The following is a 72,089-nucleotide window of genomic DNA, read 5'->3' as shown; positions in this document are numbered from 1 at the left end:
ATCCTGCATGAGGTCTCCCTGTGAGGTGTCTGTCAATGATTTCCTGGTCAGAGGACTACTATTCCTGGAGTCTGACAGCTGCCCAGCTGCTCTCTTCCTCCTGTAAGTTGAACTGCAAGGGATACCCAAGCTTAACCTATCAGTACTGTGAAGATAGGTAAAGGCTGCCAACCTAACCAGATAGAATTTTTTAGATAATTCTGTCATTTGTAAATATTAATGTAAGCCACAGGCTTGTTCTCTTAAATGTGAAAAGACTGTAGTGGATGTTGAACTGGAAAAAATGTGACAACAGTACATTCTGCTGTAAGAAAGCTGATAAGTCAAGGATTGTGAAATTCTTTGATCTAAAACTCGGAGCTGAGATGTCCAAAAGGAGGCATTCAACCTATTGTTTTGAGGCCATAGTTAATGGCTAGAATTTACATGTATAATTTATTTTATTGCTTGAAATACAAAACAGGAACACAAACACTGAACTGTTTGATGAAGTTCTTTAATTCTGGTACCTCGGCCTTCGCCTTCTCCTGGAGGGGTAATTCAAAAGATTTTGAGAAATTCATTTCAGGGATTAAAGAAAATCCTTGGGGGTTAGATTTCACCTACACAATTGGGGGCAGAAGTATCCAGTATCTAGATGTTGAGATATATCTGAGTCCAGACAATAAAATACAATATAAACCATTTCAGAAGAATACAGTGGCTGAGAACTTTTTGCATGCTTCGAGCATGCATAGTGACTGTCTCCTCAAGTCTTTACCATTTGGAGAATTTAAACGAATTGGGATCAATACTTCGGATAAGAAAAGGATTTATAGTGAATTTAATAAGGTTGAAAGAAAACTTAAGGGACGGGGTTATTCTGATGAGAATATCAGAATAGCCAGAGGCAGGGTGGAATGAGAATTAGGTCTTGGGGAGACATCTGGAACAACTAGAAAGTCTTGGAGAGAAGTGAATGAAAATTCGGACTCTCATCTGGTAGATTTGGGGGAAGAGAGGCCTAGGGATAGTGTGTTTTTTGTCACCAAATATTCACAATTTTCTAGTACAGTAAGGGAGTTAGTGATGAGATTTTGGCCTATTATCACTGGAGATGACAAAATAGGAAAACTTTTTCCATCCAAAGTTACCTTTTCGTATAGTAGATATTCCAATTTGAAGGAAATATTGAATGTTAGAAATATCAATACATATAGGAAAAATATTAGAAAAGGAACCTTTAGATGTGGAAGTTGCAAGATATGTAGCAGGGTCAAAAGTTTGGATGGTACAAAAATTAACGATGTAATGTACAGGGCCCTGGAATATTATGATTGCAACTCCACGGGGGTGGTATACATCATAGGATGTGGTTGTGTGAAACAGAGGTGGTATATAGGCCAAACAACTAGAAAGGTTAAGCTTAGAATTCTTGAACATTTGGGTGACATAAGACACAAAAGAATGGAAAGTCCTGTTGCCAAACATTTTTGTGAACAACATAAGGGGGTCCCTGAGGGATTCATATTTTGTGTGTTAGGTAGGCCCAATGCATTTGGTAATGAAGCAGGTTTTCGTGATAAATTATTAGAAATGGAATCCAGGTTTATTCTTAATTATAAAACTTTGTTTCCGAATGGAATGAACATGGAAATCTAGAATGAATATTTCCACATCTATGTTTGATGTATGGATGTAAGAATATATAATAATAGGTGTCATAATAATATTTAGTAATGTGGTTATTCATTAAAAATAGTTTAGGTGGATTTCAAATGTTTATATACAATTGATAGTATATTTAATGAAGTCAGAAATCATTAATTTGAATGAAGTCAGTATTTTTAAAGTGAAACAATATGGTTGAATTAACAAACAAATTAATAAATTGTTTAATTAGGGTGTATTAATTATTTAATTAGATGTATTATAAAAGGGGTGGTGTTTGATGTTTTAAAATGTATTCCAGGAGAAGGCGAAGGCCGAGGTACCAGAATTAAAGAACTTCATCAAACAGTTCAGTGTTTGTGTTCCTGTTTTGTATTTCAAGCCATTTTGGAGTATTGGAGTATTGGAGGTGTTTGTTTTTAATTTATTTTATTGCTCTGGCTTCCTGACCAGCTGCAAGATCAAAAGGGCTACTAACCTCTGAGTTCTGTTAGCCTGGGAACCAGAAAGAAATGATGTAATCTGAAATGAGTCAGTTATACTGTGTTATCAATTTAAGGATAGAAAGAATCAGAGCATTGAGCATTTGTCTTGAGAACAATCAACTCAACACTCTGCCTGTGGCTGTATGTAAGTAGGATCCTAGACTTTAGTGTTTCTCTTATAAATAGCTAAGAATTAGGAAGATTTGACTAAGTGTTTTTCTGTGTTGATGTCAGAACTATTCTACTGTATTATTTTAAGCATTTTTCTGTGATCTCTGAACTCTTGACTAGCACTGTATAGTAAGAAGTATTGTCTTGTGTTTTCATTATTTATTATTAACTATTTTTAAACTTTCAACTGTGGCTGTTTTGTGTAGAGATAATTTAAGCTCAAGAGTTCATTGCATGTATATAGTGATACTGGCCAAACTACTCCAAATAAGCCTTGACTGTTCAGTGGCACTTACCATTTGGATAATAAAATTGAGCAGTATAATTGGACAGCCTTTCATAAGGGCTTTTTGGTAGCTTATAAATATTAGTGGGTGGTGGCAGTGATTGCTACCGTATAGTCTGGATAAAAGGGGCACAGCTAGAGAACCTGTGCCAGCCTTCCCCAGGAGTTGTATATAACTCTTATCTCAAAGTGTGTGTGTGTATCAGCTACTTAGCCAGGGATACAAAGCACTGGTTGGACAGAGAGGGTACTGGAGGTTTTAGCTTGCATACTAGGCTGAGATCTGAACCCTATAGCTGTGCCAGTGGGGAGTCTTATTGGGGACCTGGAGAGAAAGGTAGAAACCAGCCCCAGACTGACTGTGATCTCTGTGTGCTCTTAAGGGAAATTGTACATTACTGTGTATGTATTTATTATCCTTTCCCTACCCCTCATTGGTGTTAGTGGTGAGGATTGAGGCTCCTTGATTGTGGGGCCTGTGCACGGGCATCACATATTAATTGTTTGGCAGTGGTGGGATATCAACACCACATATTAATTGGTTGGCAAATACTAATTGGCATGTAGTGGTGTGGGTAGTGTGAATTCCTGTAGCGTCTGTACAATGATCACAGAAGGTGTTTTTGTACTCTAAATCAGCCATGCAGTGAATACTCAGAGTTCAGATCACAATTGTTTAATTTCTTTTGTTAGCTCAGTTAGTCAGGGAGAGCAGGCAAGCATGTCAGCAGAGGAGTATGAAAAGCTAACAAGGAGCCAGCTGGCTGATGCATGGAAACCTGACTAAGGCAGACATGATTGCAGCTTTGGTCACAGCTGCATCAGAAAATAGCAACCAGGAGGACAATCAGACTGGCAGTGGAGATATAATTCCCTCAGAGAATGGACAGCTCAACCTTTCTGCAGTGGACTTAAAAAATCCATCTGGTCAGGCATTTCGAAATAAAAGCAGCTGAGAGACTGAGACATCTGGAGAGTGAGAACTAGGATAAACTGTGATGTTTGCAGGCTGAGGAGAATGAGAAACTGCTACACCTGAAAGCTGAGGAAAAGCAAAGGCAGAGGCAGCATGAAAAAAAGATGCTGACTCTTTGTCAGAGTCATAGAGGTAATGGGGAAGGGAGTAACCAGAAGCACAAAAGGTCAGTACATTTCTGATGCAGTTTAAAGAGGGGGATCATTTTGATAGTTTCATTCATATGTTTGAGAGGGTATGTAAACAGTATGATGTTGACCAAAGGCTCTGGGTACAGTTCCTGACCCCCTTACTCCATGGTAAAGCTTTAACTGTATTGTCTAAAATTTCTGATTGTGAATGTTTTGATTATACTGCTGTCAAGAATCACTTGTTAGAATGTTTTAAGCTAACACCTGAAACTTATAGGAAAAAGTTTTGTGAGCATAGACGCAAGGCAGATGAAAGTGTGTGTGAATATGTTGCTGAACTGAGCTTTTATTTTCATAGGTGGGTGAGTGGATGTCAGATCACCACTTTGGAAGGGCTGGCAGACATTTTGGTGTGGGAACAAGCCCTTAGCACTTTGCCTGAGGACATGAGGATCTGGTTAGCTGATAGACAATGCACTACTTCAGATGAATTGGGGAAGAAGAGAGACCTATACCTAGCAAGCAGGGAATCCCTGCACAGGAAAGGGAACCCCAGTACTGCTCATTGGTCTAAAGGAACCTATGGTGGGCAGCACAGACTGCCCCAACAGAATCTGCCAGTAGCAGGGGAAGCCACTAGTCCAGGTACATATCCAAGACCTAGGGTTAAATGTTTTGAATGCAACCAGTGTGGCCATGTGGTATACAGATGTCCATGGAGGCAAGGTAGGGATCAAAAGGTGAGGGAGCCAGTAAGGAGGGAAGAAAAAAGGCCAATAGTAGGTTGTCTTGAGACAACAGGGGTACCAAACTACCATCCTGCAGATGTTCTGAGAGGGAAGGATTTGGATGAGGCAGTACCATATGCTTATGCAGTTATACATAGTCAGGCTAGGAGACAAGCATGTGGTCTAGTAGCCTGGGGGAGACCCAGACAGACTGCATAATTGCAGCCAGAACTGGTGAGGTGGTTACTTCAGGGAGGGAGCTACTCTGTAGCAGTGAGACTGAATGTGAGCCACAGCTGCTTGTGGGTACTGATGTTCCCTTGGACAGAGTGACTGCAAAGGTAGAGGTGAGTAATAGTACCCAGGCTGACAGTGAGGCACCACTATCAGAGGATGCCAGACTTCCTGTGGAAGATGAGCTGCTAAGGGTTTCAAAGAGAGAGTTGAGACAGGCTCAGCTATCAGACCCTACATTCCAAGGCCTGAGGCAGGTAGCTAGGGAAGCACCTGATTCTCAAGGGAAGGGGGAATCTGTATACTGGGACAAAGGGTTACTGTGTAGAGAGTGGAGCCCTGAGGGAGGTCAAGAAGGTGAGAGGGTACAGCAGTTGGTAGTGCCTAGAGCCTACTATCTGGTGCTTCTAGCCATAGCCCATGATATTCCCTTCGCAGGTCATATGGGCATAAAACATACAAAGATAAGTATTATGTAGAACTTCTATCAGCCTGGAATTTCCCAGAGATGTAACAGAGTACTGCAGGACCTGTGAGCAGTGCCAAAAGGTAGGCAAGGCAGGATACAAGGTGAGAGCTCTTTTGATGCCTTTGCTTGTGATTGAGGAGCCATTTCAGAGGGTAGCTATGGATATTGTGGGGCCTCTGAGTACCCCAAGTTCCACAGGGAAAAAGTATATCCTAGTGGTAGTAGATTATGCTACAAGATATCCTGAGGCAGTGGTGTTGTCCACCACTGAGGCAGAAAAGGTGGCAAATGCTTTGTTAGAGATTTTCACCAGGGTAGGTTTCCCAAAAGAAATACTGACTGACAGAGGCGCCAATTTCATGTCAGACATGCTGGCATGCCTGTGGAAGTACAGTGGGGTGAAGTACCTGAAGACCACCCCCTACCATCCCCAGACTAATGGTCTGGTTGAGAGGTTAAATTCTACAATCACGTCCATGCTATGGGCATTTGAAGACCATTTTAAGAGGAAGTGGGACAAATATGTGCCTCATATGTTGTTTGCTTTCAGAGGGGTTCCCCAGGAATCCACAGGTTTTTCACCATTTGAGTTGCTGTATGGGCATAGGGTGAGGGTACCTCTAGATTTAATTTGAGATGAGTGGGAAGGTGAGCATGAATCTCACAAGGTGTCTGTTGTGGCATATGTCCTAAACCTCAGGACAAGGCTCAGGGAACTCATGGGCTTGGCCCAGGAGAACCTGGCAGAAGCCCAACAACAGAAAAAGGTATGGTATGACAGGAATGCTCGAGCTAGAGAGTATGCTGTAGGGCAGTAGGTAATGCTTCTCATTCCTGTCACACACAACAAGCTGCATGCAACTTGAGAGTGACCCTACAAGGTGGTATGAAAGGTAAGTGATGTTAACTACATGGTGGTACTGCGAGGCAGAAGGCAGGGGCAAAAATTGTACCATGTTAACATGATGAAACCTTACCAGGATAGAGAGGCCCTTGTGCTGAGCACTTGCAGTGGATTGCAGGAGGAGTCTTAGGGAGATCTGGTGACTAATTTCCTCAGGGTGGCTCGGAATGACACCTCAGTGGAAGGGGTAGCAATGTCCCAGCAGCTATCTCCTACCCAGGTTCGAGAAATCCGAGCAGTGTTACAGGAGTTTGGGGACATGCTCACTGGGAAACCAGGGTGCACCCACTTGGTGCAGCACCAGATGGATACAGGACCCCAAAGGCCTATTAAGCAGGCCCCTTATAGGGTGCCTGAGAGAGTCAAACAGACTCTGGTGGAGGAGATACAGGACATTTTGGAACTAGGGGTAATTCAAGAGTCCAACAGTCCCTGTGCCTCCCCAGTAGTGCTGGTGCCAAAGAAGGATGGCAGCACCAGGTTCTGTGTGGATTACAGGAAATTAAATAGTCACACAGAGTCAGATGCTTACCCCATGCCTAGAACAGATGAGGCCCTAGAGAAGATGGGTGGGACTAAGTATCTTACGACCATTGATCTTACCAAGGGTTACTGGCAGGTGTCCTTGACTCCCAGTGCTAGAGAGAAGTCAGCCTTTTTGACTCTTTTTCACTTGTATGAGTTCACAAAGATGCCCTTTTGGATGAAAAATGCGCCAGCAACTTTCCAGAGACTGGTAGATCATATCCTATCAGGAGTAGGAGGGTTTGCCCTTGCTTACTTAGAAGATATAGCCATCTACAGCCATTCCTGGCAAGAGCACCTTCAACATGTCAGGGAGGTGTTGGGCAGACTACAAAGGGCAGGGTTGACCATTAAGCCCAGCAAATGTCAGGTGGATATGGCAGAGGTCTCCTACCTGGAACATAGATTGGGGAGTGGTAAGATCAGGCCAGAACCCGCCAAAGTGGAAGCCATTCAGGCATGACCTGCACCTGTTACCAAAAAGCAGGTGAAGGTATTCTTAGGAACAACAGGATACTACAGTAAGTTCATCCCAAGTTATGGTACCATAGCAGCTACCCTAACAGACCTGACAAAGAAGAACAGAGCCAGGCAGCAAAATGCCAAGTTGCTAAGATGGCGCCTAGGGTTGCAAGCATATGATATGTCAATGTACCACCAACACTCTTGGTTTGACATAGCTTTATATGATAGGCAGAGATCACCTCGGAGTAGGCAATATGCTACAGAGTAAGGCTGGAGTTTTTTGAGACGGTCAGTGTAGGGAAACTGTTTGAGGCCAGTAATCCTCATTGTGAGGTACTTCTGTGGTCTTTCCAGCTGCTGCAGATATCTTGTGAGGTACATTCCAAAAGGGGCATTGTACTCCATAATGAGTCTAATGAGTGTCAAGTAGAGGGGAACAATGACCTCTTTTTTCCTTAATGATAACCCTTTTGTGATGAGGTGTGCCATGTAGAAGGATTTGCTGACTACTGTGGCAATGTGATTATCAAAGGAGAGACTACTGTCCACCTTATCACACATTCAGCATTAAGTAGACTGCCACCTATGTGGTAGTTCATGGATACAGAGTTTTTACCAAATGGGATGACAATGCACTTTTTGGCATTGAGCTTGAGGCCATGGCTCTGGCACCAGGCATCTGTCTCAGTGAGGCCCTTCTGTAGGATGTCCACATCATTTGGGGACTCAACTATGGCTCCTAGTTTGCAGTCATCTGCAAGCTTCATTAGCCAAAGGCCTTCTGTGTTAGCCTGTACTTCAGAGAAGTAGATACCAAACAGGAGAGGTCCCAAGGCTGAACCCTGTGATACTCCACTTGTCACTGGTTTGAAGTCAGATTTGGAGTCTGCAACTTTTACAGTGTGGGTTCTGTCAGTGAGCCAGTTGGCAACCAGTCTTGTGATGTAGGGATTTATACCTAGTTTAGTGAGTTTAGCTATAATTCCAGAATGGGGGATGGTGTTGAAAGCCTTGGTGAGGTCAAGATAGGCTGTGTGAAACACCTTACCCTCGTCTACGGCTTTGGTGACTGCCTCAAAGAGGTCTATCAGGTTCAGGAGGCATAGTCTGCTTTCACAAACCTGAACTGGGTGGTATCCAGAGTTTGGAGATTACCAATGTCTTTGTTTATGAGTTCCGTGATGATACATTCCATGGCCTTACAGACCAGGCTCATCAGGCTAATAGGGAGATAGTTCCCAAGATCAGTGGTGGCTCCCCCTTTGTGGAGTGGGTTAACTGTTGCTGTGTGCCATTCAGTGGGCACAAAGCCTGTTGTGAGACTATGATTGAACATGGTGCTTAGGTGGGGAGCCAATTCATTCTGAAGTTCATGTTAAATGCAGCCTGGGATGTTGTCCGGTCCCATGGATGTGGTGTTTCTGGCTTTTGAGAGTGCAGCTTTTACCTGCGTAGTTGTGATTACAGGGACTCTGCATTCTTCCTGTATAGATATGGGCTCTTTAGGGGGTGAAAGGGGGGTAAAGTTAGAATTGAACCTATCTGCCAGGATGCTGGCAATATCAGTTGGTTCTGTAATTTTCATGCCTTTACGCTGTAACTCAGAGCAGATGTGGGTATTGCCATTGAGATTCCTGACATAGCTAAAGAATGCTTTGTGGTTGCCACTAGAATCAGTGGTGATTTTGTTTTCCTAGCTAACTTTGGAGGATCTTATAAGGGATTTTAGCTTCTTACTGAGGCTGACCATGGAACTCCTCTACCCATGGGATTTTACTCTCTTTTGCAACAGTTTCTTCCTTCTGTTGTAGAGTTTATTTATGGCAGGGGACCACCAGACAGGCTTCCTTTTTTGGAGGATAGCATCTTGGTTCTGTTTGGGATAGCACAATCCATGCACTTGTCTAAGTCCTTATAGAGTGCATCCATGTAGGATTCAGCAGTCGTAACTGTATTGTCCATCTGCATGGGTGTCATGAAGTTTGCCACTTCTGTCTTAAGAAGCATGAAGTTGGCTTTGAAGGAAGTTTTTACCATGGTTTCCTTAATGGGGGTGGGGGCAGGATGTGGATATCTAGGGTGATTAGCTTATGGTCGGATCTGACCAACGAGGAGCTGACTTCAGGTGTGGAACACCGATCACTCATGTTGATAATGACTAGGTCTAGGATATTGTTGCCCCTGATGGGGGTGTGGATAAGTTGATTCAGAGCATTGGAATTTATGAATTCCAGAAAGTGTTGAGCGAAGGAGTTGGTGCTTGAGTAGTTTTCCCAGGTAATGGTGGGGTAGTTGGAATCGCCCATTATTAGGGCATTTGGTTGAACCCTAATATTTTCCAGTATATCAAGAAAAGAGGAGTGGGAATCCTAGGGCATGGTGGGGGATCTGTAGCAAGCTACAATTTGGATTGCAGTTTTGCCCAGAGTTAGTTGCACTTGGATATCCTCGGATGCATTATGCTGAGCAACTAGCCTAGAGGTGTGGATATCCTTAATGAATATGGACACACCTCTGCCTTTGGTGTTCTGGTCCAGATTAGGTGGCCGAAAAGTGTGATATGAATTATAGTCTGATACTGCAGGGGTGCTCTCTGGAGCCTTGAACCAGGTCTCAGTCACTGCACAGATATCGATGTTCTCCATTTTAAGGAGTGCCTTGAGGGAGTGCATTTTGAGATTTAGACTTCTAGCATTGAGTAGCATTACCCTCAGTTTTTGCTTGCCTGTTACAGTGGTGAATTTGTCATTTGAACCTTGCCTAAAAAAGGCACTATAGAGGCAGCAAGAGGCTTAGCCAGTATCCAGAATCCCAGGTGTGACAGGTGCAGGCCATCTCTGGCAAAGCATTATGGTCTGTCAGCCATGTCATCCCAGGCAGACAGATACTGGGTCCCCTTAGAATGACACCAGAAGCTTAGCCAATTGTTGAAGTCAATCATTTTGTCCTTGTACTGCGGTATCACTCTGGGCAATAGCAGGATGCTACTCAGGGCTAGGGTCATACCTGCCTGGGCTACAATATCGGAGAGCTCTTCCATGTCTCTTTTCATGTAGTCCAGGGAGGTATGCCTCAGGTCATTCACACCAACATGGACAATGACAGAGTCATATTGGTACTTGTTGTGGAGTGACCTGAGTGCATATGTTATGTGGCAGATCTTGGCACCCAACAGGCAGCTGACAGTAACCTTCTCCTTGCTTAGCCTGGTGAGTGGGACATTAGTGTGCCTGACTATAAAGTCACGTATGACTAGTGTGTTGGGTACATTGTTTTACCTTATGGGCTGTGGTTGAGTGGCACACTGAGTCTGTGGGCTATGTGTCATTTGGGTTGTGTTGGGGGGGGGGGGGTTGCTTGCATTTCTGCTTAGGAGGTCTCTGTTGCTTGAGCAGATTATTATTGAGAGCCTCCATTAATGTTTTTGTGCTTCTATGTGTGGATTTTGGTGGTGTAGGTTTAGTGGGACTATGTGATGAGTGTGGAGTGGTGCAAATGTTTACCTTCTCCTCTTGACTGTTACGTTCAGTCTTGGTTGGCGAGAGCCTTACCTCCAGTTTGGCTAGATAAGTGCATCTCTCACAGGTTGTAGTCTTGGGTGGTAAGAGGAGAGGGTTGTCTGTGTACATGAGGCAATTGCTACATTGTCCCAAGATACCCAGATTCATCAGATATACAGGAGAGAACACTGAGAGCTGACCCTTGGACATGCCTGAATAAAAAACTACTTTCCTCTAGTCAAATGAGGAAAGTGAGTACAAGAGCTGTTTTTTCTCTAAGCAAGTGAGGAAAGTAACTACAAAAACTGTTTTCCTCTAGGTAATGAGGAAGGCTGAGTGCTGTAGTAATTTGTAGCTTATTTAGTGCTTACAACACGTTCTGAACAAGTGCTGAGCATGAATAAGCAAATTCAAGTGCTAAAACTAAGAATCTGTATCTGAACTAGACTAGTTACACAAAAGAAACAAGTGCAAATGTGGGCTTTTAAATCAGAAAGTTGAAAGAGATGGAAAAATTGCCCAAACAGCCTATAACTACAATTTCCGGGCCTGAAACCACTCCTTATGTGGTAGATAGGTTACCTAGCAATTACCACTCCCACTGATAAGCGAGCAGGCTTCCCTCCAACACAGAAAGGCTTTGGTGCCTCAGGAACTTACAAACAGTCCTGGATACAGCAAATATGTATCTATACTAGACTAGTTACAGGAAAAGGGGGAAACAAGTGCAAATGCAGGCTTTTAAATCAGAAAGCTGAGAGCGAAGGAAACACTGCCCAAACAGCCAATAACTACAATTTCTGGGCCAGAACCACTCCTTATGTGGTAGATAGGTTACTAGTGCTTACCACTCTCACTGATAAGCTAGAAGGCTTCCCTCCAACACAGAAAGGCTTGGGTAGCTCAGGAGCTTACAAATAGTCCTGAATATAGCAATCTGTATCTGGACTAGACTAGTTACAGGAAGTGTGGGGAAACAAGTACAGATGTGGCTTTTAAATCAGGAAGTTGAGAGACATAGAAAAACTGCCCAAACAGCCAATAACTACAATTTCTGGGCCAGAACCACTCCTTATGTGGTAGATAGGTTACATAGTGCTTACCACTCCCACTGGTAAGCTAGCAGGTTTCCCTCCAACACAGACAGGCTTGGGGGGCTGACAAGCTTGCAAACAGTCCCGGATATAGCAAATCTGTATCTGGACTAGACTAGTTACAGGAAAGGAAGGAAACAAGTGTAAATTATTTTTGTTACAGTTAAGCAGAACACAGGGAGATTCTAGCAAAGTTTTTTTTTTTTTTTTTGTAAAGGCAAGGGAGAGAGGAGAAGCAGAAGATAACTCAAGGTTAGGAGACTAAGTGGCTTGGCCTTCTGAAATGTTCTCTCTGTACAGTGGCGGCTGGTGACTTCAAATCAAAGGGGGGCTGCAGGAGACAGCTGAATGGGTAGGGTCAAGGGGAGGGGTGTGGCCAACTAGAAAGGGGAGGGGCTATGCTCAAAACCACAAAAACTAATTTTAATTAAATACGCTGCCCTGGGTGGCAAGCCATCATTATGAGAGGCCAATCAAGACAAAAATAAGTGTAGAAGAATAAAAATATTTCAATGCATTGGCTGCATGACAGCTTACCTATTATCTAGATGGAAACAAAAGGTTGTGAGGCATGAAAAAATAAATTACTTTTTAAATACATTACTGGAATGGCAGTCAAAATCAAGTATAAGAAAAACCAGAAGCACTCAACTCAAACCACTTCTCCTTGCACTGCAGTTCTAATTATAATTTATATTCAGCTTTATTAAAGTACCAAGTAACATGCTGAAAGTAGAAATCTCTGTGATGCCCCACTTGTAAAAATGTTTCTTATCCAAAAAGACCTGCTGCCTGACAACTATCTACTTGTTTCATGGGAAAACATGATCAAAGTAAAAAATGAAAAGCAAAAAAGAAACAAGCTCAAGATACATTGCTTAAAGGATTACTGTACAGGTTATGGACCACACATGATTGGCATTCTGTTTAATTTATGGGTAAAGTCTGTAGAGATGACTGGAAGTCTCCAACAAGTGTAATGAGCTTTTTAAAATAATGGAATCCTGTCCTTTAATACCCAAGGCTTATACATTATCTAGTCAAGTATTCTCTGCATGGCAACAACAGAAAGGCTTTCAATGTTGGCAATTCTTTAACAGTATGCTTATCAAAGCTTACTTGCATCTTACGATCTCAGACAAGCTTACCTTATGGTCATTAAAGCATTGCTACTTAAACACAAAGCAACAGGCACTTTGAGTAATAAGCATAAATCTGAGTAATATGACAGAAACCAGACTGTTCTGCAAAATCAAGGACAGATGAAAAGCCACTGTAGTACTTGTGTCTACATTGGATGGGGGGGGGGCACAGTGCACATTTACACTGCATAACTACTCCTTGCTTTGCTTGGACACATCCAGAGTCACTACATGGGGGAGTGGGGTGCAACAAGTATGTCACAATTTAAAATGTCTCTGGCTGACTGTGATGGCCCTGACACATTTGTCATACCTCTCAACCTCAGAGCAAGAAATCTGGACAAAGCCATACACAGAAGTGGGACAAAGGCCCAAAAATAAGGACAATTTTTAAATATTGCTCTAATAAACTTAGAAAGATAATAGAATAGGTCTTGCATTAGTATGAATTTTCTGAAGGGTATAAAATCTAAAACTCAAATGTCTGTCATTTTCTAACTTCAGTCTTTAGTGATTTGTCACTAATTTGCCAAAAAACACAATTTTATGAAATATTGACCAAAAATGTGATGCAAAAATATAAAATAGCCACACAATACAGCTGGGAACCTATCAAAGAAGGGACACTTTAATATTAGTACTGCTAACTTGATCAGCTGACAAAATAAAATAATCTACATGCATTTCAAGTAATCTATAACTTTAATTATTACAGTTATTTCTTAATTTTAAACCCTCCATGTTTTCTTCCAAAACTGCTATTTTGCAGAGGGATTATTAGGGGTAAGAGCAACATTTTGAGCCAAAATCGGGGACAGTTGAGAGGGTGGCTATGCCTAATTATATAAAATAATTTATTTGCATGTACCTCTCAACCTGTTAATGCAGTAAATCTGAACAAGGCCAAATATATTGGGGGAACATATAAACAGTACAAAAATTGCTCTTGTATAAATTGAGACAGTTGATAGAACAACTCTTACTTTAACATGCATTTTTCTGAAGGTTATGAAGTCTGAAACTCAGTGTATCATTATTTAGTGACTTAATTCCTAAATGATTTGCCAGAAAACTACAAATTGTATGAAGAACAAACCAAAAATAAGAAGCAAAAATCTATTCATTCTTTGAAAGTCTGGACAGTTGGGAGGTATAGTTCAGCTGGGCCTGTCTGAGTTTGTTGCCCTTCCCCCCTGACAAAATCATGGTTGAATGGAGCTTCTGCAGCCATTCCAATGAACCATTACTTGGCTATATCACTCAAATTACCATAAACACTAATGTGCATACTGCTTTACTTCTATGATAAGTTGGACTTCATTTGAAAGTTTTATTTTGTATTTTACAGCACAAACACTAACTCATCTGCTAAACAAAGCAATGCAGTCTCAAAATGAAAACTTAGCATTAAAACTTTTCTGCCCTTGAAACTCACATTCATTGAAACAGCATTGAAACCCACATTCAAAGAAAATACATTTTGCCAGTGGCAGATAAAGATTAATTTTGGGCTGTTTTCAAATCATAGGCCCCTTGCATATGAAACATACATGTGCTCTTTGATGCACCTTCCTCATTGTACTAAATTATACTCCTTGTACAATACAGTACAGTTGTTACAGGGCATTTTAAATTTGTTTTGAACATTTTTCCAGTAAGCAATGAAACAAAACTCATGCACCCATAATGGCAAAACTGTCCAGTTCAAAACATTTATCATAAAAGTCTACTCAGACTTCCACAGTCCACCATTATTAGTAAATATGCACAGTTCTACAGTCCACCATTATTAGTAAATATGCACAATTCTACAGTCCATTATCAGTAAATATGCACAATTCTACAGTCCATTATCAGCAAATATGCACAATCTCCGAAGTAAAAGTCATCTAAGTAATTCCACATTAAAGAAATCTGTAACTAATGAAGAGGTTGCTGCTAGCAAACACCTTTATATTTCATGGTTTTGTCGAAAAATAAAGTGTCTGTTGCCCCTCAGGAATAAATTGCCTATATTACATTAAAAAATGATAAGCTAGTAATATTGCAAGAGGAAATGGATGGCAAACTGATAACAGACTCATAGTTAGTATCTTCACCAAGGAGAACATTCTCAGTACGGCAGCATCCACCCCTTGTGGGAGTAGAACCCACAGCCTTCTGCATCAAAAGCAAGTACACAACCTGTTTTGCTATTAACAAGGCAAACTAGCTTCCCTTAAGCAGCACTAAACTTCTGTTCCCCTGCAGCTCTCAGCTCCTTGTAAAATCTAGTCAATACTCAACTGCATCTCAACTTTGCAGCACAAGAAAACTGGAAAAAGCCAAAATGTACTGGGGTCAAAAGCCCAAAAACCAGGGACACATTAAACATTGCTTGTATAATCATGGAAAGTTGCTAGAATAAAATGCTGTGTTACCACCATACATTTTACTGCCAAGGTCCCTGAGGAAAACAGTCAGAGCAACATACCACTATGCCAAATCAGCTGCTTTGTAAAAGAGAGGAAGACTGAAACTTAAATGGCTATCATTTAGTGAATTCAGTTCTCACCATAGCTGTCAACCTCTTAGTACAAAACACCTGGACAAACCTAGTAATGAGGGAATACAGCCCTCAAACATATTCAGTGAATTCAGTTCTTGCCATAGCTGTCAACCTTAGCACAAAAAACCTGGACGAAGCCAATAGTGGGGAATACGGTCCCAAAAATAGGGACAAATTTCAAATATTCATCTTATAAACTTAGAAAATTGCTAGAATAAAAGGTTGTGTTACGGTTGTGTTACTATGTATTTTCTGAAGAACACGAAGTCTGAAATTCAAATGCCTGTCAATTTTACTGCTGACAGAACAAAAACAATTTTCAGCAGAGACCCAGGGATTAATACTGCAGACACGTCTTTGTAAAACGACAGGGCTCCAGAGCAAATCCACACAAACACAGGGAGAAGATGCAGACTCCACACAGAAGACACCCCAGCCAAGAATCAAACCAGAAAACCTATAGCGGTGAGGCAACAATACTACCACTGCACCATCAAATATGCAAGGGTTAAACATTCAGAAACCTGAAGTCTGAAATTCAAATGCCTGTCAATTTTATTTAACATTTGTTAATCAGGACAGTCTGACTTGGAACAAAAAAAATTTTCAGCAGAGGCCCAGGAAGAAATAATGCAGACATGTCTTTGTAACATGGGAGGACACAAAAGCAAACCCACACAAACACAGGGAGAAAATACAGACCCCACAAAGAAGGTACCCCAGCCAAGAATCGAACCCAAGAACCCACAACTGTGAGGCAACAATGCTACCACTGCACCATCAAATATCAAGCATTGCAACATTTACAAACCACAGATATTATGAGGAACAGATCAGATCAAATAGGAGGCAAAAATCTGCAATTTTTTTACAAATGGTGGTGGGTAGGGAATTCAGGTCTTTAACACCTGCATACAAAGTACAGGGTTCAAGCCGGATGTATTCCCTACTACACATGCACACACCTGTAGGTCTATATTGACTACAAAAAAACAACTGTTGCAATCCCATTGGTGGATTGCTGTTGAAACACTTGCCATTGCCTCTTTTTTATTCATGGATCTGATGGAAAATGCACTGAACATTTCTGTTTGAGTGCTTCTGATTTGTGGAGAGCAATAGGTGGAACTTGCTGTCAGTCTTTCTCTAAAAAAAGTATCTAAATGACCATCTTTAGAGGGAGTTTCTCTAGCTTGACCTCTAGAGATGTTGCAGTCACATCAGATTTGCTTGAACCATGGTTTTGATTTAAAGATTTTGATAAATAAGAACACTCTTTTTCCACTACAATACCCTCATTATCTCCATCGAAGTTTCTTCACATCCTTTCCATTAATAGTCTGTCCCTTCTTACTGAGCACATCAATGTTAGTGTTATACTGATGAACAGACGCCTTAATTATTTTTCTGTATTTTATCAATTAGAGATTGAATATCTTTATTCAAGTTATAAAGCATTTTGCTTTGTTTCATTAGCAGCTCCTTTAGTTCAAAACTCTTTCTTTCAAATTAAACTACAGATCTAAACCATATTACGGACTTTTATTTAAAGAGCTTTTTCCACAGACCCTTTATCTAGGCATCAAAGTCCAAACAACAGCCAACAGTCTTGCCCAATTTAGTACCTTGGTCCACATAAAGACGAAACAGATCATCCAGTACTTCTAAACATTTTTAAAGTTTACAAAATGAGCCTCCCTTGTTTGTGCTCATAGAAACAGCATGGGAACCAGGCAAACACCTATCAAAATGTTCAAATGAACCTGGTAGAGTAGCAAAAAGCACCGCATCCTCACCCCCTGTGTCAACAATTGAGACAATTCATCCAATGACTTCTCTTCAGAAGAGGTGAAACCAGGTTGCAGCGTTTACACAAAATTGTTCAAATTCTATAGTGGCAGACAGAGCTCATCAGGAATGTCAAACTTTAAAAGTAGCATAAAAAAAAAACTCACTTCACTGCTCTACTGTCTACAGAAATCGGATACATACATCCAGTTTTCTTTACTTACTTCTGAATGAAATTAATGAATCCTTTGCCTCTGCTCTGCTGCAGTTGGTAGGGTAGATTCAGTGTTCACTGTCTGTCACAGAACTCCACTAGCCTCGGATGCCTCCTCCTGAGTGTTATCCTCGCTCTCTGTGTAATTTTTAAATAGTAGTCCAATGTGCCAAAAAACAAAAAAAAATGTTTTCAATCAAACTAAAAAAAAAAAAATGAAAAAAAGGTCATAATGATAATCATGTCCAGTAGCTAGACAAATACTGACTGACTGATTCTCGCTCTTTTCCCAGCACATAAAGCCCAGGAAGAGAGCGACAACCAATCAGCAGCATTTGCCCAGCAAGCACGTCATGACGTGCCTGTGGACGTCGCAGTCCGAGCCCCTTCCATGTCTATGCGGTTTGTGTCTCAACCGCATAGACTTCTGGGAAGTTCTGGGCATCACAATGATGCCTTCTTTGCTCCTCCGGGCTGCAATGTAAACATTGCAGCAAGAATTAAAAACGCTGTTGCGATAGAAGCGCCGCAATGCACATATGTAATTTCAATCCGGACTCGAAATTTAAAGTATAAAAAAACAGATTTCATTTTTTTTTTTTTACATAAAAAAAAAATAAACTAAGTATTCAGCTGTCTAGCTGAGGGGGCTGCAGTCCGACAGCCTGATGCCACGAGCCGCACCTGTCTCTGTATTAGGTAGAATGAGCTAATGATACTAGAATGGGAGGAGTGTCCCAGATCAAATTTACAGTAGAGGCGGGCAACTGCAAAGCCACCAAGTATAACAGCAAGACACCAATAGGGAGGGAGGATGAGGAACAATACTAAATCCACTAACCTACACTCTTTTAGACAGTAAACACTACAGAGATGTTTATCACAGCAGAAGAACATTTATTTTTGTTACTGTACATTTGTTACTCATATAACCATTGCTTGTCCTTGCCCTTGCTGTCTGAAACATGACTAACATGGCCTACAGGCTCTTTCACTTCATCATTAGATAACTAACTACAAAAAACTTGTACAGAAGCCAAAAGTGGTAAAGCTGCATCATGCAAAGATTGTTCTGGCAAAATATTTTATATGGCAAATACAAAAATACTATAAAGCAAAAATAATCAACATGCAGTGTTAAGAAAAATTAATTATGATAAAAGTGCCCCTTTCTTAAACAGTAAATATAAATGAGATCCATTTTTCTTAATGTGTCTCTAACACTATTCCCCTGCCTCTTCTACCTCTTCCCTTCCTCTGTCTCCAACTACTCTTAATTCTTACAGTCTCAAAACAATCTACCTGTCTAGTCTGTCTCCTATACTCTACCTCCCCTACATCTCCTACTAGCCATTCTTACTTTCCTTTCTTGTTTCCAAACTCCTATAGAACTAGATCCTACCCACTTTAAATAAGCATCTGCCAAACTATTAACTCATTTTGCTCTAAGCAACTTAAATAATATTATAACTAGTCACATTTTCTTCTGCTAATTGTTTAAAACCTTGCTTGTGACAACTCACATGCATGTCTGCCAATTGTTAATACTCATACAAATTGAATTGCCTGAGGAGCTTTTTTTCTCTCCAGGTCTCTGCTTGTAAAATCCTATAGCTGATTGTTACTACTATGTTACTAAAATTTAATAAATTGTTTTCAAGTCCTAAGGAGCTTTTCTCCCCGGGTCTCTGCTGAAAATGAGCCAAAAGCTCAGCCAGACTAACCCGGTTAACAAATACAAAATAAATAAAATAAAAAAATAAATAAAATTACAGATCTATGCAGTAAACAATAATTTGCTGTAAAAATATAGTACATGCAAGTAGGGCAAAAAACAAAGCATTCAGTTATATGTTAAATCAAGGACAAATCCACAACTGTTCTTCATTTATGAATTTGAAAAAAGTCCGCACACTATAGTGATGCATATAAAACTGAAGAGTTAAGGTTTTATAATGCTATCTGGATGTCACATTGGTTCAAATAAGAGTAACCTGTTTAGTACATCAACTACTGATAGTAGGATTAAACCTGCATGCACTTCGATGAGACTCCTTGATATTTATTACACCATTATAAAAGTTTAAAATAAAATATCATTTGGCCATACACTTTTTTACATTTTTTTTTTTATCATTTGTATTCAGTTTTTAATATTATACATTTTGATTTAAAACTTTTTTAATACTTTTTTTTTTTAATTTGGAGTGGACTCATATTTATTTTGCTATATCTTGCAAAAAAAACAAGACAAAGGACAGAACGTACAATACTGAACATAATCTCTGCAAATGAAACTCATACAAACAATGTACATAGCAAAGTAAAACATTTAACCTTTTATAGGATTTCTTGTCTAATAATTTACTCTGCCTATCTCTCTTCTTGCGCCTGCAACATTACTATAGCTGATTAACAGTGCATGATATCATTAAACAAGCATATATCAGTGTTAATATGTTACTGTGTAGTTGTTATCTGGATATTTTTACTGCTTAACCAGGAGATACAAATGCATTGTGTCTACAGCACCACAGACTGGAACTGTGTTATACGTACCATATCATCTGTTACTGCTTACACGTTTACTGTTTTGTTTATGATTTTGTTCCTCTAAATGAATTTCTAGTTTGTATCTGATAAGAACACATTTTTTCTACATGGGACAATAAATTCTCCTTATGAAAGTAATGCAGAATGGCCACTTTACCAACATAAATTATATTTCCATTCTGCTGAAGCTTCAGCTGAATTATTTATGTTTCAGGTTTTTGTCACCAGAATCTTAGAAATGCTAAAGCTCCAACACAGTATTGAGTATATTTCACCAGACGACATTTTGAAGGTAACCATTTGAAATGTTGGGAATTGCTGAATATGGAGATTGAATGGCCCAAAAGAAAAATAAAAACTTACATATACCTAATCCCAGATGGCAATTTCTTGGAATGTTCCCTTATGGTGAACTTGGAATTAGTATACATAAGTATGGGGGCTTGTCTGCAAAAACAAGTTTAAAGGAGAACGGTAATGTTTGATATTTACTCTTCTCCTGAGTTGCTGGTGTTTTGCTTTTCTGTGTATCAGCACTCAGCATTACAAGTGCTGACATTTCAATGTTGTTGCATCTTTCGGCTTTTCCCGGTTAGGGGTCGCCACAGTGGAACTCCGGTCCTCTAATGATTGGCAGTAGATTTTTATGTACCGACTTGCCAGGCCTGATGTACAACCTTCAACGAAGGTATGCCCATTCATGCATGTCTCCACACAGAAGACGCTTTAGCTGAGAATCAAACAGGACAACGTCTTACTGTGAGGCGACAACGCTACCGCAGCACCACCACCACAGCGATAAGTGCTGACATTTCAATAAGGAGCCTATTTTGAGATATAGCTAGATTGCCTGTATGAAAAAAAAAAGTTACAGCTCTTGCCATTTGTCCTGAAATGGCCCTCACTACTAGCAGTAAATAATAAATAAATAGTAAATAAGTAATAGCAGTAAAGCCAGGGTGTGAATCATGTGACTAAGGCTAGGACTTCAGTTTGGAGTAAAAGCTGAATATAGAAGCCTCTCTGTGCCTTGTATGTATATTACTTCTATTTGCCGTCTTGAACTGTTACTTAATGAATTAATTTATATTGCTAATCTGACATTACATCAGAAGAAAATTGACTTTAAACATAAAATAATACATTTTGTCATAATTAAAAAAGCTATTCTGCTGCTTCTGTTTTGGGGATACTGATGCTTTATATTTTTGGGGGATCTGGGCTAGTCTTGTACTTTAGCCCTACCAGATACACCTCAAGGGTAGGCTGACAGTAAGCATGAGAAAGATTTGTACAAGCAGTCCTTCTGTTGTGCCAACTCTGCCATTTGCCTCATTTCTCACTTTGACAAAAGTAAAAGTAGTTAATTTGGCCACAGTCATTTCAAATCTCCCATCCAAATGTTTCCAATTGATTTGCACTCAGTTGGGCCACCATACTATCCAGCAGCCTAATTCACTTCCCATTATTTCAGTTTCTGATTCAGCATAATGACCCCATGGTCATCAGCATCTCAGAAGCTGCATGGGAACCTCCCAAAAAACTGGAAGTTCTGGGTTCAGTGCCAGAAATCTGGAAGTCCTGGATTCAATGCCTTAAGCTGTATCTCTCAGCAAATAGCCTTGAGGACAAACCGGAACATAACCAATTTGTCATGCCACTTCATGTCACAGTCAGGAAGGAAGACATTTAGGTATTTAACACATTTTCTTTTAAAGAAGAAGAAGAATACAAAGTGTTTATGCTGTCAATATGAAAAGTGAAGACACTTGTGCAAACATGAATAAGAACAATGCAGCATGCAGTCCACTGTGTGCAATATGTTGTTTCTGGGGATGTTCAGAAGCTGGTTGGGCTATAGTCTGTGACAGGGAGGTCAGAAAATTTATAGTGACAACCTTTGTAAAGGTCTGAACAGTGTTAATACAAAGTCAGTGCAAAGAATTCTACTGCCAAATGGGTCATGGTAACTAAAAAATGTAGAAAACATGTGCCTGTAATTAATACTTCATTACATATATATAGATGTAATTACAGAATACAGGGTCAATGGTAAAGAAAGAAAATAATGTTTTAAAAAGATATGTCTGTTTGTTTGAAGGTATGAGATGCTTACAGACAGAACATCTCCGACAAATTACAATCAGTGAGATGGCACTCTGCACTCTCTCCTCCTTTCCCCTGTAAAAATGGGTTTCCCTCAAGGATCTATCCTTGGGCCTTTACTTTTCAATATCTTTACTAATCAGCTCTATTCTTCTTGCCCTCAGTCATCCTTAGTTCAATATGCAGATGACAATACAGTCATCACCATTGCCAACTCTCCCTCCAAGCTCTCCTCAGCTACTCGGACATCTTTTAACTCAGTTGAAACATGGCTCTCCAATAACTAGCTCATACTTAACCCTAAAAAAACAAAGCTGTTACTCTTCCTCCCTAAAACTTATAACAATATTATAATTTTCTTCTCCCTTCTTTCTCTTAATAACACTCCCATTCAGGTAGAATCTAGCACTAAGCATTTAGGCGTCACCATCAATGACCATCTTAAATTTGACTTACATGTTAATAATTGTATTAAGAAGATGCATCTGAAACTAGAGCTCTTTTACCGAAACAAGTAATTTCTCACCTCTGAAGCCAAGATTACTCTCTCTCTTACTTACCTTCTACCCAGTCTAATGTACAGCTCTCAAATTCTCACAAACCTTAATTCATCACTCCTAACCAAACTCGAATCTACCTACAACAAGGTAGCTAGATTTGCTGCTCAACAAACCTAGAAATCCCATCACTGTCTCTCTCTAAAACACCTAAACTGGCTTGAATTACCCCACCAGCTCCTCTCTCAGCTCCAGATCATTCACTCTATCCTATACCAGCCTTCCTACTGCCCAGCACTATCTCCACTCATAGGTTCATACTAGGCTATCTGCCCTAGAGCATTTATAAGCCTAGCCAGAATCTGTTTGGCTTTCGCCACCCATTTTAAATTAATTTTGCTATGCCCTTTTTCGAGGTTAGTGTACTGTGCCTTTGTCTAACAGTGACACAGAAGTGATACCTGGGGTAAACCTACGATCTCCCATCCACTCATTAAGATTCCTCTTGAAGAGAGTCAATGAGGGACTCTGCCTAACCTGGACTGGGATTTTATTCCAGAGTGAAGGGAGCCTCTGGGATATGAATCTGTCCCTCCAGCATGTCCTATTTATTTCAGTGCTGAGGTTCAAGTCTCTTGAGCGCGTAGCTTGATGGGATTTGGATTTTCTGAGGTGCAGCATGTCCATTAATTCTGGGTTGGACATGGCTTTATACATCAGGCACAGATCGCCTCTGAGCAGGCGGTATGCCACTGAGTAGAGCTGGAGTTTCTTTAACCGGGCAGCATATGGCATCTGTTTGAGCCCTTTGATCCTCTTGGTGAGGTACTTTAATCTCTCATTATTCTCTCACCAGACTTTTCCGAAGCTCTAACCAAGACCTACTACAACTCTACAAACCCAAGTCCAAATTTGGACATCACATATACTGCTATCACCCCACTATTGCTTGGAATAGGCTCCCACTAGAAATCAGGACCCTCACACATCCTAAACAATTTAAGACAGCCACTAAAGAGTACTTTAAAAGTCACTCCCTCCTTAAACTTCCCCTACTTCCCATACTACAGTCTGCTTCCTGCCCTCTATGTTTCTTCTCCCTAGCTCACTCTAGCCTTCTTCGACTACTCTTTCTACTGTCTTCCAAAACCTATGAAGCCACCAGCGCTTCCGATAATCATCCAACAGTAGTTGTCTTGCCTTGATGCAACAAACGTTATGACTATACTGGATTTGTGACCTCACATTCCAATAATTTCATTCATCTTAATGTCATGCTATTGCTTTTTATTTAAATATCTTATAAGATCTTTGGTATATTCCTGATCACTGACACTGTTAAATATTGTTATGTTACTTAATGCATTGTAATAATTCTGTAATACTGCTGTCTAATGTTATTGTATAATGATAATTGTATAATATGATGGTGCTTTTCTCCCTGGGCCTCTGCTGAAAAAGAGCTCTTCAGCTCAATCAGACAAACCCGGTCAACAAATGTAAAATAAATAAATAAAATAAATAAATCATATTATTATATGAAACAGTACCTTTTGATCCAGAATCCACATTTGGTATCTACCGTGCTTAAAGTGAAAACAGAGCAAGAATTAAAATGTAAAGGAGTCAATAAATGTAATATTCAAGCAGACAGATCATGCAAACTGAACTGAGTATGGTGAATGTGGTTAGGCAAGACCTCGGCAAAGCACCTAAGAGGTTTCTAACAAAGAAAATCACAGGCTTAAAGTCCCTAAGCTAGCAGAAAACAGTGGACAGCCACTGTCCCTCTTCTCCGCATCTTACAGTCTCCTCACAGGAGACCTATGCCTTGCCTTCTGCACAATAGGGACCCAGCAGTCCAGGATCTCATGTTACTCAGCGTCTTCCTCATCCCTGGAATACTCACCCACGTGATAAGGCAGTGTGGTTCATTATCTTCCATCAAATGAGACCTGACTAACTGGATAAGTATGTTTTGTATCTTGCCTACTGGTAAATCATCCGTTAGGATAATCAGCCTGATCAGCAGTAAGGTAACTAATATTATTACAAAGTAGGCTGAACCTGTTTCTGCTGTTTTAATGTATTTCAATACTCTAACTTATTTATTTATTTTTTTTGTGATGTATGGTTAAGTCTATTAATGTTTGCAAAAAAAAACTGTATGCAGCTGCCAACCACAGTGTAAACTGTGTGGTCAAATATCTGATGTACAATGGCAATGATGCAAACATAGTTCACTGAAAAGCTCATCAGGGTTGATATACCAACAATTAATATTTGTCTGATCTTTGACCTTTGAAATCATTTGCATATTGCTGATTTGTTGAGTCAAGCCCAGAATGAAGCAAACCATTGCTTCCACATGCTCAGATCAATACAAACATGGTCAAGAGGGGAGGGCAACATTAAATGACTATTCCCTGAGGTAGATTTAGCCTGCCTACAACTTAACATGATTAACAAACACTTCATACAGGCATACAGTCACTCTCCTCTGTACCCCAACGTTATATTCTTGGTACCCAAGGTAGGTGGTGATCAGTGTCTGTGACTGTCTGCTATAAAATAATTTGCTTAAATTTATTAACTATCTGCATCTACTGACATGAGTGCACTGAGGTTGCTGACAGAATATCTCCTATATAAAGTAAATTAAATCATGTTTAAATCAGTACAATAGTGCTTTCAAGTTTCAGGTACATGAGACAAATATTGTTAAAAAATCTAGATTGTTGTGGGTATATAGCCTTAAAAAGCAAATGTAATGCTTCAACTTACCTCACTGTTTTCTGTTTCAATTTCTAGAGCAGCCACTGACTTCTGATCATGAAACATGTAGTTCTTCAGTTTGCTGTTTACAAATAATTATTTTTAGAAGTCCAAAAGCTTTAAAGATATTGCATGAAAAATGAATTATCATGGAAATGACCATCAAAGGCATTGACAACTTTCAGACACTGGACCCAACCCAGTTTGGCTTTCTCAAGGGAAGTTCATGCATACTAAACCTGATGGACTTCTTTGAGAAGGTCACAAAGGCAACTGATGAGGGGAAAACTGTGCATACCACCTACCTGGACCTGGCTAAAGCATTCACTGTAATACCCCACTCAGGTATAGTTGACAAACTCACCAAACTGGGCATAAACCCCTACCTAACTCAGTGGATTGCCAGCTGACTCACAGACAGGACTCAGAAAGTCAGAACTGGTGATACTACCCCCACTAAGAGACCAGACACCAGTGGGGTACCTCAGGGCTCTGTGTTGGGACCGTTCCTATTTGGTATCTACTTCTCGGAAGTAAAGGCTAATGTCAAGGACCTTTGGCTGACCAAGTTGCAGATGACTGCAAATTGGGAGCTATCAAAGGAGATTCCCCCCATGGCACAAACATCTTACAAGCAAGTCTAACACAGAGAAATGACTGGTGCCAAAGTCATGGACTAAAAGTCAATGCCAAGAAATGCATTATAGTGACGTTTGGGAAAACTGCCACCCAGGCTAATTATTCCACTGATATGATACCACTAAGAGTTGACCCAGTAATCAGAGATCCAGGATCATATGCAGATAGTAATCTGGCATTTGACTAATGTGTGGCCGAGGTAGTAAGAAAATAATTCTATGTTGCTCAAATTATAAGTAAAGGTATGGCATTCAGGTCCAAGGAAGTCATAATGCCGCTTTATTCAGCCCTTATCAGACCCATCATTGAGTATAATTACCCCCTTAGCGTGTACCTGACCAAACATATAAAACAGTTGGAACACCCACAAATGGTCTTTAACAGGAGACTCCAGGGTATAAACACATTGTCCTATACAGGTCACCTTAAAGCCCTATCTCTATACTTTGTCCCCTACATGTTACTGAAATGCAGTCTATAGCTGGTATACAAGGCATCCTCAGATCCAGCACTGATGGACCCTTTGAACATCTACAAAATGAACAACATCAGAATCACTTGATTCAAGGATTTAAATTTTGCTTGTGACATAAATAAAACATGTTGGTGAGACAGATATGTGTTTCAGAGGATCCCCATGCCGTGGAACGGGGTCTCCATCCATGTGAAGCACAGTCCATCCATAACCCTATTTGAGTGCAACCTTGACCAATGGATGGGAAATCAGAAATCAACTCAGGTCTGGCCCCCATGTCTCTGATAGACAGAGGCAGATAGCAACCTCTAGAAACTTCCTAACTAACATACCCCCTCCTAATAAACACCAATGATACATAAGGGACACAATTGGGTTGGATTGCATGGCTAGGCTTATAAAGGCCCTAGTGGTCATTAGCCTAATATATAACTGTGAACTATGAACCTATAAGATGTTAGATGATACAAAATAACACTCCAGACCTGTATCAGTATTAAGTGCATTCATCAGTGTATAACAGCTATAATTCTGTTCTGTATTTGCTTCTTAAAAATGCATCAGATAACTTAACTGACCAAATCTACACGTCAGTTTGAATTTTAAAAATACATTTGCTAGTGTGTGTGTGTCATACCTCTCAACCTATTAGAGCAAGAAATCTGTACAACACCATAAATAAAAGTGGGACAAAGTACCAAAAATAGGGACAATTTGTAAATACTGCTCTTACAAACTAAGAAAGTAGATAGAATAACAAGTTTTCCATTAGCATGGATTTTCTGAAGGGTAAGAAGTCTGAAGCGCAAATGTCTGCCATTATTTTCTAACATCAGTCTTTAATGATTTGCCACTAATTTTCCAGAAAATCACAATTTTATGAAAAACAAACAAAAAATATGAAACAAAAATCTGGACATTCTGCAAAAATATGTACAGTTGAGAGGTAGTTTGTGTGTGTGTGTGTGTGTGTGTGTGTGTGTGTGTGTGTGTGTGTGTGTGTGTGTGTGTGTGTGTGTGTGTGTGTGTGTGCGTGTGTGTGTGTTTAGGTATAAAATCAATATCCTATAGAAAATCCAGAGGCAACACCATCCAGAGTGAAGGTGACCTTTATTGAAATAACTTCTTTAAAAACATAAAAACGTAGTAAGCGTTTTTGCATTGCTATGAACGCTTCTTCAGACTTAATCATTTTTACAAGATAAGATCCAGTTTAAATACGTCTAAATTATTATAATGAGTAATTCTTTAGCCAATCTGATATCTGATTCAATAAACTGAATTGGCCATATAATTAATAAAATGTTGAGATTTTTTTATAACTACACAAACAGTATTTAGAACAAAATGTTGTAAACAGTATATATTAACTTCCTAATGAAGCTTCTATGTAATAGTTGATGTGTGCATACGTAATTATAAAATCACATATTAAATAGGAATCATCAGTCTTGGCTGGAACTATACTATATAAAGGTATACTTTAAATCGTCATGAGATGGCAGTATACACATTTAATATAGAATAAAGTGCAAAGTGCTAAAATCATTGCAAGTATATAGAGCAAGTAATCTATTAGATGCTTTGATATTAAAATTACTATGTGTGTTGCTAATCAATATCTATACAGAACTATGAAAAACTATAAACACTATACAGAAAGTACATTATTATAAAAAGTGCATTATTCTAAAAACACATTATAGCAAAACTCCACAATACATGTGCAGACGCTGTAAAAATAAAATATATATGTATAGTATGTGTAGATTTATAAATATGTAGATGTTTCAAGGTCTCTTGATTGCTATGAATATCATTGGAAAATGCTGTAAATTCATCATTCTAAATACAATATATAAAAACAAATAAAATATGCATTGATTGCTTTCAACTAACAATGGCATATAAGTGGATGTCTGTTGCCTTGTTTCCTTTTTAATAAAGATTGATGCATAACTAATGTCTTTCAAAAGTTAATGTTACTGACTTATTAATTGATATTAAGTTCTTTGTCAGAAATATTGTATTAAAATTGATGTATGGTAAATTAGGAGATGCGAATACAAACCATTTTAGAAAGCCCTCCACATTTACACCCCCCATGCGCCCACTACTCGAAACGTTTGAAAAAGCTTGTGAGAAAGATTTGCTAGACACATTTGTGCTTAGTGGCAGTAATGTGAAACAAGAGTTTTATAATCGAAATAAAAATGAAATAGAAGCATTAAATATTCTACAAAGTAGTAGTAATATAGTAATCAGACCTGCTGACAAAGGGGGAGCTATTGTGATCCTAGATAGTGATTTTTATGAAACAAAAATGCAAAACGTGCTAGCTGAAGTAGACATCATCATAATCTTCTTTCGGCTGTTCCCGTTAGGGGTTGCCACAGCAGATCACCTGTTTCCATTTCTTCCTGTCCTCTGCATCTTGTTCTGTCACACCAACCACCTGCATGTCCTCTCTCACCACATCCATAAACTGTATCTTAGGCCTTCCTCTTTTCCTGTTACCTGGTAGCTTCATCCTTAGCATCTTTTTCCCAATATACTCAGCATCCCTCCTCAGCACATGTCCAAACCAATGGAATCTTGCCTCTCTGGCTTTGTCTCCAAACCTTCCAACTTGGGCTGACCCTCTAATATACTTATTCCTAATCCTGTCCACCCTCGTCACACCCAGTGCAAATCTTAGCATCTTTAACTCTGCCACATCCAGCTCAAACTCCTGCCTTTTAGTCAATGCCACTGTCTCCAACCCATATAACATAGCTGGTCTCACTACCCTCTTGTATACCTTCCCTTTCACTCTTACAGGTACTCGTCTGTCACAAATTACTCCTGACACTCTTCTCCACCCATTCCATCCTGTCTGTACTCTCTTCTTCACCTCTCTTGCACACTCACTGTTACTCTGAACTATTGACCCCAAGTATTTAAACTCATCCACCTTCACCACCTCTACTCCTTGCATCCTCACCATTCCTCTATCCTCCCTCTCATTCACACACACATATATTCTGTCTTAGTCCTGCTGATCTTCATTCCTCTTCTCTCTATAGCATATCTCCATCTCTCCAGGGTGTCCTCCACCTGTTCCCTACTCTCACTGCAGATCACAATGTCATCTGCAAACATCATAGTCCATGGGGACTCCTGTCTGATCTCGTCTGTCAACCTGTCCATCACCATTGCAAATAAGAAAGGGCTCAAAGCTGATCCTTGATGTAACCTCACCTCCACCTTAAACACATCCGTCACTCCCACCGCAGACCTCACCGCTGTCACACTACCCTCGTACATATCCTGTACCACTCATACATACTTCTCTGATACTCCTCACTTCCTCATACAATACCACAACTCTCTAGGCACCCTGTCATATGCTTTCTTTAAGTCTACAAAAACACAATGCAACTCCTTCTTACATTCTCTGTACTTCTCCATCAACACTCTCAGAGAAAACATTGTATTTGTAGTGCTCTTTCCCAGCATGAAACCATACTGCTGTTCACTAATCATCACGTCTCTTCTTAACCTAGCTTCCACTACTCTTTCCCATAAGTAGACACCTATTAATTATTAAGTGACTATCAACTGAATAAAATTATCAAAGAAGTTCACAGAGAATTGCATGACTATTTGATGACAGGGATTATTGATAATGAGCTGTATAGATATTTTCTAGTGGAGACACCTACACTTCCCACATTTAGAGGCTTAGCCAAGATTCATAAAGATCTACTGAATCCCCTCATGAGACCCATAGTCTCAAGTAAAGGGTGGCTGACAGAGCCTATTTCTATTTACGTAGAGAAACAGTTAAGATCAATAGTAGAGAAGACAAACTCAGTTATTAGAGACACACAACATTTCCTGGAAACTTTTTCTAATTATGTAGTCATAGAAGAGAATATCTCTGAAAATTTCTTAGTAGCCCTAGATGTAGCCTCTCTCTTCAGAGCAATTCCCAATACAGCAGGCATGGAATATGTGACATTATTTCTAATAGATATAGAGATGCCTAGAGAACCCATTATGAGAATTATGATGCTGATGGAAATTATCTTAAACAAAAATGTTTTTTTTTATGGTGAATGTTATTATCTGCAAACAAAAGGAGTGGTGATGGGTACCCCATGCGCCAACTCATACGCAAATCTAGTAATAGCGTATTGGGAACACACATATGTTATTGATAATTTTCTATATAAAGATCACATCAGATACTATAAACATTCTGTAGATGATATTTTCCTTGTTTGGGGAGGAAGTGAAGAGAAGTTACAAGAATTTATTGAATATATTAATGGCACAACTCATTTTTTACTCTTCACAGCACATTGGTCACTGGATAGGATAGAATTCTTGGATGTTAAAATAAGTAAAGACGGGAATGAGATAATAACAGAAATGTATAGAAAATGCTGCAGGAAGAACAATCTCCTGCATCGTAATAGTATGCACCCCCCACACATATATCAGAATATAATCAAGAGCCATGCATTGAGGGCCTCTAGACTAACAAGTCAAGATTCTGTCTTCCATAAAACATTAACCGCCCTGGAGCAGGAATTCAAGGAGAGAGGCTACAAAACGAATGAATGCAAGAAATGATTTAACAATATGGAAGCCAATAGACTAGGGATAGGAAAACCTTATTTCAATAAAGACAACAATAGACTCAAAGAATTGAGAAACAGCAGATCACCATATGTCAATAGATTGATAATTCCTTTTACAAGCAATAATAATAGAATACAAGAAATAGTGAAAAAACACTGGAATATTTTGACTGTGGATGGGAAAATTCAGGGTTGGTAGGGAGTTCACCAAGATATTCTTTCAAAATACGTCCTTGAAAAGACTGTTATGCTATGAAAAGAAAAAAACAACTAGAATGCAATCTGATAGGAAAGGGACATTTGCATGTAGGAACTGCAACCAGTGCCCCTATATGGCAAATGATAATGCTTTCACACATCCAGATACAGGTAACATCTATACATTTCATCATTATGAAGATTGTAAATCCCATGGTTTAATATATTTGACCAAATGCCAGAAATGCAACTCTTTCTATATAGGTAAGACCAATAGGACCTTACGTGAAAGGGTTAGAACTTCTGTATGCTATCCAAAAAGTAGATGACAGAAATGCCTTAGCAAATCATGTAACTAATAATGACTTGACCCACAGGTTTGTCTTCCTGGCCATAGAATTGATTAGCAAAACTATTAGGCTAGGGAATAATAGGAACTATACAGAAAAGCAAGAAAACAAATGGATTTGGAAGTTACAAGCAGATAAGGCTCACGGCCTTAATGAAAAAATGTCTTTGAAACCATTTCTGGTAGACAGACCTTTAGTCCATTAAGTCATGGTCTATGAAGTTTAGTTTCATTAAGTGACTTCTAGAGATACATCATTTTAATGAATTAGATGTTTAGGTTTAGCTCAGCATAACCATAATTAATATTTATAAATCTACACATACTATACATATATCTTTTATTTTTACAGCATCTGCAGATGTATTGTGTTTTGCTATAACGTGTTTTTAAAATAATGCACTTTTTTATAATAATGTGCTTTCTGTATATTTTTTATAGTTTTTCATAGTGCTGTATAGATATTGATTAGCAACACACAGTAATTTTAACATCAAAGCATCTAATAGATTACTTGCTCTATATACTTGCAATGATTTTAGCACTTTGTACTTTGTTCTATCAGATATCTGACTGGCTAAAGAGTTTCTCATTATAATAATTTAGACGCATTTAAACAGGATCTTATCTTGCAAAAATTATTAAGTCTGAAGAAGCATTTATAGCAACGCAAAAGCGCTTACTACATTTTCATGTTTTTAAAGAAGTTATTTCAATAAAGGTCTCCTTCACTCTGGATGGTGTTGCCTCTGGATTTTCTATAGGATTTAAAGTTTTTATATCGGAGAGGCACTTTACCCCACTGACTGTGTTTGTTTTTGCTTCCTGTGGATAAAATCAATATGATGGTGACATCTAGTGGCCATTAGTATTATTGCATACAACATTGAGAGAGTGAGTGTGTGTGTGTGTGTGTGTGTGTGTGTGTGTGTGTGTGTGTGTGTGTGTGTGTGTGTGTGTGTAACTACACAAACTGTGTGAGAGAGAGAGAGAGAGAGAGAGAGAGAGAGACGGCCTTTAAATGCTCTGTGTAAATTAAGGATTTCATACTTGACATATTTTTAGTGAGGAACTATTGATATTTTTCATGTTAGGTTCAGTGTTTGAACAGGTTCATACAGCATGGCACATCATAGCTCTCAACCTTCCATCTCTGAAATGAGGAACAGTGCCTCTCTTAATGTGGAACAAATGGGCAAAATGTGACACACTTGCTAACAGGTTAACAACAACTTCTACTAGGAAGCTCACAGGATGGTTAAAATGTACCATTTTTTTACTTATAAAAGGTTCTTTTAATGAATTAGTATGAGTCAGTTCTCTTTACCATGGATATCCTTTACAAAAGGTCCTAACACTGAATGTGTGACAGATCTTTTCAATGTGGAACTTCGAAGAACATGAACTTTTTAAGAACCTAAATGAGGAGCATTCCTCGTAATGAGGTACACTTGAGAGTTATGTGGCACATTATATGCTGGTATAGGCCTGATGAGGTATGACTATAAGGAAATAATGGCCTCTTTTGACCTAGATGAGATGTCTTTAGTGATCATTTGTGTGAGATAGAAGGTTTTCCTAAAGACAGCAGATATGTAGCAGGCAAATGCGAGTTCTTTAGCTACAAAGGTGCCTAGGTCTGTAATGACAGTGTCTATTTTAAATGGGGTGTCACCTATATTTTATTTTTTTTATTTTTATTTTTATTTATTTAACATTTGTTAACCGGGAAAGTCTGACTTGGAACAAAGCCAATTTTCAGTGGAGGCCCAGGAAGAAATGCTCCAGATGCATGTCTTTGTAATGTGGGAGGAAACCGGAGCACCTGGAGGAAACTCACACGAACGCAGGGAGGACATGCAGACTCCACACAGAAGGCACCCCAGCCGAAACTCGAACCAGAGAACCTCTTGCTGTGAGGTGACAATGCTAATGCTGCAACACTGCGCCATCCAATACCACTACCTATATGGTAGATGTGTGAGAGTATCTGTTTCCAAAACTGTACAATGCTATTTTTTTGATGTTTAGTTTTAAATTGTGATCCTGTCATCATGAGTCTGTTACACTCAAGCTTTCTTGGAAAATCTGAGTATTTTTAGTAGAAATTATAGCAACTTCAAGCTTATATTAATTTGCAGACATTGCTAGCCAAAGGTCCTTAATGTCAGATTGACATCAGAGAAGCACATGCCACATGTACCGACCCCTGGGATGCATCACTGGTGTCAAACCTCTTACAGGATAGTGTGCCAATCATTTTAATAAAATGGTGTCTATCAGTGAACCTGTTGGAATGTCAATGGATTACATAGGAATTTATACTGAGTTTGACTTATTTGTTGATGATGCCAGAGGAGGGAGTAGTATTACTTGTCATAGCTAAATTGAGGAAAGCTGTGTGCCAAGAGTTACCCTTATGCTGTGCTTCAGTGACTGTTTCAAAGAAATCAGTAGGCATGATCTACCATTTATAATATTTCTGTGATTTTTACATAATTAAAGAATAATTAAAGAATCTAATAATTAAAGAATATTGTGGTTATCATTTCGTGACAGCAATTTTTAATTCATAACGAACTCTGCAATATATGATCTTGCTCCAGAGCTCTATGTTAACCCTTTTCAGGTTGATTTTGACACAATGAGTTTTTATTCCTATTCTTTAGGGCTATGAGCTTTTCCCTATTATTGTAAAGTTTCTTTAAAGTTGAGATACAGGTGAGGGGTTTGTTTCTAAATGATATAATATTTGTGAAACATAGGAATATGAGCCTTTTTTTAATTTCTCCAAATCTTTTCGGTTTCTCATACCATGACAGGAATGGACCCCATTCTTAAGTCAAAGTATGATTAAAGTTCATGAAATTAGCATTGTTTCCTCTTTGATGTTAGCCAAAAGTGCTTTTTGCACCACCTGCAATGTGCCCAGTAATGACTCCTTCTGCAATTCATACGGGGTTACAAGTATTAGTTGTTGTTTGTCTTTCGGCTTTTCCCGGTTAGGGGTCGCCACAGCGGAACTCTGGTCCACTAATGATTGGCAGTAGACTTTCACAAACGCCGAGGTGCCAGCTCGATATTCAACCTTCAACAAAGGCACGCCCATTTACACATGTGTTTCAAACTCCCACCCAACCATGGGGAGGACATGCAGACTCCACACAGAAGGCACTCCCCGCACTCCAGCCAAGAATCGAACGGGAGAACCTCTAGCTGTCAGGCAACAACGCTACCTAGTAACATATCTAAATACAATTGCAAATTATTTTTTATAAGACCTGTTGCTCCCACTACTATTGGAACTGTCTGGGTATCTTTCTTCCACATTGCTCTTATTTCTGCCTGCAAATCCTAATATTTTATGACTTTGTGTCTCTCTGGACACATGACACTGTAATCACTGGGTGTAGCGATTTCAATGATCAGTGCTACTTTTGTCTTTTTTTCATGGACCACTATATCTAATTTTCTCACCTCTATCCTTTGAATTGTTGGTAGTGGGGGATCTCATGTGATGTAGACTTCATCATTTTCAGTGATGCTTTGTGGCTCATTTTTCCAGTGTTTTTCAACTACTTCAATATTATAATGTTTGCACAATCCCCAGTGCAACAGTCTTGCCACATTATTATGCCTTTCAGTATACAATCCTTCTGCCATTAGTATGTCACAACTAGCAACAAGGTGTGCATCTATTTCCAATTCTGTTTTACAAAACCTACATTTGTCTGCTTCTCACACATGTTCAATAGACTTTGTAAACCAACATATACGTAGTCCTCTATCTTGGGCCGCCAATATTAACCTTTCATCCCTTGGTTTGAATTCACCTGTCTTTAACCATTCCTGCATTCGATTCTGATCAAAATTAGGTTGTTTCAGGAGTTTTCTATACTTGCAACTATATTTATGCATTTTACACATTTCTTGCCTTCTCCCCTGATCCTTCACCTTATATTCTTTCTTTTGTTTTTTGGCATATTCAGTTGTTGCCTGATTTTTATCTACTTCTAATATGATTTCCAAATTCTGCTTGATGCAGATATGCTTCTGCTAGACTAAGAAGGGAAGCCGTCTTAGAGTTATTCTCTTCATGTTTCAAAAATTTCACTATGTTTGGGTCTTGTGAGGTCAGCAGATATATATGCAGTCCTACAATTGCAGATCTATACATGTAATCAATTTCAAGGAGGCCCATACCTCCTTCGAAATGGGGAATATACAATCTTGGTCTGCACTGACTTTTATAAATCATTTGATGAGCATGAAGTATCCTTCTTGTTTTCCTGTCTAATCTATCCAACACCATTTGGGGCCAGTCAGTCAGTCACTCCAAGACTGTAAGTTAGGACAGGAAGATTAAACTGGCTTATAACTTGAACTTTGTTCCTAGATGTCAATGCTGTTTTCAGGATTAATTTAAGTATTATAAAATATTCCTTACTGAGTTTTATTCGCATTTGTTCATGTTTTATTGTTCATCCTTCATCAATTCCCAATTATTTATACACTCCCTCTTATTCAAGTTCTTCTATATCATATTCTTGTCCCAAATATATGTTTTCTTGGTGCTGCAACTTTTCTGCTTTCAAGGTTGCTTTCGCACTTTTATCAAGACCAAATGACATTCTTATATCATCTGAAAAAGTTTTTACTACTTGCAGTTGTGCTTTCAGTTCCTCTTCTGATGAGCTATACAGTTTTAAATTATTGACAAAGAGAAGATGAGAAGTCTTTACACCATTTTGCTTTCTGGAAGCCAAATTATAGCCATGACCTAATCTGTTAAGCAGTCAGCTTAATTGGTTAAGGGCAAGGCGAAAGAGATGTGGTGTCAGTCAGCCTGGAATATCCCCCTTTGGATTTTTATCCCTGGAATAATAATTTGTGCTTTATCATGGCTTAACTACAAAGTGGTTTGCCACTGTTTCATGGTCACTATGATGTAGTTTATCAGTGCGGGGTGTATCTTGTACATCTTTAAGCACTCTTTTATCCATGAATGCGGGATACTGTCAAATGCATTTTTGTAGTCTATCCATGCCATACTTAGATTCTTCCCATTTTTACAGTTCTCCACTATGACTTTATTTAAAAACAAATGATTCTTTGTTCCATCTGACTTTCTTTTATTACCCTTTTGTTCTATTGCCATAATTGAGTTTTCTTCTAAATTACTATAAACTTTGTCAGCATCATTTCCAGTGTATCGTCTATATGTTGTCAGAAGGCAAGTTATTGATTTATAGTTTTTAGGGTAACTTTCAGGTTCATTCTTAAGTAGGAGCATTGTTTTTCCTGTTGTTAGCCAGGCTGGTGTCTGTTCAGGGTACGCATATAAATAAGTCTTACTCATGGCTAAATCTTCATGCAGAGATGTTAATACTTTTAGCCAGAAGTTAGGTACTGCATCTGGGCCTAGGGTGTTCTAGTTAGAGGCTTTCTTAACTTTGTTTCAATCTCTTTGGCTGTTACTTCATCCCATTTCATATCATATGCATTTGAACTTCTTATTCTTTCTTTTACTTGAGTCTATATTAGATCAGCAAAACGGCATTACAGTGAATGCCATTTCGCCGACATATATAGACCGAAATCGCATAACAGCAAAAGCTCAGGTCAGCGATTTTTTCCCAGGGAAAAAAATTGCTTAGCCTGAACTATGACATTGCCCTTTACCCCACTGTAGCGCGATCTTGGAGTTGGTATATTTAGTTGTGAGGGGTGGGGGCACAGTCCCCCACATGGGGGGTGTTGGGGCTAATCCCCCCACTTTTTTATGTTTTATGTAGTGTGTTGTGTTGATCTACCACTATTTTTCCATGGGAAAAAAATCAGTGACCTGGGGTTTCTCTGTTATGGGATTTCAGTCTATATGTGCCAGTGAAACAGCATTCGCTGTAATGCTGTTTCACTGAGCTAATATAGACCCCTTTTACTTCTTCTATATCCATTTAGCATCTTTATTATGTTCCACAGGATCTTCAGAAATATTTCTCCAAAATTTATCTATTTCTTCTTTTTTGGGTGGTCTTTCAATTCCTTTTATAGTGTTTCCCAATTCTCTATAAAACTTGTTTATGTCATTAATAAATTGCTTACTTTGTACTTTTCCTTTATATTTATCTGTGTATCTTCTACGTTTTTCTGCCTATGCTGATATTTTTAGTTTATTGTTTGAGTCAGTGCGTGATAAATCCTGATCTGCTATAATACTACACATTGCTTTTATCTCATCTATCTTTCTGAGTATTTTTGTTGATCTGTTTCCTCTTCTATACCCTTCTAACAGTGACACTTCTTGTCTTATTCGCTTTATAGGTTTCACTATTCGATACTTCCATGATGGCATTTGATTTCTCCCCTTCCTTTCTCTTACTACCCTGTGTTCTTGTGGTAGGACTTTAGCTGTTATTAATTTGGCTGCATAGTAATGTTTCCTGTTTACTTCTGTTATATCACATGAATCTCTATGGACAGTCCTAATTACGGTGTTCATTTGTTTCATCAAACTTCTAACTTTTTGGGTTTTATTGACCTTCTGCAGTCTATTTCTTTTACTGATCTTAATATGTCTATCCATCTCTATCAATAATAATTAAGCAATTCTTCTCTTATATCACTTTCTTCTAAACTGAGGGCACATTCTTTGTTTGCCATTTCCTGCAGACAGTCTATGCAATGTTCCAGAACATCTTCCTGTGCCACGTTCTCTTCAGTTTCCCCCTGTGTTATCCGTTCCTCTTTGTTATGAGAACTCGCTGGCCTATTACTCCATGACATTGACTGTGTCAGAGTTGCCACAGTTTCCTGTTCTTTACCTTGCTGTATAGCTCCAACATAACCTTTGCAATGGTTTCCTGTGGGAGGCTCCAAAGTATCTTCATATGTCAACTGATTAGATGCTTCTTGCTCCATGGGTTTCTCCTTAATTTGCGTGTCCATTGCTTTATCCTGTTGTGTTGTTATCTGAGTTAAACTTTCTACACTAAATCCTTCAATTTGCAGTAACCCATAACCTCAGTTCCTATTTCTTTAACTTCTCCATTACCGATCCTCTTTTCTACTTTTCCTCTTTCTTTTCTTATTTTTTGTATTGTAAAATTGTATATATCCAGATGTCTTTACTTGTGTTTCTCTTCAAATACCTTTGGTACTGCTCTTTGAGCAGTGATTAGTTTTGCTTTCTCCTTTGCATAAATATTGCACCATATTAAATCTCTTTTAAGAAGATCTATGTAAGAAAGGAGATGAGAGTATACACTCTGGGTTTATGTGGCGGTATTTGCTGCATGGTCAATGAGTGATGGGGGACTGTTAAATTATCTCAAGACCTCATCAATCACAAGGAGATGAGCTTTATATAACACCACTCAGTGATCTAATTTGGCCAGTGAGGGTTGACAATGAGCAAGGAGCAGGCAAGGATCGTGTTTGAAAGGGCATAATCAAATATATAAAAAAAGCCTTTATCACCCCAATCCCAAAACAGTGCTACCACTGCAAAACTTCCCAATACAAGCCAATCCCAAGAAAGCACAAAGCTGAAAAAGAAAGAGAAACTGAGGAAAAGGCAACACTCCCCTTCCCACTCTTTTCCAAGTCTACACATGACAGGATGCCAGTGGTCTTTTGGGTTCAATGTTCTAGGGATATTTAGGTTACGGAAGATGGTCTCAAGTGTACTAGGATATATCAAATGATTACCAGGTGACATGAACTGGGTTCTGTAGTCAGCCAGGATGTGGAATGTAGTCTAGTTTAGCGAAATTAGGATATGAAGGTGTTCAAGGTCACTGCCCTGGTTGATTCTGTCTCAGAAGACAGTGCTTTAGATAAAGACAGACATGCGATCACCAATATTACAGCTATTTACACTCTTGGGCTTCAGTATGTAGTAGCTGAAAAATCAGGAAAAGAAAAGTCCTCTGCATTTCAGTGACAACACAATTAGACACATTTTTCTACGTTAGGAAGGCCTCAAATGAGGGTATTTTTTTTAGATTCTTCACTTTAAGCAGTTTGATATTAGCCAAATTGATGATATACATGTATCTAACTATTGGCTCTATATTAGAACATCGAAGTTTTAAAACTTCTAATGTTCTAATATCAACTCCAAAACAGCGAATGCTGAAAATAGTGAAGCTGCAGAACACCAAATTTTTTCCTAGGGAAAGAATTTGGTTGGCCGTTTCTGTGGCTTCACTATTTTCAGCACTGTGGTGGAAAGTTACGGGTCAGGTTCAGGTAAGTGTGCGATTGTGCGGACTTTAGGGTTAGGGCGCGGGTTAGGTGAGTTAGGGTTAGGGCACAGGTCAGGTGGGTGTGCAAAAGTGACAGACCTTAGGGTTAGGGTTAGGGTTAAGGTAAGTGGATAGATAGTAGTGTATGTACAGTTTAGTGTAGGGTTAGATGTAGGATTTTAAGTGTATGTGTGGGGATTGCTGCTTTTTTGGTGTGCTTGTGTTGTGTGTGTGTTTCTCGGAACAGCAATTTTTTTCCCAGGGAAAAATTTGCTGTTCTGAGCTTTCAATGATATCATATTTCGAGATTCCAAGTTCGAGCTTATGGTGTTCGATGTTTTGGAATTTCAATAATATGACATAGACCCCTATCTATCAGTAGATATATATGTGTGTGTGTGTGTGTGTGTGTGTGTGTGTGTGTGTGTGTGTGTGTGTGTGTGTGTGTGTGTGTGTGTGTGCACATATATATATATATATATATATATATATATATATATGTGTGTGTGTGTGTGTGTGTGTGTGTGTGTGTGTGTGTGTGTGAGTGTGTGTGGGTCCTGTTCAGATAAGATCGACTTTTCAGAAAGTAAAACTTCATATGTTTCACACTATATCATCAAATTTCCGAAAAGCTGAACGTTTTTTGTGGAGATTGCAGTACAGTGGATATCAGGAATTTACCCTTTTCCCCACTATGGTATGATCTTGAAGTTGGTATATATAATATGCAGGGGGTGTGGGGAGTGCAGACCCCCCACATGTGGAGGTGCAGAGGTGGCTTGCCCCTTGCAAAAATGTAAATTGTTGTTGTTTTGTGTTATTTAGCTTTTCAGAAAGTCAATAATATGGTCTCAACTATATGAAGTTCGACTTTCTGAAAAGTCATTGCTCTGGCATAGATCCATCTGTATATATGTATACACTCACACACATATTATACATATATATATATATATATATATATATATATATATGTATATATATATATATATATATATATATATATATATATATATATATATATATGTATACACATTCCATATGTAATCCAGCATTATAAACTCAATGCAATAAAAAACATTTGATTCAGCATAAATTCACAATGTACCACAATGATCCACGATAATCCATTGTTGTTTATTCCAAAATATACTATATCCACAAAAAATGTTCAAACAGTGACAAAAGACAGCAGAAAGCAGTGCTACTGTCTGAACCAGGCCACTTACTCAGCCATCACCAGCTGGGAACAGGAAACACAGACTGGTTTTGCCCTCTCACATCTTCAGTGTGTCATGTGTATATGCGTATATATATATGCCCCCCCTGCTTATATGTAGATTAGGTGGGTTTGATTTGTATTTGTGTGTGTGTGTGTATTGTGTTGGTTTATTGTAATGTGGGGACGAAGGTGTTGTATGTGTATTTGTGTGGTGGAGGGTGTGTCTTAAATCAGAGCATCACATATTGAAAGTTCGATATTATGAAGTTTCAGTATTGTGATGTTCTGTTTTCTGATGTTTCGAGCTTTTGTGGTTCTGGTACTTTCGTCTCAAGATACTGAAATTTGTGATTTCAGTATTTTGTGATTGTAAAGTGAATCCATGTTTGTATATATATATATATATATAGAGAGAGAGAGAGAGAGAAAGGGAGAGAAAGAGATGTTCCCTAAAATTAAATGAGATCCATCCTATTAGAGCTAACTGTTGCAAGTAGAATATTTTTTCAATGCGCATTAATATGTGTTGAATATTCATAATCATTTATAAAAATTTGTTTAAACCAGAAGAAAAAAATGTCCATAAATTAATTAGCCAAGTATTTCTTTATGTGAAAAGCTATACCACGCTAACGTACTAGGATCATGGAGACTTCCAAGATGGCTGCATATTGAGAAACAGCTTAATTCTGGCTCCCCCAGTGTGAAAACAGAAACTCAGCATAGAAGGCCAGTATACTTGTGTTTATGATTAAATTTCAGTAACTGGCTAGTGAGTGTACTGCCTGGATGTCAGGAAAATAGAAATACAGAGGACCTGGAAAAATTCAACTACAAAAAGCGAGGAAGAAACACTGACTGGGGAAAGTTCTGCAGCTGATCAGCAAAAAGCAATGCAACCTTCAGACATGAATTCCAGAAACCTACAGGAAGATATAAGACAACTGCACATAGATCTGGTTAAAATAAACAAAACACTGATGGTATATATCAACACAAACAACAAAAGGTGGAAAAATGGGAGAAGGTTTATACAAATATTCAGATGAGGTGATAAAGCTGCAAAAACCAGAGGTCGAAATGAAGAAAAGGCTGGCTGAGTATCAGACTGCTCAGGAAGAGATGTTTCAAAAAATAATAGAATTAGAAGACAGAGCATGTAGGAAAAACCTGAAACTTTCAGCTATACTGGAGAAGCTGGAAGGAACAGACTGGATTAATTTTATGAAAGCATAAATAAGCAACTGGACTGGTATCCCACAGCAGGAGTTGTTAGTTGAAAGGCCGCATTGTGTGTATGCTCCATCTCTGTCTAGGAAAAAGCAACCTAGACCTTTAAATAGTAAAGATGCAATCCTACCAGCAGAAGGAGTTGATTTTGACAATACTGTCTCAGGAGGACAAGGTACTAAAAGTAGGAGACAGCAGAGTATTTTGTGGAAAATGATTACTCATTGTACACCAGGCAGAGGAGAAACAAATTTATTCCACTATTCAGGAAATGTTGATATGCAGATGTGAGATTCAAACTGCTGCATCAACTATCTTCAAAGTATTCTTCCCTGGAGGGACAAAATAATTTTTTGATGAAGTACATGCTAAGGAGGAAATACAAAAGTTTGTCCAACAAAAAGTCAGCTGTGAAACAGAAAGAGATTCTGCTTCTTGCACTTCTGATAATAAATACCACAGAGAGACTGTGCCTGTGGATCTTTTTCCAAAATTTCCAATGTTTCAATGCAAAACGTTGGAGTAAAGGAAGGGAGCATGAGAGTGCATTGGAAATAAAGCAGAGACAGGATTTTGGAGACGGAGATGATTTGTTGGACTTGTGAGGGACTCTAAAGCATATGCTCTTCTTCATGTCATTAATGTTCAAAAAATGCTATGGGGAGGGGAAGAGGAGGGAGAACGTTAACGGTAAATAAAGATTTTTTTTCTTACTAGCACTATTTTTGTGGTGTATGGTTTTCTTCGCATGCTATAAAGTAAAGTTTTCTCAGTTATTTTAAAGTGTAAAGGGGATTGTAAACAGGTGCTGCTCCTTCTCTCTTTCTTCTTGTTCAGTTTTAAGAAATGTAGGCAATGCAATGAAAAAAAGTCTCATTAAAAGAATATGACAAAAGGACAATTAATGTGATTTTTCTCATTATTCTATGGAGAAATGACTGAATTAAGGATCTTAGATCGATTTAGTAACACATTTTAAGAGCAAGCAATTAATGAAAAAGAATATTGAATATTAAGAGGCTTTTTTCTAGTAAATACATGTATGCTTGGTAGCAATTCTGCAGCTGCTCTTCATGTTTTCATGGAAAACATCTGATAAAGAGAAAATGGCTGCCTGGTTCTCATGTCTCCATGGAGACAATCTGATAAAGAGAAACTGGCTACTGTCTGGTGGAAAGTGATTTGCTGAATTAAAAAAATGAGAAGAGAAATTGGCTAGGAGATAATGTTCTCTGAAAGCATTCATGTTTTTTTCTCTGCTGAGAGATCTATAAAGAAAAGACAAAAACAATTAGCACTTTGTAGAAGCACAGGCTGCACTATGCATCTTAACATGTTTAACCTTTATTTTAGGTTAACTCAAGTCTATCAGTGTGGCTGTCAGTTTGGAACTTTTGTTCCTATTAGGAGTTTAAAACTTTAGTATTTGAAGGTGTACATTGTTTTGTGTGTTAACATTAGATTAATAGGTTTTTAGGGAGTATCGGGGTGTTTTTTAGGTCTTTCAGTAAATCAAAATAATTTTGTAAGATGTGACATAGAGTCAAATGGATATTGTAAGAAACAACTGCATAAAAGTTCAACTTGTCAAACAGTGTATGCATGTAACACAAATGTTGGAACTAGACATTTAACAAAAAATGTGTTATACATAAAAGGTGGGAAGAATAACTTTTCAATGCAATGATGCTTTCTGTAATGTCTTTAAATTTCAACAGTCTCACAGATAAATACAAAAAAGAAAGAGTAGTGAACTACATTAAAAATGGAGAGTGCAAATAGCTATGTTACAGGATACACACTTAGAAAGAACAGAACATGTGAATTTAATAAATAAAGGTTTTTGAGGATGGTTATTCAGTGGAATATCTGGGACAAAGAAAAAGAGGAATACTTGTATTAATTGTAAGAGGAGCTCCAATAGTGATAGAAGAGGAAAAAGAGGTAATAATGGCAGATTTGTAGTAATAAGGGGCTACTGACAAGGTAGGAGGATTATACTGGCTTGTATTGATATTCCACCAAAAACTGCTATATTGGAATTTAAGAAAATTCTGGAAAAAATAATCAGTTTTCAGCAAGGAATATTACTTATAGGTGAGGACTGGAATGTGATTTGCAACAGTGAAGATGTATCTAGGGGGCCCAGAGGGGAAAGTATAGCAAAGGAGATTAGATTTTTGAATACATTTATGAAAATATTTGGCATTGAAGGTGTGAATTCAGTAAGAGGAGTTCAGAGTGAATTTACGTATTTTTCCCCACAATATAAAAACTGGACTAGGCTAGACAGAATTTACATTTCACCGGAACATGTGCATTTAATTGATGGTCTTGATACACAGCCAATAACTATTTCAGATCATATGCCAATAATAACTAAAATAAAAACACAGGGTAATAAAATAAAAATGAGACACTGGTGCTTTCCCACCTATCTGTTGAAAAGAGAGGAATTTAAGGAATGGGTAGTGGAGGATAAAAATTTCATCTGAAAATATTGCTAGGCAGTGGGATAAAATTAAGGTGGAGTTTAAAAATACGGTGGAGATGAAAGAAAGGGAGCTATGGTTAAGAAGTAACAAGAATTATTTAGTGGGACTGACAAATGTTAAAGTATTGCAGAATATGGGGAATCTCACAGAACAAGAAGAGGATCAACTGTAGAATGCTAAGTAGATAATATGCACGAGTTTAGAAAGATTGCTATTAAGCAATTGTTTTTTGATAATAACACTAGAGCACAAACACTTTTAGCACAATGGCTCAGGCAACAGAAAGAAGAAAGGTCTGCTGCCAAGCTTGGGGAGCCTATAATAAGTAAGATAACAAGAGATCCTGTAGAGTTATTAGAAATATTTTGGAACTTCTATGAAAGTCTATATAACACAGAGAAATATGAAAATCAAGAAAAGATACAAATGGAAATGTTTACAGAAGAATTAAATATGGCAAGGTTAGAGGTAGATGAGGCCCAATTACTAACGGTTAGGATAGGAAGAGATGAGATAAAAATTGTGATGTATAACCAATCTACAGGAAAGCCCCCAGAAACAGTTGATATTCCTGTGGATGTTTGGATGCTAGGAGGCAAAAACTGATAAAGATTGGGAAGGTTTTGTTTAACAGCATTTTAAGAGGATCTAAAGTACCAACATCCTGGAAGAAAGCAGTGGTAGCTGTAATACTGAAAGAGGGTAAAGATCCACCAGACCCAGCTTCATACAGGCCCATTTCCATACTAAACCTTGATTATAAAGTGTTCATGTCTATAATGGTTAAAAGAATGACAAACGCAATGCCATAACTGATAGATATGTTATCAATGTGGTTTTGTGGAGGGGAGGCAAACATTTGACAACATTAACATAACATTGATGATCCAGAGGGAAGCAGAATGTAAGAAAATACCATTGTTCTTGGTGGATCATGATGCAAAGAAGGTGTTTGATGGAGTAAGCTGGGACTTTGTGAGCAGGGCAATGGAAGCATTAACATTTCCTCAAAAAAAATATAAAGTTGTTTAGGAGGATATATGAGGGATCAGAGGTGAAAATTAAAGTGGGTGTGGTCCTCTCTGATAATTTCTGCTTCAGCAAAGGAACCAGGCAGGGGTGTCCTCTTCCCCTTTATTATTTTCATTATATTTAGAACCACTGGCAAAGCATTCAAGGATATAATTGGTATGATAGTCAAGAAAAGCTGCCTGTATTTGCAGATGATATTATACTTGACAAAAAACAGAAAGAGACATTATAGTGTTGTGGAACATTTTGAGACGGTTTCAGATCTTTTCAGGATGCAAAATTAATGAAGCTAAAACAAAGATAATAGTGGCAAATTATGTACCCCCACATGAATTGGTTCAGCAATATCCATATTTATGGGGACATGATAAAATGAAGTATTTAGAAGTATAGATTAAAAATGATTCTGGTGTGGCAGCTAAGGATATGTGGGAAGAGACTAAACAAAAGATAATATAAAAACTGAGAAAAAGGAAGCTTTGTTATATGGATATGGATAGTAAGATATCAGCAGTCAAAATGTTTTTAGTTCCTTTAGTCCTATACACAGGTCAGGCATATTTTTATCAACCAGATGAGAAGATGTGGATAGCAAATAATAAAGAACTGAGGGACATTATATGGGAGGGGATGATGGCAAGAGTCAAGTGGGATAAGCTGATTCTTCCAGTAGAGGAGGGTGGATTGGGATTGCCCAATTTCAAGAGGTATTTCAGAGATACACAGTTAAGGCTCCTATTCATAGCACAAGCAGAAAACTATAATTCAAAGTGGAAAGGGATGATGTTGAAACATGAGGGAAGCTCAATAAATGATGAGAGACTGTAATTTTGGATGCAGGCCTTTAAGGAGAATAACAATAATCATACAAAATATTATATCCATAAAGTACCAGAAAGTATTATAAAACTTAAGCCAACATGGGAATGGAGAAAGGAGATTTTGTTGATAGGGATGACTGCAATTAGGAATAAAGACAATAGGCAAGAGGGGGGCTGGAATTTATTGGAAAAAAACTGGCAAAGGAACCAAGGTATTGAGAGCAAATAACTATAGAGGGAAAGGTAACAGAATAGGAAGAGACCAAGAATTTATTTGGACTGCAGGTTAGAGATTGCCTTCCATATCATGGATTGATAACAGAGTATAGGCAAAAGGAAAAACATTGGGGGAGGGGTCCTAAACAAAAGACCAGAACTGGTAGAGTTGTCAGTAGAATCTAGAGCAGAAGCTGCAATTAACAAAGGAATAATTAGTAGAGCATATAAAGTATTGAATGGTAACTGTAAGAATCAATCAGAGGAGATTAGAAAGAATTGGGAAGAGAGATTGGATAAGCAATTCACAAAGAAACAGTGGGAGGTTATAGGTATGTCTCCTAAATATGCAACAAAATCTAGAAGGTTTAGGATTTTTGCTTGGAAATGTTTACATAAATATTTTTATACCCCAAACAGACTCCAGAGAATTTTTTCCTCAGGTAGACAGCAAATGTTGGAGGTGTGACATGGACAAAAGAAGTACTTGGGAACATATTTTTTGGGAGTGCGGTGGGTTGTCGGACTTCAAGGTTTACGTGTGAGATGCACTGTTGGAGATTCTGGGAGGGTAGGTTGGTGTGACGAGGGAGATGTTTTTTTTTCTGAGAATCAGAATTGCCTAGACATGGTAAGGCCTAGCTGTGTATAATTATGGTGGCTGCCAAAAAAGCAATTACCAGAAAATGGAAATCAGAATCTAAACCAACTATATTAGAAGTGGTGAATATAGTAACAGAGATAAAACAACTGGAACTGAGATCTTTAGAAAAGGGTAGCAGCAAACTATATAGGAAAAAAATTGGAATTGTGGGAACAATACATACAGGGGAGGAGTGGTTTAAAAGAATGCAGGACTTAAATAAGCTACGTAATTTTTGACTGAAAATGATTGGGTAGATTATAAGTGATGTATATTATAAGTGATGTATAATGTTTGCAACTGGGAGTGCGTCAGTATGGTTTGTGATGTAAAATGGTTGCGACTAGGATTGTGTCAGTGTGATTTGTTTTCATTTATATAAATGTATGATTGCTTATGTCATAAGTGATGGTTTAATAAAGATGTTTCTTTTTTAACAAAATGGGCAGGAATTGAATATTTTATGTAATGTTGCTTAGGTTATATGATATATAGCAATACATGTGAAGTATAATGTTTGTTAATGTTAATTTGTTAATACAGTTTGATCATGTTTGATTACCTTTGTATAAATATAAATTTGCCTATGGTAAGTGATAATTCCATAATGGTGTTTAAAAAATAAACATACTAGGATCATAAATGATTAACTTCTCAATAGCTGTAAGCAAACTGTGAATCTGGATGTTGCAGTGCATATTTGTAGAGTGAATTTGTTTACTTTTATTTATTTATTAATTTGATTTTACATTTGTTTACCATGAAAGTCTGACTGGACACGTCCTTTTTCAGCATAGCCCCGAGGAGAAAAGCTCCACATTTACAACAGAACAATTGTACAAAATTTCAAAATATTATACCAGAGAAGTAACACAGTGAGTTCTTAATACATCAGTTTTACACATATAGACTAACAGGGGGATTTGTTACGGCTTACATGGTGACTTTTACTGTGTCTGCATCGGACTCAGAAAAATTTAAATTCAGTAAGTGCCGTGTAGAGTTGTGCACCCCCACCTTCACCAGTTAAACATCGTGGCATGCTGATCGGCTGTATAAGCAGCCAAATAGAATGCAAATGAACCAGGGAAAGAGGCTGGAGCAATTCAACATGGTAGGAAGCAACCATGTAGGCTCCATGCCGGTGTTCCATCTGTATTCAAAACCTTTTCAAATATGGCCATGGAACCCTGCATCTCAACCTCTTACTGCTAAAAATCCTGGACAAAGCCTGACAAAATGGGGGGTAAAAGGCACAAAAATATGGACAAATTTTAAATATTGCTCATATAAACTTAGAAAGTTACTAGAACAGGGTTTGTGTTAACATGCATTTTCCGAAGGTCATTATTTAGTGACTTCAATCCTCAGATCATCCCAGTGATTTGCCAGAAAATCACAACGTTTATGAGGAACAGACCAAAAATATGAGGCAAAAATCTATCTGGACAGTTGAGAGGTATGCACGGAACTGCACTACTGGGCATACCTCTCAACTGCTTAGGGCAAGACATCTGGACAAAGCCATCAATAATGGGGAAAGGGACAGAAATGGGGGCACTTTTAAAATATTGCTCTTACAAACTTAGAAAATTGATAGAACAAGAGGTTTGCAGCAGCAGTTAACAGATTTGCATACCGCTCAATCTCTTATATGATACCTCTCAGCCTCTTAGCACATGAAATGTGGACACATTTAAATATTGCTCTTATTAACTTAGAACGTTGCTAGAATAGCAGGATTTGTGTTAAAATGCAGTTTCTGAAGGTTGTAAATTCTGAAACCCGCATGCTATGTCATTACTTAGGGACTTTAATCCTTCGATCATCCCAGTGATTTATCAAAAAACATGTTTATGAGAAAGAGACCAAAAGTATGAGGTAAAACTTGGATATTCTGCAAAAATCTTTACATTGGAGAGGTATGCTACAGCAAAGGCTCAGAATAGGACCAAACGTGATATCCATTCTGTGTTCAACATTTGGTTCACCTTCAATTTCCCTAGCTACACTGTTGCCTTTTCATGTAGATTCAGGGCTGTCTACACAATGAAGATGATACAAATGAGGCCTGAACTCATTAGAATTGCTGAATCCCAAAAAGTTGGATCCTTGTAGGGATGTTTACATTGTGTAAGCACTCCCTCAGTGTTTGTGTTTATGGGATTGCAACTGTGATTGCTTACATTAGGTGGGTGTGTCAGGTTAGAGGGATGGCAACTGACTGTGATTTCTTACATCAGGTGGGTCTGTCAGGTTAGAGGGACGGCAAATGTGATTGCTTACATCAGGTGGGTGTGTCAGGTTAAGATTACAAAGTGTTACATTAGGTCTGTCAAGCTTGGAAATCCAAGTATGCAGTGCACAGTTCACGGGCTCTGTTTCATTAACATCCAAACTCTTCTTCATTTGTTGGCAAACTGTTTTTGCTGTCAGGTTTTTAGTATTATGTAGTATAAAAGAAAATAAATAAAATAGAAATTTTTGAAATGAAAAGCTATCTATGACATATACACAGTAGAACATGTTAGTACATATGAGATATGTCTAAATAGGTCTGGATTTCAACTCTCACACCAATGCATCTTCAGAAAAGAGGATATTTGAAATGAGGAAAAGTAATCTATGACATACACAGTAGAAAATGTTGGCATACGTGAGATATGTCTACATAGGTCTGGATTTCAACAGTCCAATGGACCTTTAGAAAACAGAATGGGTGCCTTATCCCTCTTTGCCACATAAACAGCTTTGCACAAAGAACTGATGTCATTCTTCACACAACTAACTACAACAGACATTAAACCATAGAACTGTTACTTTAACATGTATTATTATATTTGGACATAGTGCAACTTAAGTCATCACACAGCCTTTTATGATTATCGCTTGCATATTTACAGCTGTATCTTACCTTTCTGTGTTTCCTTGTCATTCATCAGTTATCTGCCCAGTACTATGAAACATGCAGTCTGTTGTTGTGTCTTTCGGCTTATCCCGGTTAGGGGTCGCCACAGTGGAACGTCGGTCCGCTAATGTTTGGTAGTGGATTTTTACGCGCTGAGTTACCAGCTCTGACGCACAACCTTCAACGAAGGCATGCCCATTCACGTATGCCTCCACACAGAAGACGCTCTAGCTGAGAATCGAACAGGGCAACGTCTTGCTGTGAGGCGACAATGCTACCGTGGGTTGGATATATATATATATATATATATATATATATATATATATATATATATATATATATATATACACACACACACACACACACACACACACATATATGTATACACACACACACACACACACACACACATATATATATATATATATATATATACATATACACATCTATACACACACACACACATATATATATATATATATATATATATATATACACACACACACACACACACACACACACACATACACACACACACACACATATATATATATATATATATATATATATATATATATATACACACATCTATACACACACACATATATATATATATATATATATATATATATATATATATATATATATATATATATACATCTATACATACATACACATATATATAGGGTCTACTTCTGTTAATCGAAAGATCGTTCTTTCGAATGACAAAAGTACGACCCCACTTCAGCAAAAGTGCACTCAACCAAAAGTGTAAGCCATGTTACATCATTGGCCTTAAAATGTGTGAAAATATTAACTGGCAATATGTATCTGCAAACAACTGAGGACCAGGTTGGATGGCACAAGCAAGCATAGACTGTTGTTTTGTGGGGGGGGGGGGGGGGCATAAGTGAGTTACTCTTATGGCACATACAAGACTACAACTGTTCTGCTGAGGGGGAACAAAGCTGAGCTTGGCATATACAAGCATAGACTGTTGTTTTGATGCAAGCAAAGGTGAGCTGCTGTTATGGCACAAATAAGGATGTGTTGCTCTTGTTTTGTTACTCTCCTTGTTTTGCATCCTGCCTGTTGTTTTGATCATGTGAGGGTTTTGAAGTCAGAAAATTGCAATGTGTATCATTACTTTCTAACTTCTCTCTTCAATTAATTTCTAGTACAAATGTATGGTGCTAAACTGAGGACATGCAGTGATCATCAGTACTTTTGAGAGTTATGACTGGGTGAATCTTTGATACTGGAGGCCTACTTACTAACGGACACATATAAGTAAAATATGTCTGTGCTGTTACATGTTATGATAATGTTTGTATAGATCTCCCACCTTTTACTTGCTTACTGCAACAACTGATGAAATACAGGGATATGCCATCATCATCCTCTTTCGGCTTTTCCCGATCATCTCTTTCCATTTCTTCCTATCCTCTGCATCTTGCTCTGTCACACCAACCGCCTGCATGTCCTCTCTCACCACGTCCATAAACCTTATCTTAGGCCTTCCTCTATTCCTCTTACCTGGCAGCTCCATCCTTAGCATCTTTTTCCCAATATACCCATCATCCCTCCTCAGCACATGTCCAAACCAACTCTCTTGCTTTGTCTCCAAACTGTCCAACATGAGCTGACCCTCTAATATACCGATTCCTAATCCTATCCATCCTAGTCACACCGATTGCAAATCTTAACATCTTTAACTCTGCCACATCCAGCTCTGACTCCTGCCTTTTGTCAATGCCACTGTCTCCAACCCATATAACATAGCTGGTCTCACTACACTCTTGTAGACCTTCCTTTCACTCTTACGGATACCCGTCTGTCACAAATCACTCCTGACACTCTTCTCCACCCATTCCACCCTGCCTGTACTCTCTTCTTCACCTCTCTTCCACATTCACCATTACTCTGAACTGTTGATCCCAGGTACTTAAACTCGTCCACCTTTACCAACTCTACTCCCTGCATCCTCACCATTCCTCTACCCTCCCTCTCATTTACACACATATATTCTGTCTTAGCCCTGCTGACCTCATTCCTCTGCTCTCTAGAGCATATCTCCACCTCTCCAGAGTCTCCTCAACCTGATTCCTACTCTCACTACAGATCACAATGTCATCTGCAAACATCATAGTCCACGGGCCTCCTGTCTGATCTCATCTGTCAACCTGTCCATCACCACTGCAAATAAGAAAGGACTCAGAGCTGATCCTTGATGTAATCCCACCTCCACCTTAAACGGATCTGTCACTCCCACTGCAGTCCTCACCACTGTCACACTACCCTCGTACATATCCTGTACCACTCTTACGTACTTCTCTGCCACTCCCGACTTCCTCATACAATACCACAACTCTTCTCTAGGCACCCTGTCATATGCTTTCTCCAAGTCTACAAAGACGCAATGCAACTCCTTCTGACCTTCTCTGTATTTCTCCATCAACACTCTCAGAGCAAACATTGCATCTGTAGTGCTCTTTCCTGGCATGAAACCATACTGCTGATCACTAATCATCACCTCCCTTCTTAACCTTGCTTCCACTACTCTTTCCCATAACTTCAAGCTGTGACTAATCAGTTTTATCCCTCTGTAGTTACTGCAGCTCTGCACATCACCCTTATTCTTAAAGATAGGTACCAAAACACTTTTTCTCCACTCCTCAGGCATCCTCTGACTTTCCAAAATTTCATTAAACAATCTAGTTAGAAATTCCACTGCCATTTCTCCTAAGCACCTCCATGCTTCCATTGGTATGTCATCTGGGCCAACAGCCTTTCCATTCTTCATCCTCTTCATAGTTGCCCTTACTTCCTCCTTGCTAATCTGTTTCACTTCCTGATTCACTATCCCCACATCATCCAACCTTCTCTCTCTCTCATTCTCTTCATTCATCAGCCTCTCAAAATACTCTTTCCATCTACTCAACACACTCTCCTCTCTTGTGAGTACCTTTCCCTCACTATCCTTTATCACCCTTACATGCTGCAAATCTTTCCCAGCTCTGTCCCTCTGTCTAGCTAATCGGTACAGGTCCTTTTCTCCCTCTTTAGTGTCCAATCTCTCGTACAACTCTCCATATGCCCTATCCTTAGCTTTTGCCACCTCTCTCTTTGCCATGCCTCATCTCCTTATACTCATGTCTACTTTCTTCATCTCTTTGACAATCCCACTTCTTCTTCGCCAGCCTCTTCCTCTGTATACTCTCCTGTACTTCCTCATTCCACCACCAGGTCTCCTTGTCCTCCTTCCTCTGTCCAGATGTCACACCAAGCACCTTTCTAGCAGTCACCCTTACTAGTTCTGCTGTAGTTACCCAGCTATTCGGTAACTCTCCACTGCCTCCCAGTGCCTGTCTTAACTCTTCCCTAAACTCCACTTCACAATCACCCTTTTTAACTTCCACCATTTAATCCTTGGCACAGCTTTCACATTCCTCCTCCTCTTCTTGATCACCAACGTCATTCTACATACCACTAATCTATGCTGCTTAACTACACTTTCACCTGCCACCACTTTACAGTCTCCAATCTCCTTAAGACTGGCCCTCCTACATAGTATATAATCAACTTGTGAGCATCTTCCTCCACTCTTGTACGTCACCCTATGCTCCACCCTCTTCTTAAAATACGTATTCACCACAGCCATGTCCATCCACAATCATCTGACCTTCTGCATTCCTCTCCTTAACACCATACCTACCCATCACTTCCTCATCCCCTCTGTTCACTTCACCAACATGCCCATTAAAGTCCGCTCCAATCACTAGTCTCTCACCCTTGGGTACACTCACCACAACTTCATCCAACTCACTCCAAAATTTCTCTTTCTCTTCCATCGCACACCCAACTTGAGGAGCATATGCACTAACAACATTCATCATTACACCATCAATTCCGAGCTTCATAAACATCACTCGGTCAGACACTCTCTTCACGTCTAAAACACTCTTGGCATATTGTTCCTTTAGTATAACCCCTACCCCATTTCTCCTGCCATCCACACCATGATAAAACAATTTGAACCCGTTTCCTAAACACCTGGCCTTACTTCCCTTCCATCTGGTCTCTTGCACACACAATATATCAACCTTCCTTCTCTCCATCATATCAGCTAGCTCTCTTCCTATACCAGTCATACTGCCAACATTCAAAGTTCCTACCCTCACTGCTACACTCCTAACCTTCCTCCTATCTTCCTGCCTTTGGGCACCCTCTTCTCCTTCCAACAGTAGCCCAATTTCCGCCAGCACCCTGTTGGCTAACAGTACTGGTGGCGGTCGTTGTTAACCCGGGCCTCGACCGAACCGGTATGCAATTATGAAAAGTTCTCCGCATCAGTAATTTTTGGCAGAAGTTTTATGCCGGATGCCCTTCCTGGCCCCCATTTATCCGGGCTTAGGTCCGGCACAAAGAAATGCACTGGCTTGTGCATCCCCAGTGGCTGGGTTAAATACAGGGATATGCCATAATATTATTAAATAGTACACTCCAGGTTCAGGACTTACCTTGTAAATGCAGCACTTGCCATAGTGTTAGTCCAGGGCTGCCTCTGTCTGATGCAAGCAGCACACAGACAATACATGGGGAGGTCAAGGTTGTGTGAGTTGCATGGCATGAATGTTGCTGTATGTATGTGAGTAGGAGGAAGTTTTTTGGCCCCTAGGTGGTGAGTGAGTGTGCTATGCATTTTCTCTTAGCAAATGCAAGGACATACTGAGCACACCTATGTCTGCTTACACCCAAAGCAGCTGGTGGTTCCCCTTCTGACTCCTCATCTGTCTGTGGCTGTGGTGACCTTGGCATGATGGAGGGATGTGTGCCTCTTCCCCTTGCTGATTCTGCTGCAGCTGTTTCCTCAGGATTATATTGTATAGCATGGTACATACTATGAAGATTTCTTTACATGTCCATGGATTGTACTGCAGGGCTCCCTCGGATGTATCTAGACTCTTGTATTTTCACTTCAGCAGGTGAAACACACACTCTATGACATTTCTGGTTTGAGCATGTACATCATTATGGCATTCTTCCATGGATGTGTGTGCATTTCTGATAGGTGTCGTCAGCCACGGTTCCAGCACATGGCCTTCATCCCCCAGTAGATGACCCTGTGGGATATCCCCACTAGCAAACATCTGGTACAGTTGGGAGGTGTGCCAGATATGTGAGTCGTGGTAAATGCCAGGGTTGCCACCACACACTTTCAAGATGATTGCCTTGGCATTAAACACAGCTTGGCAGTTGATAGAATGGTAGCACTTTCTGTTACTGTAGACCCTACACTGTTCCCCAGATGGTGCCTTCTTTTCTACATGAGTGCAATTCATGGCACCCAGTACTGTAGGGTAATGTGCTACCTGCTACAACTGTTGCATTTTTTTCTGGCCCTCTCCTCAGAACTACAGGGAAAATATATGTGTTCACTGGCATGTTGGAGCATAGCATCCAGGAATTGGTGGATGATCCCAGATGCTGATGCCTGTGACACCCCCAGTATGTCCCCTGGTGGTCTCTAAAAGGTACATGTAGCTAATATTCTAAGAGATACACATACCTTAGTCTCTACTGGGATAGGTTCCCCTTGGTTGGCTCTGGCTCTGAGTTGAGGGTTCCAGATTTTGCAGAGTTCCTGTAGCATGCCCCTGCCCACCCTGTTGTGCTCTAAAATTTCTACATGATGTCGGTTGTAATAAGTTAAATATGGCCTGAAAACTATTTTCCTTCTCAGGCTAAGCCTATTGGCAGAAGCAATAGCATTGGCTTCAGCCTCTTGCACATACAAATAGATTAAAGAAGCAGCAGGGCATAACATTCTGTCTTTGTAGACTTTCTGTGTCTGTACTCCAAAAGTTTTGATATCCGCAGGAAAAAACAGCAGGGAGTCTAAATGGATGCTTTATAGCTTGTTGAATAGCTCCACCATGTTGGATTGGTTGATTAGCATGAAATTCATCTGCTTATGTTGTAGTTTGTATCTATGAAACACAGACAAAGACAGAGGCAATCCATTAATAATGTACACCATTATAAAAAGGCAAATGTGCAGCTAGCTAAAATTATGGTGAGGAGAGTTGTATATGTTTGGAAGACTGCAAAAACACTTTTTATTCAAGATATACCTGTATGGTGAGGAGAGTTGTATATGTTTGGAAGACTGCAAAAACACTTTTTATTCAATATATACCTGTACAGAGGAGTACTGAACTTAAGTAGGTATGATCCCATTTTGTCACCTACATACTACATATGCTGGAATGCATTTATGAATAGTGTAAAGTGCAGGCTTTTACACTTTTATTCGTATGCATTAGTTAGAAGTATACTGATAGCACGGGCCTATTTGTCAAGCCATTTCAGAGGTACACATGATTGACAATACAAGAAAATGAAATTCTGCATGATAAATATGTCCAAATATGTTAGGGACATGTCCTTTGATAGCACTTTTAGCATTTCAAAAATGTTTTGTTAGCAAAATGGGTCATTTGCCTGTTCTTTTCTGGGGAGGAGGGCAAGGATGAGTTACTGTAATGGCACAACAAACAAGAATGGACTGTTCTTTTGGGGGCAAGCAAAGGTGACTTCATGTTCTGGCACAAGCAAGGATATTTTGTTCTTGTTACTCTCCTTGTTTTGCATCCTGCCCGTTGTTAGCATTTCTCATCTCTGGACTGTTTTATGTTTCTCCAGTGAACAATACTGACTGGCTACCTTTCCTGTTTTATCTGGAAACAGTTATTTTGTACTTATATGATGCTTAGGTGTATTACATTTCTGTTGCCTTTTAGTACAACTACAAAGTATGTCGCTAAGGCGTGTCAATCTTCGGAACACCCCCCCCCCCTTCGATGATAGCATGGTGCTTTTCGTCTGGAAAGAGGATGGGAAGATATGGCCAGTAAGATGTGAATATGGCAGCAGACTGTTCATGATGTCAATGCCAGGGTGGCCATGGCATAACATATGAACAGATGTGCCATAGGGCCACTGACATAACATCTGCAAGGAGGCAACCAGCTGCAGTGGCCCATGACCAAATAGTTATTGATGTGGGGCCTACTGGGGAGCTACCACTAACCCCCCATGAAGAGTTCCTGGCCAATCTGAGAGATGCAGACAGTTCCCAGGAGAGTGCAGTACAGCATTTCCTGGATGTGGGCACAACACCTTCAGAGGCAGCAAGCACATCCCAGAAGGAGCTTCCAGGTAAGCTTTGATATCTTAACAACTGACTACTGTTGTATAGTGAAATAATTGAAATGAATAAGTTAATTCATATGTTCATAGGTAGGTATTAGGCTATTGACCCAAGGGCCTAAGTAAGCCTAGTCAGCAAGGTTCATTGGCTTACACCACCCAAGAAAGTTCTGTATCAACATGTCTTGTTTTGGGGGGATTAAAGACTGCTACAGTTATAAGCGTACTTTGGAGGTGTCAGTCACGTTTTTGTTCAAAGTACCATTAATGCAAATATACAGGGCTAAATGTATTACCCCCTGTGTTACTGTTAATTGTGATGATGTTGACCTTACCCCTTGCTTAACTTCTTCCAGGACTGTCTAGAGTACAGTGCAATATGTCTTCTGCAGACAGAAACTTAAATATTTTTATGTTAGTAGTGCTGAGCAATTGAAAGAAATATTGTAGTTTGTGATTTTGATCTTAGGCCTGTTGTGTGTATTGCTGTACTTTCTGTAATAGTAGCAGTACTGTTAGTTTGTTACCATATATTGCATTATACTAGTACAGGTATTAATGTATTCCTGTATTTCATGCTTTTTATCACAGGTGATCATAAGAATGGGAGTGTGGGCCCTGTGCCACCAGATGTCAGTGGATCTGCAGACACTGATGATGATGATTCCCAAACTGAGACATAGTAGGGGGGTACAGAGGTTGAATCTGACACAGAGGTTGACATACAGCCATCCCCTGCATTTCCATCAGACACAGCCAATAGGCCTACACCTACCCAATCTACTGAGGCCACAGATATTGCACAGGTGGAGGGTGAGGACATTGATCAGGGAACTGTGGCTACTGTGGCTTCATTGCCCGTTCAGTCTGTCCATAGTCAAAGTGTGGGTGAGGTGCTACACAGGAGGTTTGACAGAGGTGCTTGGAGAGGGCCTGCTGTCCCTCCTCCACCTGGTACAGATGTCACCTCCCGTGCCACTCAGTGTATGTTTAGGGCCATCATGAAGGCACAGGCATGTTCCTATAGGTGCTACAGACAAATGCTCAGGGTTCTGGATGTTGCACAGTTTAACATCCGTGACTGTATCCATCATGTTGCCAATTCATTGGATCGGATGAATGATATTTTGAAATGAGAGGTATCTGTGATGCACTGAGGGCTGTCTGTCATGGAAAGAGCAGTGTCTGTGATGGAACATCTGCTGGGAGGGGAAAGGCATCCTCATGGGCATAGGTCGGCCACATCATCTGCTGTCAGTCAACGTGGCAGTAACCGATCATGCTCCCATAGTGGCTGTAGTACCATTGCTCCATCAGTGAATCTTCTGTCCACACCCAGATGTGTCAGGCCATGGGGTTATGGCCCTGGCTGTCCCCTTGTAGGGAGCTCATCCAGCAGGCATCATTCAAGTTCAGGTAGCAGCACTGCATCTGACCATGGGCATAGATGTGCCAGTGCAACTCCTGGCAGAGACAGTTCCCGTGGTAGAGAATGGCAATGATGAACTGCCACCTCTACCATGCATGACTCACACCTGTCTGGCAGACCAAGATGTAGAGCTAGCACAGAGCTTGGCTGTGTTTATGCAGACACTCACACCGGTTTTACATGTAGGACCCCTACACACACACACACACACACACACACACACACACACACACACACACACACACACACACACACACACACACACACACACACACACACGTAGACACACACAAAACACTTACTCAGTTTGTCTCACTGGCCATTTGTTGTTTTATTTCAATGCCTGCCTTCTTCTCCTTCCTACTCTGGGCTGGAACTGGGCTGGCTTGAACTCCCTCACCTCCTTCAGTGGTATCAACTCTCACTCGCCCACAAACTAGTAAACCATCCACTAAATGTCCCATCCCTCCAGAATCTACTCCAACCCTATCGCACCACCAGACCACTAAGATCCAGCAACAAAAATCACTTGTAGATCACTAAAGCCAATAACTCTGCTGGTGAAGCACTATTCTCTTGCACCATAGCCAAATTATGGAACTCACTCCCACCCACAATTACCTCCATACCATCATGCACCAACTTCAAAACTTTATTAAAAGTGTACCTAAAAACATGCTGGCTATGCCCTTGCAACTCCCACTCTAATATCATCCACCCCATCCAACTACTACCTTTCTTTCCACTCCACTAACTACCTTGATGATAGCAAGCTCAGATGCTCATAAGCCTAGTACTTATACAGCAGGAACTTCTCATTGTTACATTTGGTAATGCCTGTTATGTACTTCACAGATAAAGATTCTAGTTGTCTACTGATGTACTATGTTCTTCATCTGTAAATATGTTGTAAGTAATTGCTATGTTAAATTGTTAATCACTATGTAATCCAGTGTAACTACTGTCTGTTTATTTTACTGTGGAGCTTTTCTCCCCGGGCCTCCGCTGAAAATGGACCCACGTCCTGTCGGACACTCCCGGTCAACAAATTTAAATAAATAAATACTCACTGACCTTGTGTTCCAGCCTAGGCTTCCTGACCCCCCCCCCCCACAACACCCCGTACAAGTGATGATAACTGTGCCATATCCCTGTTTTCTATCTTCAGGGATACAAAAGATAAGCCTGATGCTTAGAGTATGCTCAGGATGCATAGCTAACTTAATGCTTAGTATATCTGCATTTGTGTTATTGAACTGGTCATTGCACCTTTGACTTATATTGGCCTCTGAAATTAAGACAGTTTATAGAATCAGACTTTCACAATGTTAAAGTGAATGCTCTTGTAAGAGTGTTGATGTCAGAAACTGCAATGTGTATCATTACTTTCTAGCTTGTCTCTTTAATGATCTTTCAGGACAAATCTATGGTGCACATTATGAGTCACCCCATCATATTCAGATATTAGGATTGTATAACAGAACAGTCTGTCAACCATATCATCCTAGCCTGACAACTACTGGATCCCCTTGGAGTGACACCAGTACTTAAGCCAATTGTTGAAGTTGATAATACTTTTGTTTGTGTTGAGGTATCATCCTGGGTGAAGGTAGACTGGTGCTTAGGGCTATGGACATACTTGTCTGGGACACATAATCTGAGAGGTCAGTCATATCTCTCTTTATATAGTCCAGTGAGGTACAACTCAAGTCATTTACTCCAACATGGCGTATGACGAGGGGTACCTGTGGATGTTCTTACATTCACAGCTGCACTATTCTAACATATGAGATTCCCTGCATGGAAGCCCAATGTTCGGCCAGTCTATCAAAGACTCCTGTTGCTTTAAAGGTATGCTGAACATCACCCAAATGCTGCTTGCATAGCATAGGACATAAAGGTGACCTTCAGGCCAAAAACAGAACTTCTTCGCTGTCAATCCTAACATATGTTTTCACCATCGGTCTGTTTACCCATGTCCATTTTCTGCCAGTTGAAAGTATTTTCATTCTTCAATGACTACCTACGCCTGATTGCTGACTTCTTTACAGTTGCAGATAAGTGCCCAGTTGAGGATTTTGTTATTTCTTGATTTTTTGTTCTCCTTGAGGTTAATGTCAGCCAGGAAGGGTAAATGCCAGTGTGGAAGTCAGATTCCACATAAAGACTGCCATGATAAGTGTTTTTTTTTTTTGCCTAGGAGCTTCTCATGACCATATGTCTTGTCCTATATGTCAGGCATTCATCCTGAAAACCCTTCTCATTAGACTTCCTTCCCTTTCCTTGTATCTTGAGAACCAGCGTCTTAAGCTTCTCACTAAAGATACAATGGAAGGGATCTGCCGCCCCAAGGGTCAGCCATTAGGGAAGAAGAAGGTGAAAAGGTACAACCAGAATCTTACTTCTGCCAGGTGTTTCCTCCAAGGTTGTAACAAACCCAGAGGCTCCATAAACCCAGAGGCTCGCCCATCTGTGTGTTGGATTTCTCTGCCATGACCATGTTGGAGGCTGGTGAGGATCCATCTGGCAGCATGTATGAAGAGGCTTTGCAAGTGCCCATCTCAGATGTTCAAGGGAAATCACAGTTGATTTCCTCTGAGGGGCCTAGGGGAGTTCCTCAGTTTTTAGTTGGGAAAGAAGTTACTACTACTGTTCTTGCCTGTCATCCTGGGTCTGAGCCTTCTCAGTTTCATCCTGGGTCTGAGCCTTCTCAGTTTTTGGTGGGGATGTTACCTTAAAAAAGAAACAAAAAATTAAACATGTTTTTCTGCTCCTAGGGATCCACAAAGTGAGTGGCTATTTTCTCCTTTAATGTCTCCTCAAGGGGTTTCAGCTCCTACTCCTCCTTGGTCCTTTACTCCCCTTAAAAGGCTTAGAGAACAGGATTCTTCTGAGGATAAATTGGATTCAGATGAAGATTCCCTGACTTATTGTACTAAAATTCCTTGGGGAATTCCTAATATGGGTGAGAGGAGGATGAATCTATTAGTCCTGATGTTCCTTTTAAGGATATTTGCTTTGAGGACACCGTCACTAGGATGATGGATTTTTTTAAGTGGGATTGTGGTCAGGTCTCATCCATAAGAGGTACTATGAGTTGCTGCAGTTGGAATCTCTTTAAAACTGCGGCTATCCCTCCTGTTTTGGCTGCTTTGCTGGATGTTTTTTTCCAAGGCCTCTCATGCACCTGATTCTCTGCTCCCTGCTCCCTAGAAGCATGACAGGTTTTATAGGGTGTCTGAGGATTCTTATTTTTTATATAAATGTCCTGCTGCTGACCACTCTGTAGTGTCTGCAGCCTCTGATAAGCCATTTGAATTGCTTCCTTCACCCAAGTTATTGCCTTCTGACAAGAACAGCAGAACTATGGAAAGGTTGGGTAAGAAGGTTTACTCTTCTGCTACCGTAGCTTTTAGGGCTATTAATTATAAGACCCATATGTCTAGGTATGTGTTGGTTATTCTTTCTCAGGCCTGTCAACATATTTCTGATTTACGAGACTCTGAGGTTTAAACTTCTTTACTTTCCTTGCTAGGGACTTCCTCTCAAGCTATTCATCATTATATTATACGTAGTTATGATGCGGCAGATGCCTCTTCTAGGGCTGCTGTGCTTGGCTCAGTGATGAGGGGGTATTCTTGGCTTAGGCTTCAAGCTCTACCTGATGATATTAAAGCTAAATTGATGGATGCTTCTCTGGATTCTAAACTTTTGTTTGGGGGAAGTTGCTGCTTGTTTGTGTAAGTCCCTTCAGGATAAGGGTAAGGCCTTACAGGAACTTAAACATGTTTGTTTCTCCTCTGTCTAAATTTCAGAGAAACTACCCTGCTAAGCCTGCCTTTGTTAATAGGCAATCATGCCCATCTACTAAAGGTAAGAAGAGTGGCAAACAGGCTTGTCCTGCTACAGTGGCTCAGTTTTCCAGACAAACCAGGTGCTATATGACTATCCATCTCTTCCCAGCCACATTCCTCTTTCTCTTCACCTTTCTTTTTCTCTTCCTGTTTGGCTTCAGATCACTCTGGACTTTTTTTTTTTTAATTGAATTTTTTTTTATTGAGTATTTTTCATATATAGAATGCAAAATAGAAAGAGTAATAGGTCATAACACATGTGAAACAGTTGATGTTACATAGTGCTTAACATTTAGCAAGTTATTTAAACTAGGTATTACACATTTCTACTACAGAAGTGCAAACAAGCTAAGATTACACTTGGATTACTATGAAGCTATGCTATGTTATGTCATAATCAGAACATTGTTATATTATAACAGTTCACTAGTATATTTTGGTTAAAAGGAGAGTATAACTGGAGGCACAACACCAACCTACCTAACGTTAGCAGTCTACTCTACTATACTCTATATACATATGTACAAGAATGTTGCCTTAGTTAGTGGTGTTAGTACAAGAATGCCACCTTAGTTAATGGTGTTAGTACTCTCAACTCAGAGTTGTGTTTACTATTTATGTGTAATTAACATTGTTTGCAATTTATGATAAAATATCAATTAATGCTTTGCAGTAGTTCTGATAATATGTTTTGTTCTTTTGGCTTTTTGTATAAAGCTTCTTAGCCAAAATATGTTTTTTGGCCATGTTCTTATATTCTGACCAGGATAGTTTGGATCTGTCCAACCATTTTTATACTATATAAAATTTTAATAAGGTGCATAGTGTTATTGTTATGTGTTTGGAGAAACTATTATTCTTACTTTTGAATATATGTAGTATTACTGTCTCCCAGGACAAAGTGAATTTTGAATAACCTGATTTCTCTAAGAGAAGTCTTAGTGAGCAGCATAGTTTATAAACTGTTTTGCAGCTCCAGAATATGTGGAGGATGTCAGCCTCTTTATTGGGGCAAAAAGGACAATAGGGTGACTTAGATGGATTGAATTTGTTAAGGTGTACAGGTGTATGATATGCATTATTGAAGATTATGATCTGGGTATAAATTATTTTTTTATATTGTATCAGTTTCATAGTATTTCTAATAGCTAATTCCTTCTAATTGTCTGATATGATACTACCTTTTCCTTCCCAGAACTTTGAAAACAGTATTGTATTTTGATATTTAATTTTTACTATTAATTTATATGTATTTGAGATAATTTTCTTTTTGTATAAAAACAATTTTTGGATTTGTTGCACTAGTTTATCTTGCTCATTTACAATGATATATTTGGTTATAGTACTAACTAAGTATAAGATTTGTTTAATTATCACCTTATAATTATTGCTTGCTCTAATTAGGTTATTGATTTTTTTCCAATGAGAGGTTTTGTAGTTGGTAGAAGTTCCATACTGTATAGTTTTTTATTAATGGGTATTTATTCAGGTTTACCATAGAGGTTGCTAATTTTATATCAGGGTTGTTATGAATTGGTTGTAGAAGAATAATTGTGTCTTTTAGATTTATTGACATCAGTAATTTCTTGAAAATTTCAGATTTATTCATTAAAATTGGGTGAATGTAGTCTTAAGAGTTTCTTGATTAATGAAGAGAATCGTTTTGGGGTTAATTTTAGATGTCATGATGTTTTGGTGGAATAATTTAATCCATATTGGGCACCATTCATTACCTATTGGGTCATAGTTAGCTATTTAGATGATGCGACTAGCATTAATAATTTCGTAGTACAGTTGAAAATCAGGAAGGCTTAGACCTCCTTTTTCTTTTGGGGGTATTAATTTATTGTAGCTAATTCTTGTACTTTTTGGGTACCATATAAATTTTGCTAGTCGAACTTTTATCTTGTTGAAAAAGGTAACTGGAATTTTCATGAAAGTGGCATTCTAATGGTATAGGAGCTTAGGCAGTATGTTCATTTTGACAACTGAAGCTTTTGATAAGGTAGAGAGTTTAAGCTTTTCCACATTTGTTAATGCTACCTACTATATGTCCATGGAGGCAAGGGCTCACCCAAAAGATGCTTTATTCCAACAAAAAATTCACAACCTTCACCACAGCCAAATGTCAGGTGTGCACGGCATTTTATGTTGGCAAGACCTGTAGGAAGTTCAGGGAGAGAATTAATGAGCACATTTTAGACATTAAACATAAAAAAGTGACTAATTCTTTAGCTAGGCACATCATGGCATATGAAGATCATCATTTCAAGTTTTTTGTTGTACAACAACAGATTAAGGACCAAAATGGAAGGGTCTTAGATTGCCATCTTGATGTTTGTGAGTTAAAATGGCAACTAAGACTTCAGGCTTACATTTATCCTGGTTTGAACGAGTGTGTGTCGCTCAAACCCCTGTTGAAACTTAGGTTTTTAACATGTTGAGGCTGAAGCCTTTTTGTTTATTGGGTATGTTGCACATTTTTCATTTCCATTTTTAAATAATATGTAGTTTATATATAAATTAAATGTAGTATGGGTATAAAATTCAATTTTTACATTATTTTTTTCATATTTATTTATATTACATTTTAAATGAACCATCTTTTTTAATTTCAATTTTAATATGGCATGTACGTGTTTATTATTATTTCACTTTTATTTTAGAGTTTAACTTATTCATAAATTGATTAATTAGTTAATTATTTAATAAATGTATTAATTGAGATTGTTGTATTTATAGGCTGCCTTTTTCACCACACTCTGATGAAGTCATACAGATGAAACCTAGGTCAGCTGTGGTGAAGGTTGTGAATTTTTTGTTGGAATAAAGCATCTTTTGGGTGAGCCCTTGCCTCCGTGGACATTTTTTACAAGTTTCATTTTTGTTCTTTGGTTTGGAATGCTACCTACTATATTTGTCCAGGTTTTAGCTATGTTATTATTGAACATATCTGATTGTGTATGACTGAAAATTATACCTAAATAATTCAGAGTATATTGCACTTTAACATTAGTCTCCGGAAAATAAAATTTCTTATGTCCCAGGGGATTGATTGGAAATATAATTGACTTATTGGGATTGATTGCATAATTTGATACTAGAGAAAATGTATCAATGGACAATAAGATTTTATTTAACTCAGTGTTGCGATACTGGAAGTCGATAATGAGATTGTCTGCAAAAGCTGTGTATTTTATTTGAGTTTTAGATACTGAAATAAGGTGATGATATATTCTCTGAGTGATTAGCAGTAATAATGCTTCTATATAGAAATTGAACAGATTTGGTGAGAGTGGGCGTCCCTGTCTGGTGCCATTAATAATTTGTATTGAGGTAGATGTTTTCTTGTTTACATAAATAGTTGTAGTTGCTTTACTGTATAGTGTTTTGATCATTTTTATGTATTCTTTTGGGAAACCAAATTGAAAAAGTATAAAGAGGAGGAATTTTTGATTGACTCTATCAAATGCTTTTGTTGGATCCACTGATAAAGTGTATTTTGGGGATTTGTCCCTGGCACATAGGTGGGATAGGGCATCTATGGTTAGTGTGTTGTCCCATGCTTGTTTTTGACGCATAAAACCTAGCTGTTCAGGTGCAATTATTACTGGAGCTACTTTCTTTATCCTGTGTGCTAAAATTGTTGAAAATATATTTAAGTCTATATTTATCAGAGCTATGGGTCTATAGTTGTTAGTATTTGTGGAGTCTTTATTTGGTTTTGGGATAAGTATTGTTTTAGAGTTGTTCAGACAAAGGGCTGATATTCCAAATTCTATTACAAAGTTGTATAGTTTAAAAAGTATTGGTGTTAATTGTTGCTTAAAATGTTTATAGAATTCTGTCACTTACACATCAGGGCCAGGAGCTTTCCCAGGTTTTAGCCCCTCAATAGCCTTTTTTACTTCCTGTTCTGTTAATGGACTTTTGAGACTATTAGATTGTGATTCATTAATCTGAGGGAATTCTAAGTTATCCCCAAAAGTTTGGAACATGTTATCATGTATATGATCATGTGGACCGTAAATGGTTTGGAATATTTCTTCAAAATCCCCTATTATTTCATTATCTGAGCTATAGGTTTTGTCTTTATATTTTATTTCTTTTATTTTACATGTAGGGTTCCTGACATTTATAAGTCTCGCTAATATTTTGGAAGGGGTATGAGCCCATTCCACATATTTGTGTAGCAATCTTAGTTCTGAAAATGTATATTGTTGTGTTATGATCTTGTTTAATTGTTTTTGTGTACTTGTCATTTGTTTCTCAAGAATAGCAGTGTTATTTCTTCGTAATTCTAGCTCACTTTGTTTTAGTTTACCTTCTAGGTTACTTATATGTTCCCTTTTTTGCTTTTTGTAAAATGATGTTTTTTGAATAAGGGCACCCCTCACCATGGCCCATTGAATATCCAGAGGAGTATCATTTTTTTGCAAGGTTTTCATATCATTGAATTAGAGAGTTTATAATTTCTTGCTTCACTTCTTTAATTTTCAGCAGGTTTGAGTTTAAAGTCCAGTTTGAAGTATTCAGGATGTTATTTTCAGTTTTAGTTTGTGTTATTGTTATGTTTATTTTTGAGTGAGCTGACAATGTCCTAGGTTCTGAGTTATACTGTACTTCATACATAGCAATGCTTTGAGAAATTAGGAAGATGTTGACCAGGTCTTATGGTATGGGGAGAAGTATGTGTATCTGTTATTAAGACTGTTTGTGTTGTTAAGTTCTAAGGGATCTATAAGGTTGAAGTCTTCAATTAATTCTGACAGAAAAGTTGTGGTTTGAGGCGATTGAGTATTATTTTTATTTGATCTATCTTTGGATGGATTTATTGTTATGTTCCAATCTCCACCAATTATAAACAAATGGTCTGGGTGCTTTAGTAATAAGTTATATATTTCAATTTGAAAATCCAGCTGATAGTTGCAAGGACTATATACATTACAGAGTAATATAGGTTTTTTTGTATTCTGGATGCGAGCAAGTGAAATAACATCATCTACCTTTTGTATCAATACTATGTTTATTGATGTTTCCTTTAAAAGATTTTTTAACTATTATAGCTGTCCCTCTTGATGAGGTGCTGTCCCCTGCTGCTATTATTTGTTGAATCCATTTAGTGTTTTTTTCTGTGTCCTTGTCCCATTGTTCCATAGTCATATGAGTTTCCTGCAAGAAGGTTATATTTGACTTCAATTTATGTATGAGGTGCATAATTAGCCTTTTCTTTTTAATGTCTTGTAAGCCATTTATATTCCATGAGGCTATGTTAATCATCTTAGTTGATAATTAATTTGAAAGCCCTTTAACTGAGTTATCTGTGAGTGCTATAAGGGGGAGTCATTGGCAAAGCACTGTGAATAGTGATTGATGTGTGTTGAGAAATAATAACATGAGAAGAGTTGGTGACATAACGCTTTTTCAGAAATTCCCTAGTGCCTAACCACTTCCCAGTACCCTCTGAAAGAGAAGGATTAAACCAGTAGACAAGTAATATATACATCTTCCTAACATTGAAACAACTAAAAATATATACAGTTTTAACTATCTTACAATAATTATTATGCATTCCAAAGAATATCATGACATTGCTAGGGTAACCGCCACCCAGCCAGCAACTTAAGTTGTGAGTAACAGGTGTTGCTAACCCAATTAGGCATTGGGGTACCTTATAACTTGCAATGATCATATTTCAGTATAATATAAAACCTTGTACTAGGTTCTAAGTGAATAGTTGTGTTCTTTTATTTCTTTTATTTTATTTTTATTTTACATTTGTTTTAAACTTTTTTGTTTTGTTTTCTTTCTGTACCACAGTCGGTGGTTTTGGGTCAGTGTTGTTATCCATTTTCAGTGGAGGCCCGGGGAGAAAAGCTCCACAGTAAGTAAAATTTTACACAGTATATTGAAATACAGTATACAGAGAATTTTCAAACAATATGTTAAAATACAGTATACAGCAGAAGATATAACAAGACATATATATATATATATATATATATATATATATATATATATATATATATATATATATATATATATACAGGAAAAAATAGTTATGCATGGTTAATAACAGAATAAGTATACAAATTCAGTCATCAGTAGGAGAAGACCTAGACTGCAATATATATTACAGTAGGTATATTAGGAAGTGAGGTATATAAGTGGAATAATTTGAGGACTTATGTAATACATGGGCATAGCCACTTATTCTTTAAGTGTGTTCTAAGTGAGTTTTTAAAGCGAGAAGAGGTAAGGGCAGAAATCATAGCAGCAAGGGATTATTCCAGGTTCTAGCTATGGAGTGGGTGAACAGTGCTTTTCCTGCAGTATTGTTAGTCCTAGAAATACAGAGGAGGGGTTTGTCGGAAGATCGGAGAGGACAATTTGTATTATATTGGGTGAGAAGTTGGCCTAGTGCAGGTTTTTTTTTCTGGATGTGTTACCACATTGTAGGCAATGACTAATTGGTGATAGGTTAGTAGCTGAGGAAGTTCCAGCCATTGCAGTTCCCTTAGAGCCTGGCAATGGTGGGTTCTAAAAGTGGAGTTGTTTGCAAACTTGGCAATTTTATTATAACATGATTCGAGTCTGGCAAGGTCAAGTTTTCTAAGCTGGGTAAGAACTGGAGCAGCATACATTAGGGTAGACAAAATGTGAGTTTGTGCTAGGGTAATCCGTGCTTGTTTTGAGAGGGATTTCCTGTGCCTATATAGTATTCCCATTTTTTAATGGACTTTTTTGATAGTTTGTGAAATGTGGATATCGAAGTGTAGATTTTTATCAATTTCAGTGCCTAGGAGTTTGGTATGGTCAGAGAGAGAGATAATAGTGCCATTTTTGCAGGAGATAATGAAGGATAGAGGGGTGAAAATAGTTTTGTTGAGGGTGAAAAGTAGTAATTTGGTTTTATTAGGGTTTAGGATAAGTTGGATCTTTGTGATCCAACTTTCCACAGAGCTAAAGGATTCCTGGGTAAGTTGTTGTAGAGTGGGAAGTGATAGAGCTGAACAGATAAGAGATGAATCATCACTGTATTGTATAAGTGAAGCATGCTATGTGGTGGTATGGAGATTATTGGCAAATATAGAGAAAAGAAGTGGGCCTAATATGGAGCCTTGTGGTACACCTATGGTAGTTGGGAGTAAGGGGGATAGTACACTTTGCCATTGGATAGATTGTTGCCTATTTAACAGATAGCTTTTAAACCAGGCTATAGTGGAAGGGACAAAGGATAGGGATGTCAGGGTGTCTAGTAGTAAGGAATGCGAAACCATGTTAAATGCTTTGGAGACATCTAGAAATATTGCAGATACAAAGTTATTATTATTTCTATGTTGGTTGATCAGATTGGTGAAAGAGATCAGATCGGTGGTTGTGCTATGGTGTTGTCGGAGGCCATGCTGTGTGGGGGAGAAGAGATGGTGTGAGTTTAGGAATTGTGTTACCTGAAAATGTATACATTTCTCTAGTATTTTAGATAAGGGGGATAGAATGCCAATGAGGTGATAATTTGAGTATTCATAAGAGTTTCTGCCTTTATGTAGTGGAATAATGTATGATACCTTCCATAGCTGTGGGACATATGCTTCTTGTATGGAGTGATTGATAAGAATAGAAATAGGGTAGGATAAGGATTCAGCAGCTAATTTTAGGAAGTTGGCTGGTAGACTGTCAGTGGCAAGGGTGGTAGGTTTCAGTATTAGGAGTTTTTTGTTAAGTGTTGAGGTGGGAATGGGTGAGATCGTAAAGAATGGGATGTTGTCACAGCATTTGGTTGGGTTATATGTAGGGCTGTTTTTGGATAGTTGGGAGGATAGTGTTAAGATGGATTCTGTGAAGTGGTGATTGAATTGGGAGGCAATGTCATTGTTATCATTCATGGAGTTAGGAGTGGGAGTGGTAGTTTTGTCTGGTTTTAGGAGAGAGTTAATGGCATGCCAAAACTTTTGGGAATCTTCTGAATGTTTGTTTTGGATATTGAGGAAGTAATTTTGTCTATCGAGTTTAGTTTGTCTCTTGGCCTGATTTCTAAGTTGTAGGTAACATTGTTTGGCTAGGCTAATATTATCGTTCTTCCAAATTTTCTAAGCCTTATCCCTTGACTTTAGAAGGGCACTAGTTTCCCTAGTTAGCCATGGTGCATAGTTTGCCTTGGCTCTTATTTTCCTAATTGGTGTGAGTCTTTCAAGGATATTGATGAGAATATTGTTGAAGTAGTCAATGGCTTGATCCAGATTTAGGGTTTGTAGTGGTTTCCAGTCAATATGTCTTAGAATACTGTTTAGTTCTTGTATATTTAATTTACGATCATCTCTGAGTTGTCTGAAAACAATGGGTTTGGCTATGTTGGTACGTTTTAGTAGGAGGAAGATGGGGAGATGGTCACTAAGACCATCAGGAAGGCATCCTGTCTGATAGTTTTGTTTGGGACAGTTAACTAGTGTCTAATCTAGAATAGACTATGGGGGGGGGGGTTGTCGATTCTAGTGGGTTCTTGGATAAGTTGGGTAAAACTGTAAAGATTAATATGATTAGTGGGGTTGTTAGAGGTACAGGCTAACCAATCAGAATTCAGGTCTTTTGAGTAGCTAGAAATTATAGGAATTAGAGGAAGTCTTAGTATAACAATGAACTCAGTTACTATAGAAAGTAATAGACGATATGGTATGAACATATGTTATATACTACCATTCTTATAATTCAGCCTATACAAGCAGATAAAATATAACACCACTTTGTGCTTCATATTAAAATGCAACTAGTACATCATATTATTTCGTGACCATCTATAATACTCCAACTGCTATTAAGCCAGTATGAGAGAAAAACAAAACAAAAAAAAACTGTTGAATGGATATAAAGTCAGCTTTATTTACAAGAGTATGGTGGCAGTGTTCCAATGTTGTATTGCTTCTTCTCTTCATGAGCATTCTCATTCTGCAGAGACCACTTTAACCTTAGTTTTTTCTTACTATTCTTGTTTAAATCTTGCTTTCTTTCTTCCCATCATCTAGACTGTTACTTATTAAGTATAGAAAAACCTACTGCTAGTTGTTTATGTAAAAGTTTGCAGTATCTGTGAGATTTTGTCATTCTGCTTGAACTATTGGCTCCCTTGGTGTATTCACAAAGTTTTTTTGCATCTATTTGGGACTTCTTGGCTGCCATAGACTTGGTTTGGCTCTGACATCACTGCATGAGTTAGTTAACATTTGAGACGTGAGGTGAAAGTTCACAGGACT

This window comes from Protopterus annectens, chromosome 5.part0 (assembly GCF_019279795.1).
Source record: "Protopterus annectens isolate FY-2018-M chromosome 5.part0, PAN1.0, whole genome shotgun sequence".
Lineage (NCBI taxonomy): Eukaryota > Metazoa > Chordata > Ceratodontiformes > Protopteridae > Protopterus > Protopterus annectens.
This window is presented reverse-complemented; position numbering follows the sequence as displayed.